The 72,089-nt window shown below is 45.2% G+C and overlaps 1 protein-coding gene across 1 annotated transcript; it reads left to right on the forward strand.

Moving 5' to 3' along the window:
* The first annotated feature begins 33,137 nt into the window (after positions 1-33,137).
* Positions 33,138-41,937, forward strand: KLF6 (Kruppel like factor 6). Its single transcript, XM_043883545.1, has 4 exons — positions 33,138-33,508; positions 36,324-36,900; positions 38,305-38,428; positions 38,897-41,937. Exons 1-4 carry the CDS (start codon positions 33,305-33,307, stop codon positions 38,946-38,948), a joined length of 957 nt encoding a protein of 318 aa, XP_043739480.1. The 5' UTR covers positions 33,138-33,304; the 3' UTR covers positions 38,949-41,937.
* Positions 41,938-72,089: the final 30,152 nt, after the last annotated feature.

Below are 72,089 nucleotides of genomic sequence, written 5' to 3' on the forward strand. Positions count from 1 at the left end.
TGTAAGTCTGGATTATATACACGTTTTAATTAAAGGAAACTGGCTTAGAGAAGTTATGTGTCACACAAGATCTACTCCTTTAAAAACCTATATAAATTTATCCTTGGACTTTATATAGAAACTAAAGAAATCAAAACAGCCTTTGATGCTAGGTTGTGCAAACAGAAACTCTTGTCTTGTTTCTTGATAACAATGCTCAGAGTTGGATGGTGTCTCTGAAGGGCTTACAGGGCTAATGCCGAAGTCCTGTTTTTCCTCATTTCAGTTTCCATTCTGATTGCGATTTAAAAGGAACTGAACACTAGTTCAGAAAAAAGTATATGTCATTAAATACAAGTCCAAAAGCCTCAGCAGTAATAAAAGAAATGGACGCGGGTGTGGGGAGAGTTCTGACATCGTAGCGCTGAGAGCAGTGTCTGCCTTGAGGCACTTTGTTGTGGCATAAAGTGCATCCTTTCCAGCTGTGCCTGTTAACTGTTTTCGAAGTCATTTCAGAACAGGTTTTGCGAATGTTCACAAACTCATTCTTTAGTCAAAGTGGTGGATCTTTATGCCATGGGAAGATCTGTGCCCATGGGCCCTGAGTGGGCCCAGCTTTCACATATTTGTGCTGAAACACAGGGTGGGGCAGATACCCTGGAGTGTCAGAGAGCTTTGTGGCCAGTGTGCGGAGTGTGTGTGTGTGTGTGTGTGTGTATTGTGTGTGTGTGTGTGTGTGTTTGCTGGGAACATACCAGTACTCAGGCAGCAAACCGCATAACCTCATTCCAGCCTGTACCTCCTCCCTGTGTGCTTACACACACACACACACATGCACACACAGACACAGATACATATACATATGGGCACACATAGACACACACACACAGACAAATGCATATGTGTAGACATGTACACAGAGACATATACACACAAATGCACACATAGATACATATATGCTCCTACACAGACACACACACACATGGATATATGCACATGCAGTCACATACACATGCATGTACACACAGAGATACACATACCTATGGACAGACACACGTATATACACATATACACACGCACACAAAGACACGCAGATTGCTTTCTGGGTCTAGGTGGGGGCAGAGGAAGTAGCCTCTCCTTCTTCCATCTCCCCTCGCCACACTCTAGCCAAGGCTCACCCAGGCCCCACCCCAGGCGAGAGGACCACTGGCCAGGGTCTGGACGGGGCCCTGGTCTGGTGTGTTGGACCAGCAGTGAGGCAACCCTGGGCAGGCATGAGAAGCCGGGCTTGGGCATCAGATAAAGATACTTGTGAGCCCGGCCCTCAGGTCTCCTCTGGCCCAGACTCCTGGAAACCTGCCCGGATTCCACAGGAATCCATCTGGAGCCACAGAGCCAAGGCTGGTCAGTTAGGAGGCTGGGACCTGACACAGAGCGGGCTGGCGCTCTCCTCCCACGGGAGAGGCCACATCCCCGAGGCCACCTCCCCCAGGGACACGTGGAGCCCCTCCTTTGTAAGAGGGAGGACTGTAACTTCTGCCCACACCGCTTCCTGGGGCGGCCCCCTGCACCCCCTGCAAAATGTCCAGTGAACCCAGCTTCTCCAGCTCAGCCACCGGCCGGCCTCTCCTGTGACACAGTCCCATCCACCAGGGCGGATAGAGAGATGGAGTCTGTGTGTGTGTGTGTGTGTGTGTGTGTGTCTGTGTGTGTGTGCATGCGTGCACATGCACTGGGGCAGCGAAGGGTGGAATGAGAAGCTGTGGCCAACTCAAGAGAACTTTCTGGAAATGCCCCTTTGTCCTCTTCCTCATTATTGTCCTCAAAATTGCAGCCAGTTCCAAGCATTCTTTCCCTTATTTTTCAGGATCCTGTTGGGGCAGGACCTGTCCTCGGGGGCCTGTGGGGTTTTCCTGATTTTCCATAAGATCTGTGATACCAGGGGCTCCTGAGCAGGCTGACCCTTGCTGATGGTTTGGGACCTCAGCACCCTATGAAAACCTATTGACAAGACCATTTACATAAATCTATGTACTTCAGATGTCACCGACTCAGTGTAACTTTCCTATCATTAAATTATTCTGTTCTCAGCTTTTAAGTGTTTTAGGTGCCCCCCACCCCCATCAAGTGTGCTCTTCTCTTTTTAAGACCAAGGAGTTGGGACAGTTTCTTCAGCTCCTTCTGGAAGGCTGTTTCAATTTGCAGGTTTTCTCCAATATCCACTCGGTTTTATCCACTTTCTTTAAGGTAAACTGAGCTGTCCTGATGTAGCCTGAAGTTAGAAATCTGTTGATATTCCAGTGCTCAGGCTAAATTCCAAGCTTTCTCATCATCTCATACCACACAATCTGTGACCTTATCTCTCCTCCAAGTAACCAGTTTCTTATTTTCAGAGCAGAGGCTTCCCCATTACCTCTGCTGGTGCATTCTGCCCCTGGGGCTCTGGACACACCATTCAAGCCTCTGCTGACCCTTAACTGTTGACACTAAATACAGGTGTACTCACAGTCAGACTTCCCTCTCCAGTTATTTTTTTAAATGCTTTTTAGCTTTTGCATAGTAAAGGAAACCGTAAAACAAGACAAAAAGTCAACCTTTGGAATGGGAAAAAAATATTTGCAAATGAAGCAGCTGACAAGTGATTAATCTCCAAAATATTCAAACAGCTTATGCAGCTCAATATCAAAAAAAAATTTAAAAATGACACAAATAACCCAATCAAAACCTGGCCGGAAACCTCAATATGCTTTTCATACAGATGGCCAATAGGCACACAGAAAGATGCTCAGTATCACTAATTATTAGAGAAATGCAAATCAAAACTACAGTGAGATAACACCTCACACCAGTCAGAATGGCCATAATTTAAAAATCTGCAAACAATAAACATTGGAGAGGGCTTGGAGAAAAGGGGACCCTCCTCCCTGGTAGCTCAGACAGTAAAGTGTCTGCCTACAATGCGGGAGACCTGGGTTCGATCCCTGGGTTGGGAAGATCCCCTGGAGAAGGAAATGGCAACCTACTCCAGTATTCATGCCTGGAAAATCCCATGGACCAAGGAGCCTGGTGGGCTACAGCCCATGGGGTCACAAAGAGCCGGACATAACTGAGCAACCTCACTTCACTTCATTTCACTTCCTACACTGTTGGTGGAAACGCAAACTGATATAGCCACTATGGAGAATAATATGGAGTTTCCTTAAAAAAATACAGGTTGTTTTTTTTTTTTATTGCTTGGGGTTCCATTACCAATATGGCAATATTTCCAGCCCGGAAACAACACAGGAAAATGCATTGTGTCTATATGACTTATAGCAAACCCATATATCTATGTTGCTGGTATATGTCTTTCACTTGGTATATTTTTTGAACTAAAACTTTTTTCCTTAAAGAAAACTCAGCCTTCACATCTACCAGACAATTGTTATCCAAAGAAAGGCTCAACTTGGACCTAAACAACAAAAAGTCAAACAAAAATGATCATATTTTTAGCCAAAATCTCTTCTGAGAGATTGAGCTACCAAGTGAAAATAGACTTGTGGGGAGGTCATGAGAACCACAGAAAGATATTTCACTCATTCTGGAGACTTCTTCACCTTAGCTGAACAGTAAAGTTGTTTTGGTAATGTTGTTAAGAGTTGTCATAAAATTGATTGCAAAAAACCTAAACATACTAGATGACTGCTCTGGATATTGTTCTTATATAGAATATCTAAGCATCTAAAATCGTGACTTGGATCTGAGGAATACTACAGATTCATAGTCATTGAGATCCACCATGTGAGATAATCATACTAAGTATATATTTCATTTTTTAAGCATGCTTTTCAAATGTTTCATTCTTAATATACCAAAGTGAATAGGAAATTGCCTTTTCTTCTGATACAGCATAGAAACAAGTAGAATATACACTTTAAAAGTATTTGTTCCCTATGCCACTCAGAAAAGAGAGAATTAGCATACTGACCAGGTCTAACCCTCAATTCTGCACTTCACTAGCCAAGTGGCTCCCCAAGGAAGTTACTACATTTCATCAAGTTCTGAGTCTTCTGCTTCATAGAGACACTGATATCTCTACAAAGTCCACACTAGGTTTGGGAATGTCAGTGAGATAAAGTGTTTGAAAGCAACCTGATCATTGTATTCTAACGTTTCACTTTCATTCCCACAAACCTTAATGCCATACCTAGAACAAGGGAATCTATATGGACAAGAACTACAGGCTTTTCCTTTCCTTTCTTAATAAAAGCTAGTATTAGTGGAAATCAGATGGGTTACAGACAAAAGGTAGTTCTCAGCATCTGTTAAGACTCTCCATTGTCACCTACTTTCTCCTTCAGTTCTATGGCAGCATCTTATCCCCAGTCTACGTTGTTTTTCATCCAGGTTTTATTTCTCTTTGAAGATCATGGAGCATAGCTGGGGCTGATCTTAGGCACATTTGCCAAGTATCTAATCAGTGTGGCTGATAGCACTTACTCATCTTGTTGATAAACAGGAGGGAAGAATAGCCGAATTTCCCAGAAACCAAAATGAAAGTGCTCCGCTTTCTTCCTCTTTAAACAAAAGAGCTAGCCAAAGAAACAGTGTCCTTAGGAAGAGAAGTCACATCATGTCTCATGTGCTCCCTACAACACAACGTTACTCTTTTTTTTAATTTTTACAATATTATATTGGTTTCTGCCATACAACAATGCAAATCAGTTATTTGTCATTGTTGTTCAATCTCTCAGTCGTGTCTGAATCTTTGCGCCCCCATGCACTGTAGCATGCCAGGCTTCCCTGTCCTTCACTATCTCCCAGAGCTTGCTCAAACTCATGTCCATTGAGTTGGTGATGCCATGACCATCTCGTCCTTTTTGTCCCCTTCTCCTCTTGCCTCCAATCTTCCCCAGTACCAGGGTCTTTATCAGCCATAAATGATATATGTATGAAAGTGAAAGTGTTAGTCACTCAGTCCTGTCCGACTCTTTGCGACCCATGGACTGTAGCCCATCAGGCTCCTCTGTCCATGGGATTCTCCAGACAAGAACACTGGAGAGGGCAGCCATTTCCTTCTCCAGGGGATCTTCCCGACCCAGGGATTAAACCCAAGTCTCTGGCATTGCAGGTAGATTCTTTACTACCTGAACCACCAGGGACACCCGATATATATATATATATATATATATATGTGTGTGTGTGTGTGTGTGTGTGTGTAATCAGCAATAATTGTACTTATAAACCCCCCCTCTTGAGCCCCACTCCCTTCTCCAATCTCACCCCTCTGGGTCATCATAGAGCGCCAGACTAGACTTCGTGTGTTACACAGCCACTTCTTAGCAGGCATCCACTTCACACATGATTTATACAGAATGAAGTAAGTAAGAAAGAGAAGAACAAATATCGTATATTAACGCATATAAATAGAATCTAAAAGGTTGTATTGATGAATCTGTGTGCAGGGAAGGAATGGAGACCCGGATGTAGAGAATGGACTTGTGGACACAATGGGGGAGGAACAGAGTGCGACAAATGGAGAAAGTAGTAGCAGTAATGTCATTCCTGACTGAAATGTTATTCTTTTCCATGTTTCAGTTTTAATGATGCCACGATTAAGGGCCTTGTAGATTTCAATTCACACTAAATACTGTGTTTAACTCACCAAATGTAGGTCAGGGAACAGAGTTGCTATTTGAGAGAGAAAATGAAATGAACAAGGAATTCAGTTAACTTCACATGTTTTCCAAAAACCTCTGATGATTTCAGAAAAAAAAGAGTGTCTTTTTTTGTTGGGGATAGAAAAGACTCGTGTATTTTCGTTTAATTTAAACAGATGACATCTCTACCACCTCTGACTGCACCATCATAGAAAACAGAGAGGTCACCCTCCTAATCTGACATCTGGATGACATACAAGGATTCTTTGGAAAAGGTGCCATCCTTAGGTACTTTTAGAAGAATTCTTGAAATAAATGCATTTTTTTGTAAAGTGCAATAGATGCTGAAGACACCACAAAATTGCAGAATTGCCATCTTTCTAAATAGTCTAAGGTGGTATCCTGCTTTAGAATAATAAGTGCTGCAGCAAATTATCTGCATGTGAGCATGAAATCATTGGTCCTATGACTACAGCTCATCTGTGTGGGTACATCTTGATTCTGTGTCTTCCTTCCAAAAGGAAGTTGATTTACAAAAACATCATGTCAGCATCCACATGTTACACTATCTGAACATGTTCTTGGAGAATGCCCAAAGATTAGTCATGAGAAAAACATCTTATTTATTGAAAGCTTATTGTAAAATTTTTGTTTACCAAAGTCCCCATTGTGACATTTATATATATATGTATATATATAATAACATATATGAGGGCTTCCCTGGTGGTTCAGCTGGTAAAGAATCCGCCGGCAATAAGGGAGACCTGGGTTTGATCCCTGGGTCAGGAAGATCCCCTGGAGAAGGGAATGGCAACCCACTCCAGTATTCTTGTCTGGAGAATTCCATGGACAAGAGGAGTTTAGCAGGCTATAGTCCATGGGGTCGCAAAGAGTTGGACATGACTGAGCAAATTTCACTTTCACTTACATAATAACATATGTATTATTTACACATAACATATATAATACACACAACTAGATCACGATGCTGTACACTGAAACATGGTAAATCAACTATACTACAACTTTAAAATAGAAGTATTAGTAATGACCCCCACAGCCTTCCTGATCAACCTTAGGGCAGTGGGTTGACAAGCAGAACATGAACTGAACCTGTGGTGTCTCCCTTCTATTGCACAGCTTTCTCTCACCTTGTATCACACCTTCACACAATGAACCTTCTCAAGACAACCAACCCTGCACAGTCTCTGCTACTTTCTACAAATTGAGTTGTGGGACTGGAAGTAAATATTTTTAAGCCCTCCTAATGAACTGTAGCGTATATTTCCCCTAAGGACACGAAACCTTGAAGAGGGACGTTGGCCCTAGTTAATAAGCAATTGCAGAAGACAAGGATGAGGACAGACTTCAGCCACACTCCTACGTAGGAGTACAAGCGATGTGGTCACGAGTGTAACTTCCACGAGAAGGGTGGCTATTTCCCTAGCCAACGGAAGTGTCCCTTGAGCCTTGTTCTTTTACTGAGCAGTGGAATCTGTTACCTTGCTGTGTGTTTGCAGATAGGTCCACCAATTTCCATGGGGAGAAGTCACTCTTTATGTCCTGAACCTTTGAGGTCACAGACAAATGGGGACAGTAAACGGTGAAGTCCCCTGTGTGCAGGTCCAGGTTTCTGTTGGGTTCATTTGGACTCATTCCTGTACTGAGATAGGGAGGAGTCTCCAGGATGAAAAATAATGTCACATGGCCTCAGTCTGCTTGTCTACCTTCCGCTTAGGAAGCTTGGCTTGGGGGTGGGGCTGCACTTAATACAAACACAGATGAACCCTTTTCCTGGGTCAGAAGCCTGCCCCAAATGCATTTTCCCCTGGGCTTACTTTAGCTCTGTTGTTTTTCTCACGAGCTTTCTGGAAAACAAGATTCTCCAGATGCAGTCATAAGCATGCGCTTCTTAGCAAGAAGCATCGAATGAAGCGCTCTGGGCTGGTGGAGTGCAGACACCCAGCTCCTTCCTTCCTTGGCACTGGAGAAAGACAGAGAGCAGGCGACGAACTGCCTCCTTCCTCAAAACTCAAGTCTAGAACTGGATAAATAAGTGAGCCTCAGGGCCAGAACAGTCTTGGATGGATGTATCAGGAGACATGTAGGGCTGGCAGGTCCCACTTCCAAGGTTATATCCCCACAGAAAACCAGGCTAGAGCACCATTAGAACCTTCTCCATGGCCAGTCTATTTATATGCGCAGTCAGAAATATGCTACACAAAATTTAATTGTGATCAGCAAATATTGACCCCCAGTCGGACTTGCTTGTCACATCAAGATACCGTTGTGTTTCTCTTCTTTGAACAAAATGCCTCCATGTTGCACTGTCATGTCTAAGCAGGCCGATGAGAGCACAAAGGACCCAATGTCAACTTGCTCCCAATAACGCATGATTGAATTAGGGACGAGCCTAACATAGATGACAAATGGTGCCTCATGTTTTGGATTTTCTCCCTTCACGGGGTGGGGCCTATGTCCTTCCCCGTTGACTCCGGTTGGAGGTGACTCCGGTTGGAGGTGCGGCAGCTTCAACCACAGCTTATGGTGAATGCTCCTGAAGTGTGGTCAGGGAAGGCTGTGCACCCCAATGTGGTTCTCTCAGGATTCTTGCACATCCAGCTCCGCAGAGTCTGGAGTCGTGGGGGTCACCTGCTGGCGCTCCAGGCAGTACCTCGGCCAAACTCATAGCCAACAGCACTTAGCCACCCCAATCTCCAGCCCAGGCAGCCTTCGGGGGACAGCAGCTCTGGACAAGGTCCAGCTGCAATGTCATGAGGGGCCCTATGTGAGAACTGCATGCTTGAGCCCGTCCCAAGCCCTGGCCCGCAAGATTGCCAGGAAAAGTAGCTAAAGGTGGGAGTAACCTGCATACAGCAGCAGTGATGCACGATGTACCATCAAATGGATGCGCAACCAGGAGCACAGGAAGGGCGCTCCTTGACCTGAGGTGAGTCCAGAGCCCTTGGGAGGGTGCTGGAGCATCCAACTCCCAGATGTCTTTTAAAGGATCCTAGGAATAGGGGGTGGGGGGATAAAAGTAAAGGCAGTGGATGAGGTGCTGTTACCAGGAAGTGTCAGCCTGACCTGGGTTTAATTCCACAGGCACACGTCAGGGTCAGAGCAATCTGTCATATGGGGGGTGGGGAGCTCTCCTCTCCATCCCAAGGGTGACAGTTGGGTCAGCCCACTTCTGAAGGTGTAATAGTAAACTCAGTCACCTCAGCCTTCTGAGCTGGCTTGCCTGCAGAGGTTCACGACATTCATACAGATGTGCCTGTTTCACCATGTGACCCACACTGCACCCAAGTGAGGAAGCACAGATTAAAAACCAAATTCATCAGTACTGTAAAATAGTTGCCTTTTCCCCCTCTTTATCTTTGCAGAGCCAGAAGGGGAAACAAAGGGAAGTCTTCTGTTCACTTGTTATACACGAGAAGACTCTCAGGCAGCAGAAGATAAGACGTCACTGTGAAGAAGGTATCAGAGGATCCCTGGGAATGCCTGAAATGTGGACCTAAAGTCATATTCAGAAAGACAGGTGGATTTCACTTCCTCTAGAGTACTGGAGAACGTTCGTGTTCAGAAGGCTGTGATGCTCCTCACGTAGAAAGTGAATATCATGATAGAGTTTTAAGTGCTCCGTGAGTCTAGTTAATGGAACCAAATCAAGAGAGTCGAGTCTGCACAACCATGAAGGGCAGATGGCCCCTGTCTCCATGCGGGAGCAGCAGGCAGTTCCTGATGTGTCCTGGGGGCAGGAAAACGTCAGGGACAAGACACGACATTAGCCTCCCAGACTGGGGAGTCAACTCAACTTAGACCTGAATTCTGGCTTTGAAAGTTACCAGCTATGTGATTTGGAGACTGACCAAATTTCGTTAGTTAAGCCCTTGGTTTCCCTCACATACAAAGGAACCACACCAGACAAGGTGAGAATGTAATTTTATGCCAACAGAGGATGTCTCTACCCAACCCCAGGGAAGCTGTGACTTGATGAACACTGTGGTGTGCACCTTCCAATTGCTTAAAACCTGGAGTGGAGACGTAATGGTCAGACAGAGATAGACCTGCAGCACAGGGGATGGGTGTGTGAAGATGGACAGGGTGACCGGCTATGGAAGGAGAAGTCAAGGCCACAAACCAAAAAGGAAACACCTGCCCCATGCAGGACATGTGGACACAGCCATTCTCTTTAGCCGCCTGCACAGTATTTTCTGGTGGTTCCATGTGAATTATGAGAGGTAGCGGCAAAGGTAGATATCTTTGGGGGAGTTATTTTGATACATGCTCTAATCCAAGAAGGATGATGAATGGTCACTGAAAGGGAAACCAGCATGGCAGATTATGAGTGTTTATAGAATCAATGCCATCTACAAGGAACACGCCGACTGCCCGGAAGCAGTCGGTGTAAGCTGGGGGAGGAGAGAGCTTAGTCATGGGTCCAAACCACAGGTAAGCACATCAAAGCCATAGAACAGGTGTCCTGGAGAGTCCATCTTCGGGTTTTGTATCAACCTTATGCCCATTCTGGAAATGAAGAGCTCAGAAACATTTAAGGCTTAACTAAAAATGGAAAGAAATGCTAGCTCTTATACCTGTAAGTTTTAGATTTAGGGGAAAGTTTTTTTTTAATTAATGTCTAAAATATATTTATCATAAAGCACAGCAATATATGTGAGGAATATGAAGTACTATAGCCTATGGAGTAGAGTCTCAGCCATGACAGAATTTGGGGGAGGGGTGCTTTCTCACGTCCCAGCCTGAGTCCCTATGGATTCTGTTCAGCCCTCCTAAAGTGCCCTACTATCTTGGAGGGGAATTATGGCAGGAATGAGCAGTGTTACTATGGTGATATGGGACGTGCGTCAATAAAGCGAACACAAAGCACCGATGGAGAGGAAGATGGTATTTGGATCCCCTGATAGCCATCTGCACAATGGCGCAGTGACCAGCACCTGATGACTGCAGTGTTTACCAGCACAACCTCCACGGCCTCGCAGGTACTCAGGGGCCCTTTTGGATCTGCAATTTTCACTCATTCAGAAATGCCCAGATCGTGTCTGCTGATGGGTCAGTGTGATTGATTTTTGTCTTTCCTCTCCAGGAGGGAGAATTGATGAGGTTATACTGTACTCTGTTAATTCTCACAAGCATTGTTAATAAGTGAGCACTGCTTTTGAAAGTGTATAATACATACCTACTAAGAAGGTCCAAACTGATCACCTTGTGAATCAAATTTCAAAACTGCTTATTTCTACATTAAGGAGTGAAACTCCTTACTGTATTACACACGTAATATGCAGCATGGTGACTATGGTTAACAATACTGCAGTGCGTATTTGACAGTTGCTTAGAGAGTAGAGTTTAAGAGCTCTCATCACACGAAAAAAAAAATTGTAGCTATGGATGGTGACAGATGTTAACTAGACTTAATTGCAGCCATCATTTCACAATATATACATGTATTGAATTGTAATGTTATACACATGTAACTAATATATAATAGAGTATATATGCTCATTATATCTCAATTTTAAAAAAATTTTAAGCAGAAATAAAAGGAGAAAAACTCCAATTCTCAGAAAAATGTTTAAAACCCCTGCCTCTTGTAGAATCAAAGAATACGAGGGAAATTTCTCTTTTGCTAACAAGGAGGTTTTCTGTTCTGTAAGTTGTACGTTTTACCCAAGACAGACCTCACCAGCCACTTGACCTGCCACCATCTTGGATGCTCCAAGCCGGAGATGTGGTTTAAGTAGAAGGTGTATAGGGGACCTGGGGGAGCATGGTCTTTGGAAGTAGACTGTCCTGGCAGCCAGTCAACACAACTGGGGAAAGTGTCAGCAGAGAGGGGACTAGTGGAGGACTCTCCAGAGAGAAGAGGTTGGGGAGCCAGGCGGCTTCAGACTAGCCTAGCCTAAGGCCCTTCTCCTGACTCCAGGTAAAGACAGCAGGTGTGGGCAGAGGACACAGCTTGGAGATTAAAGTCCTCAAAACATCCTCAGGCCTCCAGATGTTATCAGAACTGTAGCCCTGGAGGCATTTTTCCAGGGGGGCAGGGAGTTGGTCTTCTAAGGGAAAGGTTGTTGAGTGAGTTGGGGAAACAGTCCTAACTGTCTAAAGTCCACCCCTCTCTCTTCCATCTGGGGTGCCTCCAAACAGATGACCCTGCAATATTTTAACTAAACTGATGGCATAGACAACAGTTGGGTGCTGAATGGCATAGCCCTAGGCACACCTGGACTGTGAAACCCAGCTCTCCCTGAAATGCAACTTCTCAACTCATAGCCACCTCCTCACCTTCCCACCTCCCACTCCAGCCCCTGCAGGTCCACTGCTGTCTGGAGGCTGAGCCTGAACACACAAGCCCTGTAGAAAGATTATTATTTTTTAACAGTGAGAATAACAGCAACTCTCTTGCGGAGCCATTCTTCACCCACTTTAGCATTCTGAGGTTACTCAGATTGGACTGTTCTTTGATGGCTATCTGACGTTAGGATTTTCTTACAAAGAGTTTCCGATAAAGAGAGCACCTGCTTGAGGGGCTTCCCTTGACTGCTCTTCCACAGTGGAAATCGATGAGCCCTTCAGGGTGACCATTAAACAGCAGGGACCTCTCCTTCAGAACACCAAGTTTGGAACCACTTCTGGAGTCTAACCAGCTCCAGGCCTGATGGTCAAGGATGTCAGCGGATGAGAGTTTAGATGATTGAATCAATTGACCGCATGCCAGGAAATGCCATATTTTATTTATTTTTATTATTAATAATTTCTGTTATTGGAGTATGGTTGCTTTACAATGTGGTGTTAATTTCTGCTGTATAGCAAACTGAGTCAGCTACACACATACATACACCCCTCTTTGTCACCACAGAGCATTGGCCAGAGTTCTCTGTGCTATACAGGAAGTTCTCATTAGTTATGCCATATTCTAGAACTTAATCTCAAGGCCACTCCTAGACCTGTGAGGACAGCAGCATGTGGTCCAACAGAAATGCCATGGACAGACACTTAGTGACGAGCACTGATGCACCCCTATTGAAATGAGATCATTTCTGTGCATTCCTTGACATATTTGTATTTACACTGAAGCATCAAAAACACATTATATTCGTAGGAATTTAATTTTACTCTTTGAGCAAAGTAAGTTATGTAACTAGCTTAAAGGAATGCAAAAGCAATTTGCAAACATGAAATTGCTTTAAGGAATAAATGTACGATGATGCTATTAAGATTATCATCAAAATTCAATTAAATGTTCACTAGGTTTTACTTATGAGAAGGAGCACATATACAGAAGAGAAATGCTAGCCAACTGTTAAATAATAATTAGTGGAATCAACATTTCTTTATTCCACCCTGAAAGTTAGTGAAGCATTTTAAAAAGTTTTATAAAAGCGAGTTTAAAACCTACCTGGAGTCTCATTCAGCATGCCTTGGGAATTTGAACTCCTTTTCACAGATGAAAGTGTAAGCATTTTTCTGTTGTGTGCAAAAAGTTTTCCTTATTTTTTTTTTTACTTCCTGTTGAAATGGCTACTTTCACCCATATATGGCTTCAAACACACAAACCATTTCAGAGCGCCTGTCGAAATTATTCACTCTTGTCCTAGAGCTAATTTTGGACCTTCAGTCCTAACGATCTCTTCTGGGAACTTCGTCAGTGAAAACAGCATAGTAAGGCACATGTAAATACCATGTTGCATTCTTGAACACAAACCAACGTGTTTTTGTATTTGGTTTATTTGTTTCTGGAACATCTGTTTATACGAAGTTGCCCATGACAATTGGGAAACACATTTTCAGCCGTGTGTACAGGAGGACTTTGAAAGCACTTGCAGATTTCAAAGCAAGGCAATATCTTTTCGGTGACGTCAACTTCCACTCCCTTGTACCGGGAACTCACCGTCCTCGGAACTGAAAGTTAGGAGTGGATGCCAAAGGTCTTTCACCTGTGAGTGTTTTTCCTGTAAGCGCAGTTAACCAGGCATGCAGAGCTGCCAGATCTGGGAGTGAGACAAGACTCTTCGGTTTGTACAAGCCTCAGCGTCAAGGCTAATTCCTCAGTTGCCCCCAGAGCATGGCCAGTTCCACGTAGAGTCCCCACACCTCCTGGCTGGCCCCTGTCCTCCTCAACTGCCTGGGTCCGGCACTCAGAATTAAGCTGAAGATCAACACAAAATACTGTGACCCTCGTGAGCACAGCACATGTTGTTAAGTGTGTGTTACATACCCGCAGCCGGAGCTCATTGTGCCAGCCCCTCCACAACTATACAGTCGCACGCTGAAGTTCTCAGGGACACCTGTATCTACAGGCTGTTTCAGTGAGCCTAGAGAGCCTTGGTCCTGGGGGCCCAAGAAGCATGTCATTCAGAAAACAGAAGAGTAGATGAGGGATTTCATGCACACACACAGAACACACACACTCACGTGCACATGCATGCACACACTGTAGACTGGTCCTCACAGCCTGTCCGTCCCCCCCTAATTCACATCACTGGGTAAATCTGACTTCCTCAACTTCACATATGAAAATGAAAACATTCTAAGATGTCTCTTTTGCTTTAAAGTGTTTAAAAACAATTCTGCATGGAAGATCGTGTTCTCATACTCTCATACTTCTTTTTTTCCTTCTGGAGGTGACATGTCACCAAGTAAACTTGGACAAAGATGTGGACGAGCCCTGGGCCACGACAGAGCCTGCCCTTTGGGAACAAGGCCGTGCCAAAATAGACGGCAAAGGAAAACGAAACCCTGAGTGAACAATACAGGCCCCAAAATAGCAGCAGGGTTGACAACCACAGCAGCAGGAACGGCTGCTCATCGCCTGCCAACAGCTCTGACCCCGGCCTCTCGCCCTGGGTTGGGGGGGGTGCACAGGGGACGTGGGGCCCACCAGCAAGCCAGCTGACAGCACTCTGCTCTGAACCTCAAATCTGAAACACTGTTAACAGACCTGGGGCGAAACCATCCTTCCGAGGAGCTTTCTAAGGAGAACGAATAAGCCAACTTCCCCAGGGCCACTGAGAGCTAGGAGACAGCCTGTGTCCACAGGACCAGGAGATGCCCTGAGACAGGTCAGAGCATCCCCAGGCCGTAAGTGAGGGAACTGAGACCAAGGCAAGACTGGCACGCAGTCCCACAGCTGAAAGCTCTGTCTAGAAACCATGCATCTATGGTGGGCTGGGAGCCAGGGAAAAAGACATCCCTGACCCGCATCCTTAACTGAAGATGCTGTGCAAATGAAACCATAGTTGTCAAAGAAACACTCCAACATCTCATGGGGACACAGGGTGCAGCAAATGCACAGAAGAAGAGCCGTTGTACCAGGGATGGGGGCTGATGTGGTCAGGAGGAGGCAGGATGCCTCCAGGAGGGAAGAGAAGCCTGAGCAAAGCCAGGGCCTTAGAGGAGATGGTTCATGGTGGAAATAAGCCAAGGGAAGGGAAGCGGGCTTGCAGCTCTTTACCATGTCCTGGGCTGGGAAGTAGAGTGGTGAGAAGCTGCTAAGGAAACCCACAGGGCCTGGCCACTGGGAAGCTTGCAGCTAGATCCCCAGGTGAGGGAAAGCCTGGAGGAATAATTCTGAGACCTTCAAATGGGGAGTAAGAGACCAGGTGGATTCTGTCCCTCCCAGGTAGGAAGATCCACATCCCCGTGACACTGCCCGCAGAGGACAGGCCGGAGACCTTCGATGACCCAACAGTTGCTTTAACATGAGCGGAAGCAGGAAATTACAGCCCCAGTTCCTGCACAGCCCACAAGCTCTTGATAAGCAGAAGAAACTGAGGAGTGGACTTTGTATTTCCTAGGTTCTGCCCAGGACCCAGAGATCCAAATTACTTTTAAACTCAAGGGGTGGACCACATCACTCCTGAATGGATGGAAACCCTGAATGGGTCCACTTGAGGCTCTCCACACAGTGTCTGATCAGAACCAGAACCAGGACCCATGGCCCATAAACACTCCGTGGGCCCAACGCCTGAGGATGACACACTTTCCCATAGTTCACCCCCTCCCCAGGAATACCAGGCTCCCAAGGAAAACGTATTAAGACATTTTCAGCAGCATCTTTAACAGTGCATGTAGCCAAGTCCCACATGGAGCACAGAGGGAATAAGGAGTGTGCACAGAGCAGAGATAAGTGGGGTCCATGCAGGAGGCACCAGGCTGGCAGTTACAGCTGAGTCCGACCCAGCTGTGTGCAAGCATTGCTCACACATACACCACCCTGGGTTATCAGTGACAGGAAAGCAGGGTCTTGCCCATTTTACTCATTTTTTACAACCAAGAACAAATATTGACTTAGCACTTATAGAATACCTCCCACCAGATTAGAGGTCAGTGTAGAATTCTAGTGAATGAAAATAAGTTGTTAATTATTACAGCTTCATGGTGCCTTTAGAAGGAAACTTGGGATGCATTTTTAGCCTACATTCGAGAGAGCCATGTGGTCAGGGACAAATCCTCTTGGAGGGGTTTGAAAGAGAAATGGTGAGTCCAGGTGTTCCCTCACAGGCAACGGGATTCTTAACTGGGGCACAGCCACGACTGGGTGTTGGTCTGAGGCTCGCTCCGATAAGATGCTGGGTCACCCTCACTTGAGGGGGCGGACACCCATTGCTCAGCCAGGTGGTTTCCTGCAGATAAACCTGGCAGGTTCTTGAAGTGGGTCTCCGAGTTAAGAATCTGAGCCAAATCACATTAGCGTCCAAGACAGCCCAGGGCAGGATTTCAGAAGCATGGGGACTAGAGGCCTCTGTTCCCCTCCCAAACTCACCTTTGCCCTCAGAGCTCCAGATGATGTCGTCTACCTAATCTGACTCATGGCCAGGTCTGGACTCCTCCAGCTGCTGAGTTACAGCAATTTTCACAAGTGGTAGCACCAAGGCAGGAGCCATCCTGCCCTGGAGGTAGTGTGGTGATGATGAGTCACAGACAAATCACCTTAATGAGCCCCTGGGGTGGGGGTGGGGAATTTCGGGGGGGGGGGGCAGGTTCTAAACTCAGCAAGCATCAGACACCCATATGTGAAGAATGCCAGCTCAATTTCCTGGTTCCAGGACAAGAGCCATTTTTTGCTGGAAGGAGGCTCTGAGACTGTACAATTCAACACTGCTGTTTTATAGAAGTGGAAATGCAAATCCAAGCTCAAATGGTCACTTGGTAGCCAAGCCAGGCAAAAGTTCGGTTCCCTGATGTCCAGTCCCTCTGCCACTCGGCTGGAGCACACCTCTCAGTCTTCGGAAGCCAATGTGCATTTGTGTTAGGGCTTTGGTGACAGGAGTGAACTATGACTTCCCTGGGCAAAACTGCAGCTCCACTTAGGCTGCTGGGCAAATAGTGTCCCTTCCGTTAGGGAAGCTTCAGTTATAAATAAATAATGAACAAGGCAACAGCTGCTGCCAAAACCACTCGCTGAAACTTTCTTTCTTGGTAATAGAGCAATGAGTGTGTTTTCCCTAAGAACTTGTTTCTGGCAACGTGTACAAACAAAGCCACACACACGGTGACAAACTGTGCTGCTTACAGTTTTGCTAATGACACTCTTGTTATTGAAACAGGAAGTGACTCAGCCACAACCAATCATATATTTTATTCCGTTGTGTTGGCTCACTTGAAAAAAAAAGAAAAAAAATAACCTATCGCAAGGCAACAGCGTTTGTTTTCCAAATAATACACTTTCTTTGAGAAAAAAATATATCAGAGACCACTTTGAGATTTTAATGAATGTTTTCTAGGAAATTAGGGTAGAGTTCCTCAATTGATACATCATCATCAAATTATTGCAAAATAAGCTTCACAAGGATCATACAGAATCAAATAAGTATTTTTTAATGAAAGGAAATGTATGCTTAATATTTTTAAGGATATGGAATCTGGTATTTGCCATTCAGTTGTAAAACCTTTTACACCTCTGAATAGTATATGACTGCTACTAACTGCAAACTTAAAAGTGGTTAGGGACACCCTTGCAGACATTGGAAGGTACTGCATTTTCAGCTTTTACTAACTTCACTATGACCTGAACTGAAGAGTTGAACTGAAGTTTGCCTTTGTCCAATACAGCTTTGCATCTACACATTGCAAATGAATAATATAAAAAAATGTGTTTCAAAGCATAAGATGTTTAAACAAATTGCCACATAAATGACTGAATCTGATTGCCTGTTAAATACAGAGTGTGTGTATGATAGTTCATGGGGGTGTTCAAGAACTGTGCCTTTTCTGCTGAAATGTGCTTCAAATGAGGAATGAAGGATTTTAAAAATTTTGATCTTTAGTTGTTCACGAAGTCCCCCACCTAGCCCTTAAGTGATTCAAATATAAAAGCTTCACTGACAATGGAGTTAGATGCCTGACATTTCTTGTCAATCACTGAATTTTCTAGTAAGCCAAACTTCCACCTGTGCATTATGTATTTTCTATAAACTCCTCCCACTCCTGGTGGCTCAGACAGGAGAGTATCTGCTGCAGTGCAGGAGACCCACTTTCCATCCCTGGGTCCGGAAGATCCTCTGGAGAAGGGAATGACAACCCACTCCAGGATTCTTGCCTGGAGAATCTCATGGACAGAGGAGCCTGGCTGGTTACAGTCAATGGGGTCACAAAGAGTCGGACTCACACTTTCACTTTCTCCCACCTTGGGATGGTGTGGGGAGATTGGACGGCTCTGCAGGGGACCTTCAGTCCCACTGTGGGCCTCCTACTGCTCAGGAGACAGAGGGTTGGCTGGAGGCCTGGCCTGGGTCACAAGCAGACCCAGAACCAGGGCTCACGGGCCCTGCTTATCCATTCTCTCAAAGCCTTGCTGTCTCCCCTCGTGGGAGAATCAGGACTGCCCTGGTTCAATTCTCCATAGCATGCTCAAGTGTTCAAAAGACATAGGCCCTCTCTCTGTCTCTTTATTTTTTCTTCTTTTCCCTCCTTAAATCTCAGAATGAATAGTTTTCATCTGTAATTGTTGGTTTTATATTTTTAAATAGTGAACCAAGAAACTTAATGTCTCATCATCTCTGAAATGATTTGTGCATTCGCTACACACAACTCTACTGATAACGACCCAAGACTGTCACTTCGTCTGCTCAAAGAAAGTTCCTTTTTTTATTTTTCTTGACTGGTCTGTGGATTGCCAGATATCTGCTATTTCCACTCTCTGCATAGATCTAATTTAAGTAGTATTTAAGAAAAAAAAAAAAGATACCCCAGACATTATCCTGGATTGGCAGTTTCAGAAACATGTGCGGTTTCAAGCCGTCATTGCAGATCTGAAGCAAATTATTTCTGTAAATGTGTGAAAAATTGACTTTTCTCAAGAATGGCTCATGAAGTACACAAGCTGAGACCTATTCAGGAAAACCACAGCTCCTGACATTCCCTCTCCATGATGTTCCTAGAGACGAGGAGTCCTGAATAAATTCAGTTTTTCTAAAATGACAGATTTTGTCAATTTGCTTTTTAGAGTCCTGTGTTTTCTTGGGTTCTGTAATGTAATATTTTACTTTAAAGCATTAAGAAAACATCTCTCTGCTCTGACATGTATAAGGGCTCCTGGGCTCAGGAGAGCAACATGATTTCTCACCCCAGAAGTTCAAGGCTTTGAGGTCGTATGCTCACTGCACAAAGAAACAGTCACACCGTAAGGTTTTCTCGCTTCCATGACAACATGTGATTTCCAAGTACCAATTTTTCTGCCAGGCAGCTCCAGGATTTAACTCCCAAAGAGATGTTGCCTTTCAACAAGGTAAACTTTTAAAATAGTGCTATAAATAACTCATCACCCAGAGGGTTTTCTTTCCAGAGTGAGGTGTCTAAGGATAGGTAATTCTAGACAAATATTTGCAACCGACTCAGACCCTAAAATTAATTATTGAAACACTCTGAAACTTGGCATGTTTTTATGAATTGGTTTATCACAACAATACTATATTTTGAAAGTAGTCTAAAGATACTCAGGTTGTAATTTGCCTTAAGCCAACTGGAACAAGAACATCCCAAGAGAGAACTCTCCTCAATACAGCCAGGTGACCATCATGTGTGTATGTCTGTGTAAGCATGCCTGTGAATACACATGCCTGTAAATGTCTGTGTTTTTGTGGGTGTGAATATGTGTTTCTGAGTGTGTCTGCAAATGTGAGCATCTCTGAATATCCCAGTGTCCGGGTTTCCCAGACACTAGTGTCCCAGCCAAGAATTTTGGACAGAAATAAAAGCTAAGCAAACAAAGAAATTAAGGAAGACTGATTGTGCTGGGACCAGAGTCACAGAGCAGGCTGCACGGAGGTGCCCCTAGCTCTGCCCACTGCACGTTGGACACCAAGGACCAAGAAAACATCCCAACTTAGGGCCACTCTGGAACAGGCCCATGGTATGAGGCCGGGAGGAGGGCGGGGAAGGAGAGCGGAGTGTGGCCTGATGCCTCTGTCACCAAGCAGAGGGGAGACGGTGACCCTCCAGCATCTTGCCCTTCTCCCCATGCCCACCACTGTGCTCCCTGGGAGGAAGGGCCTCTGTGGTCACTGGTTGACATGACCCCCGTCTTCTCTCTGAAGAATCCTCCCAGGAGTCAGGCTGAATTTGTCACTGGGCCCTAGACAAAATCCTACTTATAATTAGCAGACCACCTACTAGGAGCTAAGCATACATGAGCTCATTTCATTGCCAACCAGTCCTGCAAAGGAAGTGTGTTTTTAACTGAAGCATGTTGTTAACAGCCTTTGTTGTCAGAATTCCAGTTGGGCCCTGACACCTACATCTCTCATCTCAGACACCCCTTCCCAGAGCCCTTCGCACATGACCAGGACCCCTGGGCAATGCCTCCCAACTGGTGAAGCCTCGGTGTGCAAGGCGGCCACTAGGCTGGGGAGGCCACAAGGCCCCCCACACTGCCCAGAGCTCCTGTGGGATCCTGGAGTCAGAGAGAAGGAGAGGACCCCTTACTAAAACAGAAAAGAAACTCCTCCAGAAAACCAATCATGCAAATGATGCACTCACACAAACGGCTCAATTACACAAGGGACCCAAACAAAGATTTTTTCCTGGAAGTGAAGCCTGCATTTACTCCACTCTCAGCAGCTTTGGCATCACAGGAATTAAATCTTGAAGAATGTCTGCCATGGGGTGTTCCACGTTCTTAATCAGATCAGCAAATGGAGATGTTCTAATGGGAGGAGAAGTGTTAAGCAAAATCATTAGTCAATTGAATTAAAAAGCCAATTTTATGTTTGTTTCCTAAAATTAGAATATACTACAGCATTAACCTGTAGATAAATCCCTTGTGCATACATAGGTCACTCAGGTTATCAGCCTTCAAAAAGTATTTATTGAGCAGCTCCTAGATTCTAGGCTTTGTGCTAAACACTACAGACAAAGACACCAACCAATATGTAAAGCCCTGAGACAGACTGAAACCACAGTCACAGAAAACTAACCAATCTAATGACATGGACAACAGCCTTATCTAACTCAACGAAATTAAGCCATGCCATGTAGGGCCACCCAAGATGGATGGGTCATGGTGGAGAGTTCTGACGAAATATGGTCCACTGGAGAAGGGAATGGCAAAACACTTCAGTATTCTTGCCTTGAGAACCCCATGAATAGTATGAAAAGGCAAAAAGATAGGACACTGAGAGATGAACTCCCCAGGTTGGTAGGTGCCCAATATGCTACTGGAGATCAATGGAGAAATAACTCCAGAAAGAATGAAGAGATGGAGCCAAAGCAAAAACAACCCAGTTGTGGATGTGACTGGTGATAGAAGCAAGGTCCAATGCTGTAAAGAGCAATATTGCCTAGGAACCTGGAATGTTAGGTCCATGAATCAAGGCATATTGGAAGTGGTCAAAAAGGAGATGTCAAGAGTGAACATCAACATTTTAGGAATCAGTGAACTAAAATGGATTGGAATGGGTAAATTTAACTCAGTTGACCATTATATATACTACTATGGGAAAGAATCCCTTAAAAGAAATGGAGGAGCCATCATAGTCAACAAAAGAGTCAGAAATGCACTACTTGGATGCAGTCTCAAAAATGACAGAATGATCTCTGTTCGTTTCCAAGGCAAACTATTCAATATCACGGTAATCCAAGTCTATGCCCCAACCAGTAATGGTGAAGAAGCTGAAGTTGAACAGTTATATGAAGACCTACAAGACCTTCTAGAACTAACACCTAAAAAATATGTCCTTTTCATTATAGGGGACTGGAATGCAAAAGTAGGAAGTCAAGAAACACCTGGAGTAACAGGCAAATTTGGCCTTGGAGTACAGAATGAAGCAGGGCAAAGGCAAATAGAGTTCTGCCAAGAGAATGAACTGGTCATAGCAAACACGCTCTTCCAACAACACAAGAGAAGACTCTTCACATGGACATTACCAGATGGCCAATACTGAAATCAGATTGATCATATTCTTTGCAGCCAAAGATGGAGAAGCTCTATACAGTCAGCAAAAACAAGACCAGGAGCTGACTGTGGCTTAGATCATGAGCTCCTTATTGCCAAATTCAGACTTAAATTGAAGAAAGTAGGGGAAACCACTAGACCATTCAAGTATGACCTAAATCAAATCCCTTATAATTATACAGTGGAAGTGAGAAATAGATTTAAGGGACTAGATCTGGTAGACAGAGTGCCTGATGAATTATTGATGGAGGTTCGTGATATTGTACAGGAGACAGGGCTCAAGACCATCCCCATGGAAAAGAAATGCAAAAAAGCAAAATGGCTGTCTGAGGAGACCTTAAATACTTGAGAAAAGAAAAGAAGCTAAAGGCAAAGGAGAAAAGGAAAGATATACCCATCTGAATGCAGAGTTCCAAAGAATAGCAAGGAGAGGATAAGAAAGCCTTCCTCAGTGATCAATGCAAAGAAATAGAGGAAAACAACAGAATGGGAAAGTCTAGAGGTCTCTTCAAGAAAATTAGAGATAGCAAGGGAACATTTCATGCAAAGATGGGCACAATAAAGGACAGAAATGGTATGGACCTAACAGAAGCAGAAGATATTAAGAAGAGGTGGCAAGAATACACAGAAGAACTATACCAAAAAGATCTTCATGACCCAGATAATTACAATAGTGTGATCACTCACCTAGAGCCACACATCCTGGACTGTGAAGTCAAGGAGGCCTTAGGAAGCATCACTACGAACAAAGCTAGTGGAGGTGATGGAATTCCAGTTGAGCTATTTCAAATCCTAAAAGATGATGCAGTGAAAGTGCTGCACTCAATATGCCAGCAAATTTGGAATACTCAGTAGTGGCCACAGGACTGGAAAAGATGTTTTCATCCCAATCTCAAAGAAAGGCAATGCCAAAGAGTGCTCAAACTATGATACAATTGCCCTCATCTCACATGCTAGTAAAGTGATGCTCAAAATTCTCTAAGCCAGGCTTCAGCAATACGTGAACCGTGAACTTCCAGATGTTCAAGCTGGTTTTAGAAAAGGCAGAGGAACCAGAGATCAAATTGCCAACATCCGATGGATCATCGAAAAAGCAAGAGAGTTCCAGAAAAACATCTACTTCTGCTTTATTGACTATGCCAAAGCTCTGGACTGTGTGGATCACAACAAACTATGGAAAATTCTTCAAGAGATGGGAATACCAGACCACCTGACCTGCCTCTTGAGAAATCTGTATGCGGGTCAAGAAACAACAGTTAGAACTGGACATGGAACAATGAACTGATTCCAAATAGGAAAAAGAGTACGTCAGGGCTGTATATCGTCACCCTGCTTATTTAACTTACGTGCAGTGTACATGTAATTACGTGTACGTGCAGTGTACACGTAATTATGAGAAACGCTGGGCTGGAGGAAGCACAAGCTGATATCAAGATTGCCAGGAGAAATATCAATACCCTCAGATATGCAGATGACACTACCCTTATGGCAGAAAGTGAAGAAGGGCTAAAGAATATCTTGATGAAAGTGAAAGAGGAGAGTGAAAAAGTTGGCTTAAAACTCAGCATTCAGAAAACTAAGATCATAGCATCCGGTCCCATCACTTCATGGCAAATAGATGGGGAGACAGTGGAAACAGTGGCTGACTTTATTTTGGGGGTCTCCAAAATTACTGCAGGTGGTGACTGCAACCATGAAATTAAAGGATGCTTGCTCCTTGGAAGAAAAGCTATGACCAACCTAGACAGCATATTGAAAAGAAGAGACATTGCTTTGCCAACAAAGGTCTGTCTAGTCAAGGCCATGGTTTTTCCAGTAGTCATGTATGGATGTGAGAGTTGGACTATAAAGTAAGCTGAGCACCGAAGAATTGATGCTTTTGAACTGTGGTGTTGGAGAAGACTCTTGAGAGTCCCTTCAGCATCAAAGAGATCCAACCAGTCCATCCTAAAGGAGATCAGTCCTGCATGTTCATTGGAAGGATTGATGTCGAAGCGGAAACTCCAATACTTTGGCCAGCTGATGAAAAGAGCTGACTCATTTGAAAAGACCCTGATGCTGGAAAGGCTTGAAGGCAGAAGGAGAAGGGCATGACAGAGGATGGGATGGCTGGATGGCATCACTGACTCAATGGACATGAGTTTGGATAGACTCCGGGAGTTGGTGACGGACAGGGAGGCCTGGCATCCTGCGGTCCATGGGGTCGCAAAGAGTTGGACACGACTGAGTGACTGAACTGAACTGAACTGAATATTCTACTGCTCAAGGTTGGTACAGACATCCTGGAAGGATGAATTGGTGTCGTGTGTACAAAGCAGTGCAGATGCTCAAAACCTGATCATCACCACTATTTTCCTCCTTTGAAATTTAATTTCCTTGGGGAATTTCTACTGATTGCTAAATATTAAGATGGCATTATTGGTGGTTCATTTTTTTACAGGAAATAGTTGATCAAAATAACACAAAAGGTCTTCACCAGCAAAAATAAACACAACGTATTTAATTTGCAAGCACAGGTGTTAGTCTTACTTACTTTTGCAGATCTTCAGTTGTTTTACTCAATCGTAATTTTTTCATGTTCTTCTTAACAATTTAGTGCCCGATGACAGGCTTTGGATTCATACCAAGTGTGTCAATCATTAATCTTTGGCAAACTTCCCTTTTCTTTTTGCCTTCTTGTAAACTCTAGCTCTGAATCTTAATTATTAGATGTTGCCTTACATGCTAGTCAGCAACATTACCTCCTTTAGAAAGTTCTCCTTCCGAGGAAGGAAGGGTGGCTGAAGACTCAGATACGAGTTCTTCGAAGTGGACAGTCTGATAAGGAAGACTGGGATTCACAAGTTACACAAGACAGCAGCAACCTCCAAACAGGGGAACATGTGGGAAGTTGGCCTCCCAGGCAGCATTTTGCAGGAAGTTAATTTAGTTGATGAAGCATCTGACTGGAACCATAAACCCTATCCCTCTTTGAAGGCTGTGTTGTGGTGATGAGATGTGAGGATGGGAGTCGGGGTCTCTTTTTAGGGAGCTCACAGGTCTCGGGGAGGGAACGAGCACAACATAGAGGTGACAGGGGGCATGGCTAGGGGCCTGGCACAGAGATGGATTGACAGGGAAGTCTTCCAGGGGTGCACTGGGGCTGAGTCCCAAAGGACAGGCACACTGGGCTCTCAATATTCAAAGATTGGACACACACCTGGCTGACCAAATCTGGGAGGGCTGGAGGAAGCAGGGGCAGCGATGTGACAGCCGCAGTTTCAGCAGCCAGGACCCGGGCGAGATAACGTGATCAAGGTTGGTCTACAGGCCCCCAGCTCATTGCTCCAGACCTGAGATGGATTAGAAGTTGCTTTATTGCCCTGGTACAAAATCCTGTTATCCTCAGAGTGAAACCTACCTTCTTTTCTCTCATCCCCATCACTAGCACCATACAGCTCTGTGGTCCTGCCTGGCACTCACACTGCCCTGGTCCAGTTCCCGGCCCCATCACCCAGCTCTCCCCACCTTTCACCATGGGCCACAATACACAGCCAAGCAACCCCGAGGAAGGGAGCACTTCACCTCTGCTCACTTCAGTTTCCAGGTCTATAAAATGGGATAATGATAGCCAAGCTTGGCCTGCTAAACATTTCACTGAGTGAAAGACGCTCAGTTGTGTCTGATTCTTTGCAACCCCGTGAACTTAATCCATCGAATTCTCCAGGCCAGAATACTGGAGTGGGTAGCCTTTCCCTTCTCCAGGGTATCTTCCTGACCCAGGGGTCAAACCCAGGTCTCCCGTATTGCAAGCAGATTCTTTACCAGCTGAGCCACCAGGGAAGCCCAAGAATACTGGAGTGGGTAGCCTATCCCTTCTCCGGGGGATCTTCCCGACCCAGGAATCGAACCAGGGTCTCCTGCCTCACAGGCAGATTCTTTACCAACTGAGCTATGAGGGAAGCCCATACAAAATGTCATGTCTCCTTATTACTCCTGGATAATCTTGAGCATGTTATATAAACTCTTGTGCCTTGATTTCTTCTTCACTTAACTCCTCAGCAGTGGCGTGATGGTAAAGATTCACGTGGATAATCCACAGAAGGCCCCAAGCATAGTCATTGGTAAAGGATGCGGCGTCCAGCTCTGTTTCTGTTCGGCCCACCTCACGAGAGCCACTTCCTGGTTATCATCACTGCCCAGCTCCTTCTTCACTCTTGCCTGCCTGTTGTGCCATCTTCCATCTGCTGGCCCACACTCCTGCTGGAACTGCTTTCCAAGAAAAATTCCCCTCGTGTCCTCCAGTGTCACCCTCCCAGTGCTCACCTCCTCATAACACTGGGCAGCAGGCCAGCATCACTTCTAGTCCTTCAATCTGCTTGTCACCACTGTCAAGACCACCATCATGACGCTCCCCATTCCTAAGTGAAATCGACACCTCCCTCCCACATTCCCACTGCACCACCCACCTCTACGAAAGGTCTCCTCTGCCTTCTCCAGGATGATGACTTGATTCTGAAATGCTGGAAGGAAGGGGGCCTTATTCCAAATCCCTCATCCACTGGCCAGAAGTTCTGTTTTCCTCCGCTTTCAGTATAGACCAGCTCTGCATGCTGGATACACCACCCTCAACATGGGTGGCCCCCATGTCTATCAAGTTTTTATGGGAACACTGAGACTTGTGCCCAAAAGGACTGATGGGTACTAGCTTTTATTTTTTAGAACAAAAGGATTAAGCTCTGTGTGTGTGTGTGTGTGTGTGTGTGTGTGTGTAGTCACTCAGTCATGTCCGACTCTTTGTGAACCCATGGACTGCAGCCTGCCAGGCTCCTCTGTCCATGGGATTCTCCATGCAAGAATACTGGAGTGGGTTGCCATGCCCTTCTCCAGGGGATCTTCCTGACCCAGGGATTAAACCCAGGTCTTTTGCATTGTAGGCAGAGTCCTTCCTGTCTTATCAGGGACCCAGATTAAGCTCTAAAAGTGACCATATTATCTTTTTAAAAATTCTAAAAATTTAAGTAACATATTCTTTACTATCCAAAAATGTTTAGTGTTGACAATCTAGGAAACTAGGTGGAATCCATCATATTCCATTATTCTACTACTAAATACTATTTAATACAAGTTAATTTATATTGTTGTATGGACTGCACACACACAAAAAGACCTCCCAGAAGATAATCACATTAAGACCCTGGAACCTATTAGCATGATCTTATTTGGAAAATGGGGCTTTGCAGATGTAGTTAAATTACTTTTCCTGAGATGAGATCATCCCGGATTATGCAGGTGGGCCCTAAATCCAATGACATGTGTTTTTGGAAGAGACGGGAGAGGGATATCTGAGGCAGAAGGAAGAGGCCATGTACCAGGGAGGTGAGATGAGAGGGATGTGGCCACAAACCAAGGAAGCTGGGAGCCACCAGCAGCTGGAAGAGCAGGAGGACCCTCTGTCAGAGCACCCAGAGGGATCGGGCCCTGCCAGCGCCTTCTTTAAACTGGTGCCAAACCAACCACCAGTTTAGACTCGTGGCTCCAGACCAGGAAAGAATAAATTTCAGTTGTTTCAAGGCACCATGTTTGCACTTACTAAACTAAGTATAAACATCCATACTACATCTATACTAAACTAATACATGATAGACAAATATGAATTTTATATTCTGACTCACTAGATGCTTTAAATCAACATCCTTTCTGTCTCTTTGTCTTTCTCTGTTCCAAGAAGACTGCATACCTTAGCACACTTCCCCTCTGCAGCTTCCCCATCATTAACTAGTTCAAATTTGTTTATGGTTCTTTGTGTGCATGTGTGTGTATATGTTCATGTGAAATTTACAGAAAGTTAAATATGGATCAGTAGCGACAAGTGCAATCACCTGCATAACCCGCACCTCCATCCAAACATAGAACAAACCCATCACCCATGACCATGACCCATGACCCATCACTCATCACCAAGAGAGTTTCCTCAGGCCCCTTCCCAGTCAAACTCCAGTCCTGGCCAGAAGCAAGCAAACATCAATTTTACCTGTTCTAGAACTTCATGTAACCTGAATCTTGTAATAGGTATTCATCTGTATAAGGCTTCTTTCACTCATTCTAACATTCCTGAGATGTGTTGGCATTGGCACACGTGCAGCAGTTTGCTCTGTTTGCTGACAAGCAGTACCACACTGGACAAGAGTTCCACATCTCCTGTGATGGACACCCGGGCAGCATCCAGCATTTGACTATTAAGGATAAACTGCTATGAATGATCTTGTACAAATCTCTTTGCGAACACATTCTTTCAGAGCTTCTGCTTAAATGCATGGAAGACGGAAGAGCTGAGTCACAGAATACGTGTATGTTGAACTTTAAAAAACAGCCAGACCATTTACACAAGTGGTTGTAGCATTTTACATCCTCACCAAATTGTAGCAAAGTTCTGGTTGCTTGTCATACCTTCCCACCAACTCTCCAAGTCTCAGGGCTTCTTAACTGTAGTTATTTCAGTGGGCTGTATTTCACATTTTCCCAATGATGAACAATGTCAAACACATTCTCACGTATTTACTAACCATTTATATATATTTCTTGTTAAGTGTCTGTTCAAATATTCTGCCTATTTTTTTATATTCTTTAAAAAAAATGTTGTACATCTATGTTTTCCACGTTGCTTCTTTCCCTCAATAACAATAAAAAGCCAGACCATCTATAAAATCCTCATTTTCTTTGGCCTCTTAAAGAACAGAGGCAGCAGCCACCACGTGTACGGAATCTCAGAGTCTCAGCACTCAGTGAAGAACAGCCGCGCACAGCAGACGTGAAGATGGACAAGTGCTGAATTCACAAATGGATGAATGTCTGAATGCTGACTGCCTTCAGCTTACTGAATGACCACTCTCTGCCACGAACCAAGGACTGTGATGCATAATCTTCAATTCTACCAAACTAATTTTTATCTCCATTTAAAGGACACGATCAAGGTTGCACACCTAGCATAACTAGAGTCTACAGTCCATCTTTCATACGGTGCCATGCTTCCACCCTCTGAATGACTTTTGCCTTCTATGATTCTTCCTTGTTTATTTTTAAAAATCAGCTGTAGTATTGCTTAGATCCCATGAATACCTTTTTTCATGTAGGAAGCTGACATTATTTCCCACCAAGAAGTCATGTGCACCAGGAGTGGTAACACCATTGCTTCAAGATAACGACCTCCCTATGCATCTCCTGCCTCGTCCTGTCTCAGGGAGTCTTGCCTGCTCTGTGAACGGTATGAATCCCAAATACCTAGCCAGTCCATAGGACGTGAGTAGCATGTGCTAAAGGGCTAATGGATACAGAGGGAAGTCATGATGGTTATTCTCTTTGAAATTCAACCTATGTATTCTGTTTCTACACCTTTTCTTCCCCCGTGAAAATTACCATTTTGAGTGTATCTGTATTGTGTCCAGTTTGGCTGACTTTAAAAATAAACTATATAATCTAGGCACTGAGAAGTGCACATATAAGACAATGACAGACTTACATTCTACAGGAAAGTAGAGAGAGAAATGCATTAAAAACAATAAATAATTACCAAGAAGAGATGCTCAACATCACTAATCGCCAGGGAAATACAAATCAAAACCTCAATAAGAGATCACCTCACCCTGGTTAGGGGGGCTTCCCTGGTGGCTCAGATGGTCAAGAATCTGCCTGCAATGTGGGAGACCTGGGTTCCATCCCTGGGTTGGGAAGATCCCTTGGAGGAGGACATGGCAACCCACTCCAGTATTCTTACCTGGAGAATCCCACGGACAGAGGAGCCTGGCAGGTTGCAGTCCATGGGGTCTCAAAGAGTCAGACACAACTGAGAGACTAAGCACACCCTGGTTAGAATGGCTATCATTACAAAGTCCACAAGCACTACTGTATATAAAACAGGTAACTAGTAAGGACTTAGTACAGAGCACAGGGAAATATACTCAGTATTTTGTAATAACCTATAAGGAAACAGAATCTAAAAAGGAATATATATATATACACACACACACACATACATATATATATAATTATATCCCTGTGCTGTACACCTAAAACACAAGGCTGTAAATCAACTATACTTCAATCTAAAAAAATTCACAAACAATAAATGTTGGTCAGGGTGTAGACAAAAGGGAACCCTCTGACATGGTCAGTGGGACTGTAACTTGATGCAGCCACTATGGAAAACAAAATGGAAGTTGCTCAAGAAACAAAACATAGGACTATCATATGATCCAGCAACTCTACTTCTGGGCATATATACGAAAAAAAATGAAAACACTAATTTGAAAAGATTTATGCACCCCAACATTTATAGCAGCATTATTTACAATAGCCAAGGTAGGAAAACACACACACACACACACACACACACACACACACACACACTGGAATACTACTCAGCCATAAAAAGGAATGAAAATTTGCCAACAACATTGATGGACCTGGAGTATATTATGCCCAGTGAAGTAAGTCAGATGAGAAAAATAAATAAGTATATTATGACTTATATATGGAATCTCAAAACAGTAAAACAAACAAATGAATATAACAGAAACTGACTCACAGATGATGAGAACAAACTCATCAGTTACCAGTGGGGAGAGGGATGGAGGGAGGGGTAAGATAGGGGTAGGAGATTAAGAAGTACCAACTATTATGTATAAAAAATAAGCTACAAGGATATAGTGTACAACATAGGAAATATAGTCAATACATCATAATGACTATAAATGGAGGATAATCTTGAAAAATTGTGAATCACTATGTAGTACACCTGAAATTTGTTTTAAATCAGCTATACTTCAATAAAATATAAAATATTACAGGAAAGCAAAAGAAAAATTGTCCAAAAGGTGAATAAGAATATTGTAATCATGACACCCACATGCACTGCACAGAGAGTTATCATGGCACCTTACATTAGACAGTGTCTCTCTCCCTTCACCTCACTCTCCTCCTTACAGTTCAGGATGCTGTTTCCCTTACATATTTACTGGATTCTTGCTTCCCTGGACCATTGCCACCAATTACTGAGAAAACCTACTCCCTGATATAAGCTCACTCTCAGACCCACGTCCCAAATACAACCAGCTGCTGGGCAACAATGGGTGGGCACAACCTGAAGCTGGTTCAAGGCAAGCCAGTCCCAATCCATGTCTCCTCTATGGAGGGCCAGTCATGACACTGTTTCCAGGATAAAATAACACTGAACACAAGCCAGTGATCATTGTAATCAGCTCACCATGAATCACCTTTACAGACTTTTTAATACAATAGACACAATAAGATAATATCCTTCCCTAACTTTTGATTGACAAAGGTCCCTGTCTAGAATCTCACAGGGTCATAGGCAAACTCAAGTCTGCTAAAATCTAACATACAAAATCCTCTCAAAAGTCTTTTACATATTTCATTAAAAAAAAAGAACTTTATTTAAAAGATGTCTCATTAAATTCTATTTTGAAATAAAAATGGAGGTAGTAGCTATAATACAGTTTTCCATTTTGAATTTTAAAAGGCATATTCTTCCTGGTCTTAGCATTTTGCTAGACAATGAACATTATGGTATATTTCAGGAGATAATTTATATAGCAAACACACATACACACACATTAAATGTCAGCTTCAACATAACTTGAATTGTTTTCACATTCACTAGGGACAAGTCTAGTTGTTAATCTTCGTGAGGGTCTCCAAATGGGTCTTGGAATGAGGACTGCTCTGTGGTAGGTGACAATGACAACGTCTATATGGTAGGCAACAAGTATAAGGACAATGTCTAGAACCCTCATTTCCCAGACTTCAGTGGCAACAGATTCACCTGGAGAGCTTAGTTAAAACACAATGGCTGGGACTCTGTAGATTTGGGATCAGACCCTGGGTTTATAAAATATACACAGCTGGTGTGGATGGGGGACCCTACTGAGATTGGTTATAGGCTCCCTCTATTTATAACCCCACCCCACCCCCGCCCCAACAAGATGCCCTCTTTTTTAAAATAAAAATGTGTTCCGGTAGAATCAAGAGTATACATAACCCCCTCAAGAGCCAGGAGATCCAACTTGGGTCTTACAAGCCACTCTGCTCCTGCAGGTTAGGCATGCAGAGGGGTGACGATGTGGCACAGCCGTGGTCTCCCAGGTAAGTGCCCTGTCCTTGTGAGGGAGGCTGAAGGGGGAAACTCAAGATTCATATACAACACAGGCCAGCGACTAGGGCCCTCCTTGTCACTCAGCACACCTGTGGGGGCTGGTCAGTTTCCCACCCCGGGGTCACAGGTGCCACCTGGGGACAGAGGGGGATAGAACACGGAGGGAGGGGGACACAACGAGGTGGGGGTGCAGATGGAAACGGGGCAGGTACAGAGGGATAACGGAGCGGAAAGGAGGGGGGAAAGAGGGGGACAGACGGGGATGGAGATGGGAATCCACAGCTGGGGCAAGAGGGGGCACCGAGAGGGTGGAAGGACGGAGGGGGCCAGAGAACGGCCGGCCAGCCTGAGGTCGGAGGGAGGGACAGAGGGGACCCAGCCGCGCCCCCCTCAGCTCGGCGGAGGGTCAGGAGACCAGGGCCCGGGCGACCGACCCGACGGACGTGGACCAGGGCTGAGGGGACAAGGACTGGGACGGGACGACGGGGATACCGGGGCCGGGGCCGGGGCCGGGCCCGGACGATCGGCCCGACGGACGTGGACCAGGGCTGCGGGGACGAGGACGGGAAGACAGGGGCCGGGACCGGGACGGGAAGGGCAGGGACACCGGGTCCCCTCGGCCCGGCCGGCCGCGGCTCACGCAGCCTCTCGGCCGCGCACCTCCCAGCTCCGACTCCTCCGGCGCGAGGCGGCCCGCGCCTTATATACCCTGCTAAAAATAGCCTGCGAAACCGCCTCCCAATCAGAACCGGCCGAAGTTCGAATTCCGCCAATGGCGAGGGCGGTGATGGAGAGGCTCGGTCACGCCAGGCGGGGCCGCGGTGAGTCGCCGCCTGCGATTGGCCGGAGCTGACATCATCGGCGCGCAGTCCCCGGGCCGGGAGCGGCGTGATTGGGCGGTGCGCGGGGCGGGCGCGGGCGAGTCACGTGGGGAGGCGGCGGTGGGGGGAGCTGGGCGGGGAGGAGGGGAGGCTGGCAGCGGAGCTTTGAATAGGGAAGTTTTGCAGGGGTTACGTTTGCAGTCAGTCCGGTGTTTGCAAATATTGTGCGGGCTCGCGAGCGCGTCTCCGGGCTCCGGCCAGGACCCGAACCCGCGGCGCCTAATCGCTGCGCACTTGAGTTTGCATGAACTTCCCCGGCCCTGCAGGCACGGCCGCCGCGCTCCCGACTGCAGACCGCACGCCTCCCTGTTTTTACAGCAGCGGGGACGGTCTCTTCCAACCCGACATGGATGTGCTCCCAATGTGCAGCATCTTCCAGGAACTCCAGATTGTGCACGAGACTGGTTACTTCTCGGCGCTGCCCTCCCTGGAGGAATATTGGCAACAGGTAAATAGGGATTTTCGTGGGCCAGGTGCCCCGGTGCGCCGAGCAGGGAGTGCGTGCATGCACCCGCAAGACGGTGTGTGCTTGGAGGTGCAGTTCTTTTTCATTTTCTTCTTCTTTTTCTTTTTTTTTTTTATGATTTCGGTAAAATTTTTTTAAAAAATTAAAATAATTACTGTTAAAACGTACTTGTGTCTCCGGCGCGGAAGGCACTTTAAAGGGGCCTTTCGGAGCGTGGAGCGGAGTTGTCATCTGAGTGGGGCGCAGCGGCGTCGGGCGCTCCCCGTGTTCTTGCCGTTTTCTGGGGCTGCTGAACCGTCCTCCCGAGCATAGACCGAGTTCCGCGGCCTGATCTCGGCCCCAGCCCTTGGCAGAAGTTTGGTTCTTGTACCAGCTCCAGGCTCTCCACAGCTGGACCTGGTCATATGAACCTGCATGGACTGCCAAGGCTATTTTTTCTTTCTTTTTTTTTTAAGGGATTTTGTTTTCGTTTTGCTTTTTTGGTGTTTGTACATAAAGGTTTTTCTTTCTTTCTTTTTTGCTTAAGAATTTCACCAGTGAAACACCCACAAGCTCCTTTTCTCTACCAGGCCATTTTCAGTTTCTTTACCTTTGGAATCCTTAATTAAGATTTGCCTCCATCTGCCTTGTTTTTCTTACCTGCTTCTTTTGTTGACCAGGAAAAAAAAAGGAAAAAAAAAAACCCAATGTTTGCACAACCAGTGACTTATCAGTCATATGACAATGAGCCTGTCCGAATTGCTTCTAGTCTCAGTTTGGGAAGAGGAGTCTGTTTCCGGCTTTTTTTTAGTGGAATTGGAATTTGGGGCATTGGACATTTAAAAAACTTAATTTTTCCCTCTTCTCCTGCGTTAGGATTGCCTGAAGGGAGAGAGATTGTGACACTTGTCCCATTGTCTTTAAAAGATAGAAGGAGGGTTTGGGGTTGTCTCTTCCCTACTAGGCTGTTTGCTTTTTGTCACAAAGTGAATTAGCAGATCGCATATATTCTGCGGGTTTCAAAGCTTAGAAGGCTTTTAAGGGGGATGAAATGCAAAGTGGAACAACCTTCACATGCCTGCCTCATTGTTCACAGCCCTCCCTTCCCTCTCCCCTCCCAGCTTTTGCTCCTAAAGAAGCTTCCTAGGATGTGATTGAAATCGATCTAAGTAGTTTCCTTGGACATTTGGGATTTGGGCCACAAGCCAGGCTGAGCTCTGGGTTGCCTTCAGAGGCTTTTAAACTCTCCCTGAGAGCTTCGTTCTGGTCCCCAGTGCTTCTTGGCATAATGGGGATTTTAAATTAGCCAGATTATTAAAGTTTAACAAGGTCTCAGTAAACATGCTTTCCTTTTTCTTTGGAACATCCATAAAATATCTTGCCAGTCTCTCCTCAGAACGCTGGAGGGTGCTTTGTAACCTAGACGTCTAATTTTAGGGGTAACAAGAAAACAGTGATTGTTTTTTCCCCCTCTGCTTGCTCCTGCTTGCGATGTGAAGAGTCTGGGGGGCGGGGGAGGGGGGAAGGATATATTCTGATAGCAAGCACCTTGCTAAATAAGCAAGCCTGAGCCCTTTGGGTGGGCTTGGCTAGCCCTGAAAATGATTTGCTTAAAAAAGAGAGCGGCGTTTGCTGTAGCAATGTAAATCTGTAGACTTGCAGTTGTATAGACAACCTTATATGGACATGTAGGCAGTTGATCCTAGTGAAGATAAGGCAGACATAATATAATCCTAAAATGTTTCCTACCGTTTTTCTTTTCCAGTGGCTAGAAAGTTTGAGATGGTGGGGAGAGGGGATGCTGGTGTCTCGGCAGTTGTAGCTTCTGGAAAGGTTGGTTGTGGGGCTGGGGGTGGGCACTCTGTCCATGACACACTGCATGTATATTTGAACCGGGTCCTTTTTTTGGCCGCTGGTCAGAATTTCAAAAGGAAGTCTCCTTTGGCATTGCGTGAAAGAAATAGAGTGATGACTCATACAGTTGTACTCTTGGCCAGCAGATAAAGTTCTCGTCCATTGTGGGACTCCCAGCAGGGCCGGGAAAGGAATTTCCCCTCCCGCATCCTTTACAAAAGCAGATGGCCATTCTGGAACCATTTCTCCACTCCTGTTGTTGTTTTCCTCTGACCACTGTGGAAGTCATTTAAGTTGTGTGCGCACATGGCCCTGCACTTGGGAATGGCATTCTTTGAAAGCCTACTAAGGTCTGGGCTCCTCCACAGGAAACGGGTAGCTTATGGGCAGCTCGGTTGATGTTCCTGACCCTAGACGTCCCCCTGGCTGCGTCCGCCTCCACTGGGCGCGGCCTGTGCTGTCAGCGGTTCTCCAGAGTGGACACATGGCCATGTCAGAGCTCACCGTGCTGCGTGCAACAGGCCCGCAGAAGCAGGCTGCCTGGGTGTCCTTCATGCACAGGGTTCTGGAGGCTGTCAGATAATCTGGTTAAACCTGTCGGGTGGGGGTGGGGGTGTCGGAGGCTGGTGTCCTTTGTGTGGCTAACAGAAACTCATTAGAAACGTCAACACTGTAACTCTTAACAGAAACTAGCTCCTCCGTGGCCATCAGCCATTTGTGGCCATTGTGGTCCACCTCAGGGAAGCGGGGAGAGGCTTCGCCCTGGTTTTCCTTCTGAACGTGTCCCGTTCTTAGAGATAGCTCTCCTTTGGCTCTGCTACAGACACGGAGTCCTATAGTGGCAAGACCACAGTTGATCTGCCCTTGGCTCCTGCATGTTTTTTTTTTTCTTTTGGAATTGTGCTTTCGGTTCCATTTTCGGTGTGGTCACAATCACGTGCCTCCCTGTGATTCTTTCGCACAGACCTGCCTGGAGTTGGAACGTTACCTGCAGAGCGAACCCTGCTACGTGTCAGCCTCCGAAATCAAATTCGACAGCCAGGAAGATCTGTGGACCAAAATCATCCTGGCTCGGGAGAAAAAGGAGGATGCGGACCTGAAGGTGTCCTCCTCTGGCCCACCCGAGGACGTGCTCCACAGCCCCGGCTTCAGCTACAACCTGGAGACCAACAGCCTGAATTCGGATGTGAGCAGCGAGTCCTCCGACAGCTCCGAGGAGCTCTCGCCCACCACCAAGTTTACCTCCGACCCCATCAACGAAGTCTTGGTCAATTCGGGGAATCTGAGCTCCTCGGTCACCTCCACGCCTCCGTCCTCCCCAGAACTGAGCAGGGAGCCCTCGCACCTGTGGGGCTGCGTGCCTGGCGAGCTGCACCCCCCCGGGAAAGCGCGGGGCGGGACCTCAGGGAAGCCGGGCGACAAGGGCAGCGGGGACGCCTCCCCCGACGGCCGCAGGCGGGTGCATCGCTGCCACTTTAATGGCTGCAGGAAAGTTTACACCAAAAGCTCCCACTTGAAAGCACACCAGCGCACCCACACAGGTCAGTCCCTCCTGCGACCTGGGCGGTGGGGCGCTGCTGAATTTCACCCGCCCTGGGAGGGGGCTGGGCAGGAGGCTGTCGGAGCAGACACATCCTCACCTCCTTTCTTCCCCCCTGGAAAGAGTTGGGTCTCTGGGGAGGACAGAGTAGGCGCTGAAAGACTGGACTTGTGTGCCCGATGAATGGTTTATCGCTTTCTGATTAAACACACAAGAGGTAAATCACATTCTTTGTCTACAACCAGTCCCCTGCCCTCTCCCAACCACCTGGGTTACAGAGGCCCCACTGTGCCCAGTCAACAGTGTCCATGCATCATGTTACGTGGAGTTGCCTCTGACTTGTGGACATGAAGTTCGAGGGTTGGGAGGGGGTGGCCTGGCCACTGTGGGGGGTCGTCTTAGCTGGCCCTATCGACTGCGAAGTGGTATGGTCGGCGGGTACCTAGTAAAGATTTCTCTGCATGTCATGCTGCCTTTGCTTTCCGATGCCAGTTTTTAAAACGAAGATAACTTCCTAGTGAAATATCACAGTCTGGAGAATAGTTCCGCTTCAAGTTAGTATGACAGCCTAGGATAACTGCTGGAACGTCACAGACATCTTAGAACTGGGAGGGGTCTTGAGGGTCACGTCACACAGAATCTCATGCTGCCAGTAATGAGAGGAGACAGGGATCCCCAAAGCAGCTCAAGGCAGAGCTGGAATCAGGACCTGGGTGCCCTGGACTGGCTCCTAATGGTACCTGCAGCCTGCTCAGGACTAGCTGTGGGAACTTTTTGTTGTTTTTTTTTTTTTAATTTCTCAGGTAGCACCTTTAGTGAAATCCTATTTGTAAAATGGCCAAGGGATGAAGTCAACTGGGTGTCTTGCTGGTCCTTTAGAAAGTGCTTTGAAGGCTTTGGAATGGGGCTTCCCAGAAACTCATGACCTCGGTTTTGGAGAAATGTAGTTTCCCGGAGGAAACTACAGAGCCTCATTCCACGGGGAAGTGAGTAAGGAACAAAATAAGTGCTTGAGAGAAACCGTTTCCATGGAGAAAGCAGTAAAAACCCGGCCCTGGCCAAGGCTGTGGGTCCAGTGGCCTGACACATCACCTCGGAAGTATTTCTCTGGTCTGAGTAATTGTCATTCTTCCATGTTGACTCTGGTCACGGTCATGTGGCCCTGCCAAGCCTGGGTCCGTCCCCCAGCAGTGGGAGTCCCCAGGCTAGGTTAGAAAAGAGCCCCTGCCTGGTACCTCGGGAGGGCCGGCACCTAGCCCTAACAGGTGTGTGTTCTGAGTTCCTGAGGGCAGTGACCCCCTAGCCTGCTCCTGAGGGGACTCTCCGGCCGTGTGTTGGGGTCTCGGGGCCCCTCCCTCACTGCTCAGTGAAGTCATGGCGTGCCTGTCCTGTGCTTTCTTCCCAGGAGAAAAGCCTTACAGATGCTCATGGGAAGGGTGTGAGTGGCGTTTTGCAAGAAGCGATGAGTTAACCAGACACTTCAGAAAGCACACTGGTGCCAAGCCTTTTAAATGTTCTCACTGTGACAGGTACGTGCATGAACCACAGGGGCGGGGGTGCCAACCCCGGGAGCAGGCATGCCGTCACCCCGCAGCAGGCAGCCATCCTCTGGGCCTGCAGTGGCATTTCTCTTTTCAGTCCAGGACTTTTTTAAAAAGGCTCTTGTTTGCCAGCTGTCCAGGTTAGGAAGCCCCAGGTACTTGAGTGCCTGAGAATAGAGTGATTTCATTCATACTACAGAGGAGTGACCCTTGATCAGTTTTCAGATTTGAAGGCTGGGTAGTGAAGTCCAGTGACATTCCCAGGAACTTACTGGTGGCCTGTTTGATGTAGATACTTCTGTCGGTTGGAATTTCTTGCCCCAGATGAGGATAGGGTGACTCAGCGGGGGGTAGTGCGCCCTCCTGGGGAGAGGCTGAGGTTGGGGAGCTCGGGGCAGAGGTCTGTGATGGGCAGGGCAGGAGAACTGATGTCTGGGACCCCGATTCTCTCCACAGGTGTTTCTCCAGGTCCGACCACCTGGCCCTGCACATGAAGAGACACCTCTGAGGGGGCAGAGCGGCAACTCCTGCGGGCTAAAAAGGCTTCCAGGCTGAGACGGCCGCGGAAGGAGGGTGCGTGTTCCAGCCAAAGCCATTTTGCACCCTGCCTGGTCGCCTCCAGGACCTACTGGGAAGGTCTTTCGAGGGCGAGAACAGTCACGTCCGAAGCGGCAGGGCACCCGGGGTGTGTGGTGTCTGGGTGGCCCCGGCTCGCCACTGGTTACCTGTCCTCTGAGTGGTCCCTAAGCCTTTGCCGTGAGCATGTGCACTGAGAATGTTAGTGGTGGGTGGGCTGTATGTGGAGGGTCTCCTACGGACTGGGTGACAAGGCACGTCCTTTCCCTGGCGAGACTGCAAGAGACAGAAAAAAAAAAACAAAAAACAGAGTTTGAATGTTCTGTGTGTGAGGCGTGTTCCGTGAGACGAGATGACCATCCGTCATTTCCTGAGGGGGTGTCTGCGCCTTAGAGGAGAGAAAAAAAAAAGGCAAGAAGAAGGGAAGATGCAGAGGGCAGGCGTGGGCAGTCAGGACCCCAAGTGACGAGTGGATGTTGGTGGGGAGAGCCCTTTCTTCCCCCGGTGTGTGACGGGAGCGTTCGATGTTCGGTTCAGCTGTGTGAAGTGAGTAGCTGGCGCTGCTTGCTGCGACAGAGTTCATTTGTTACCTGTTGTATACGCTGTGTACCTACAAACATAACACGTGGATAACTTTTCCTTCTAAGACAAAAGTAATGCATGGTCTGGGGAATTATCTGCTTTTCCATTTTTAAATCAGGACTACCGTTTTGGTTCCAAGTTCACTGAGCAGCTAAGATAATGATTGGTCGAATCAGGTGACCCCCTAGCCATCTGGGCCTGGCAATACGTGATGCTTCCCCCCTCCCCGACTCCCGCCCCTTGGATTTATTCGTAACACTCCCCTTCTAGAGAGGCGTTGTGCAGTGTAGGACTATTTTGTCAGTGGTTCCGAATTTGTATTACCTTTTTGGAGAATTTCAAGATGCCCTTGGGAGACAATGGGCACGAGTTGGGTGTCTGGGACACCAAGGCTGGGAATCGCTGGTCTAACGTCCCACTAGACTCAGAACCTAAAATTTTTCTCAGTTGGGTGGATAAAACCACTAAAGCTTAGAAACTGTTTTCTCATGCAGCTAAGTTTCTCTTATTTATGCCTTGAGGACTCATTTCTGGTTTTCTAGCTGTTAATGCACTGTAGATCTTAATAATGGTGCCTTACGCAAGTGGCCCCTCCTGTGGGGGTCTCATACAGGGGAATGGGTGATGCATGCTTTATTAAGGCTCTTTTTTCACCTGGCTTTGTACTGTATCAATATTTAATACAGAAAAAAAAATCTCTTTAAGGTCCTACTTCACAAAGTCAAATAGATGAAAACCCCCCAAACAAGTCAGTATTTACTCAATAGCTTAGACAACTTGACTGTCAGTGTTCAAGTGGGAAACACATGATAATTGGAAAATCAGACCATTTCTGCCACCGTGAGGGTGAGACTTCAGTATAGACTTTGCACAACACTTGTACAGATCATACACCGGCTGTGTTTAATATGTAACATTTTCACACGTATTAAAGATACAGAAGTATTAAAAAACAATGTATTTGCTTAAAAGGCACAAGTTTCTCGCATATCTATCTAGCTATCTGTTGGTAACACAGAAGGTATATTACTTTTTTAAAAAGTGGGCGAAATTCTTGTGTATGTACATTTGTGTGTATAGTATGTGTATGTGTGTGTGTATATATATATACATATATATGAATAATATATAAATATTTTTTTAAGGAGAAATTAGAATGTATAGCTAGAAAATTCCACAGCCTGTGAAGACCTATTTCAAAATGGCCATAAAGGAGGTAAAATGAAAACTATAACTTTTATAAAGGCTTTATCTTTCATTTAACAATTTGCCACAGGCCCTTGGCATCAGATCTCTTCCAGACTGCCAAGTCACTCATAGTAATTGGCGGGTCTGGGATAGGGTCCCTTGGCCATGCAGAACTGCCATGAACGGAATACTAGCCCGCTGGTTGTTTGGTCTCAGACACACTAAGGTTTTGATTTCGAATGTCAGCCTTATTGAAGATCTAACCTAAAAGTAAGCTAATCACAGAGATTCTTTTTGAGAGCATTTTTATGCAGATGAAGCTATTTTTTTTCCAGCACATAGATTGTTCCAGTTTTTCCAACAAGTAATTTCCCCGAATTGGCATACCGCAGCATGGACAGCTGATCCTCCATGCAGCTGCTGGTTGAGGGTGTGGATCTTCTCTTTATATATATTTATATATATATATATACATATATATACACATGAGTCTGGCTGGGCTGGTATTTTGTTTGATCTTCCTGAAAATGAGCAACAGTAAAAGCTCATATAACTGGGGTTTTTTTTTGTTGTTTTTTTTAAATCTGGGCTGATGGATATACTTACCTAAAGAAATCATTTTGCTGAGGGGGAAAATGCACTTTTTTCTTTTGGCAGTTCCAAATCCAGACACTTGATTTGCTGGATTTTGGAGGAAAAAAACTCCTTTTTTGGCCCTGCTGTGTGCTTAGCCATAACAGTTCCATTAAGCAAGAAGGTAAACAAAAGACAAAAAATAAAAAACTTGCACTGGCTTGTCTCACTTATGAAACACCGTGGAGTGGTTTGATTGGGTGGGGCTGGGTGCCATGTATGTCAATGCCTGTAATTTTCATAATAAGCAAGTATATAAAGAATTACAATTCAGTTCAGGTGATAACTGAGCCTCAATCAAGCAGAAACTTTTTGCTTGACATTAAAAAAAAAATTTCTATTAGTGAAATTTCTTTCTTTTTTTTTGAAGCACCCTGTTATCTAAAAAAAATCTTTGTAAGATTTTTGTAAAATTTTGTTTTACAAGATTTTATTTGAAATTGTTTTTTGCAAGATTGTTATATTTCTGTATGAATGTATTTTTTATTGGAATAACATAAAAAGAATTCTTATCAGCATCTTGAGTCTGGCTGTTTTTGTGTAGGGGGGAGGAGGGAGGGAGTGTTGAAACAAATTCCTGCCAGATTAATCACTGGGCTCCTCCTTGGGAAATCTTCCTTATGCAACCCCAGCAGCCACTTGCCTGTCTCCCTCCCACTCACCGTCCTGGCAGCAAAGGTGGAAATAGGAGCCTGGGGTTGGTCCCCTGATGCGCACTGGGTTCTCCTCCCGGGCCTGGCCAGCAGGCTTTGGGGCCCAGGAGGAAACTCTGGCTGTTCTTTCGCTGTCACTCCAGCCTGGGAATAAACTGCAGAGGCATCCGAGGAACGTGGAACAAGCACCTCCTATTCACTTCCGATGCTCCTGGGGACCTGTTCAAGGTCAGATGCTCCTGGGCAGCTGTTCCACCGAGGCCGTCAGAGCTGGGGGCCACCCCCAACCTGGCCCAAACACCTGGCTGGGATGTCACCCAAGAGGGTGGAAAGGACACAGTGGGGACAGCAAGCCCCAGAGCAATCCCTCTGGCCTTCAGGACACCCTCCCTTACCTCTCCTCCCCCACCACCACCTTCTCTGGTCAGACCAGCAAAATAGGGCAGGAGGTGAAAGATTATTTACCTGATCGCCAGATTATTATTTTTTTTCCTTCAGGCAGATGGAAGTCATTCAACGTAAAATTTTTTTTGAAAATAGGGTAGCTTTTGGTTTTCTAGAAACGTTTCCCAGCATGAGATCATAGTCCTGCTGTGTGATGAGTGGCAAACAAGTTTGTGTTAAGATCATACTAAGCTCCTTAGTGGGGACAGGGTAGAACTGGTGTGTGCCTTCTGGAGGGGGCAATGGGATGGTGGAAATTTCCGAGAGATTGAGCTTCTTAAGCTCATTCTTAGTTTAAGGAAGTTCTCTGGTTGTTGCTGGAAGGGCTCCCTGCGTCTGTAGCCGTTCTACATTTTGCCTTATGAGCAGGGTTTACACGAGCTGCCTTTTAATTTGATAATTGGGGAGGAGAAGCTGAAGTGCATCCCCAGATTAGGAATGTTAAGTAATTTTCTTTCTAGAACTGTGGTAAAAATACCAGCCATTCGAAAGGAGTGTGGTGTGGGAGGGTGAAGGAAGCAGATGCAGTTTTTGCCGGGATTCTTGGGTGTGTTGTGTTCGAAGCACATGTCAGGATGACTAATAGTTGGATTGCCCTGACTGTAGCGCTAAATAAAGGCTTGATAATGCATTCTCGGCTACTAGTGAGATTTGACCACTTTGTCATGCGAGGACTATGCCGAACAGCCCAGTTATGTTCAAATAAGGCTGCTAGGAGAACTGCCATGCAAGGAATCAGCTGTAAACCCAGGATATTTATAGAAGGACAAAAATTTTCACTCTGCTTAACAAAAGTGTTGAAACCTAGCTAAAAGAAAAGATCTGTTCTGTGTGCTTTTGGACAATTTGCTGAGCCACACTGGACCTCAGCTTTCTTATTGCTGAAGTATTTTGGGCTTGGTCACATGTATCTAGCGTTTTGTAGAGCACTGCAATTCTGTGGTTTGTGAGTATAGGGTGGACTTCAAATTACACGTCCACCCTCCTCGGAATGCTCTGCTCAGATCTAGAAAGTTCTCTCACGCCACAGTAGATGGTATTGTTGAGAAAATTGCTCTGACTTAGAATGGAGAGGGGGACGTTCTCAAATATCCCCTTGCCCCTTTAATTATAGTTAAGTTATTTAGACATTTGGTGCCATAATACATACCATTTTTTTAATTAAAAACAAAAACAAAGAACAACTCTTTGAAAACAGCCATTGTAGCCACGGCAGACCCAAAGCCTCTAAGTTCTCCCAGCTCACCAATCCCATCGCACAGGTTCCCAGCTGACCTGTGTGCCCAGAGGGTGGGGGAGGCGATGGAGTCAGGTTGTTTACTCTTATATTTTAATTGCTGTGGAGAAAGAACATAGCTTTCCTATGTAACTTCCTTCTTAGTTTTTAACCTTATGCCACCATGAGCTATTTTTTTTTCTTTTTCTCTTAAGTCTTTAAAAATTGCATTTATTTATTATTTTATTTTTTTATCTTTGGCTGTGCTGGGTCTTCATTGCTGCAAAGGCTTTTCTCTAGTTGTGGTGCCACAGTTCCTCACTGCCGTGGCTTCTCTTGTTACAGAGCATGGTCTCTCAGACACACAGGCTTCAGTAGTTGCGGCTTGTGGTAAGTTAGGCTTTTGTTTTTTTAACAACTTTCCTTCCCAACTTGAAATATTCCCCTCCTCAAACTGGGTGATGATGAAAGCGATAGTATCTACCATTTGTTGTGTCTTAACTATGAACCAGGGAGGGAATATGTTATATATGTGTGTCTGTGTGTGACTTTATATATATTTCCCAGTGTACTTCACATGGTAGACATTATCCCCACTTCACAGGTGAGGACTACTGAGGCACCACTAGACGAAGTTGCTTTTTCTAGGTGGCTCAGTAGGATGCATCAGGCCTGGCATCCAGGCCATGTCTCTCAAATGCCAAAGACCAAGGGTTTAATCAACATCTGGCACTAGTTTCTGTCTCACCAGAGCCTTCCACTCTGATGGATTTACCTTAAAATGAAGTTAGGTTTAAGAAAGGGAGACAGAACTTTCTTATAATTCAGAAGCACTGAAGCTATAAACTGTGCTGTAATCCTAAGCAAACAAAAGTAACCATTTTGAATTGCTTTCAAGAAATGAGACAGATGGCACATATTTATTTTTAATGTTTAAGAAGCTCGAGAAAGCAATCAGGGATGTGACATCCTGCATTAATTGGCAAGCATCACCTAATGTACATAGTTAAGACACAAAGAGAAGAAAATTAGGTCCATGCATCACATAAATGAGGCAATACAGCAAAGTGTATTTAACCAGATTTATTTTATAACATGGTCTCTCTGTTTCACTCTAAGTAATTTTAATGAGAATTCCCTAAACGCCTATGAATGGAAAGAGACAAAGACGAGATGGAGTCTGGGTACCACATGTCCTCATAGGAGTCGTGCTGGACTGAGCAGTAAGCACAGAATTTTCAATAAAAGTCAGATTTCACTAGAATGCCCTTTGTCACCATTAGTTCCTGCACACTTATGTTGCTAAACCTAGTGCTGACTTCCCTTTACATAATTGTACTAAAAGAAAAAGAAAAAAAGATGTCATATGATCTAGAACTCTTCCTTAAATTCGTAGCTCCCATCCAAAGCTGACGTGAACAAACAATTAGTAACTTTTTACAAGGCTTAGCTGCTGACAGTGGATCATGTTCACCATGATGCAGAAATCACATCTTGGAAGCTTTGTACTTGCCTGATTTCCAAGCACACATGCTGGTGACTTGCATGTATGGACTGAGCCTAGCTCTGTTCCCCTCGATTTCTTAAGCTTCACGTTACCACATTTCATTGTGGTTGTGCAAGACTTGCTTCCAGATGCTCAAGATAGGTGATGACAAGCATGGGCTTTATCAATTAACTCACCGTCAAAGCAGGTGGCCCTGCCTGGGTGTCGTTTGCTGATTGCATGGCCACGGAGATGGCAGAGTGGTGACCCGGTGGGGCAGGTGAAGTGGCAGTAAGTGAACTGTTCCCTGTCTTCCCTTTCAACAGGAATTTGACAAAATCTTCACCGACTGTCACCCCTATGTTCACTCAGTTTACCATCCTCCCCAAAATAGGTCATTTACTCAAAAGTTCAAAAGCTGTGCTGACTTCCCAAGAGACATATATGTATACATGTGTGAGTGTTTTAACTGTAAAAATTTAACTCTTTGTGGTAAACTTGCCTTTGGGCAACATTCAGATAGATAAAATATTTAGTTGAAGAAAATGGAAGAGAACCTCAATGTTTCCTACGGACTGAACCGTGACAATACGATTTGGACTGTCTGTCTGTCTGTCTCCAGCTACATCAGATGATGGAGAGGAGGTGACAGGAGCTGAGACCTCTGAGAATCCGGCGTGGGTGAGGCTGCCCCCTGCGACCTGGATGAGCTCCAGTAAAGCCGGGATGGGAACCTCTGCTGGGTGAAGAGTAGCCCATGAGGACAGCCCAGGGGATCACCACCCACCTCCTGGGTTTCTCCAGCCCCTGATGCAGGGCGCACTTGGAGCGAGTCAGGAGGAGGGGACCAAGGGAGCAGGTTCAGTCCCATTTTGGCCAGAAATGTTTACGGCGTTTGAGAGGAAGGCTTACCGGCAGCTTCTGGTTCATCATTAATCAGTCATGACCCACCCACTGGGCTTCCCGTAGGTAACAAGGAACTTGCCTTCAAGCAACCAGTCTAAACGGCACCTGGAAATGAAGAGACAGGACGAGGATGGGAAAAGTCATTCAGGGAACGTCGTTCACCTTTCTTTATGGTGACTTTCCTTGGAAATCCTTAACAGTAGCCCATGCTAAGAATTGTGTGTGTGTGTTTTAAGGGAATTCTATGAATTGTATTTTGCAAAGACTGGGCAGGTATTACCCTATTGTGTTCCTGGGAGGCAGCGATGACCATTTTCACCTGTAGCTCAGGAGATGAATCGCTAATCCCTGGCTTGGAGATGGTTACTGGAAACTCTTTCAGCTTTGTTTTTTCCCCATCTCTGAAATGAGAATAGTGAGACCCTTTTCAGATAGTTGAAAGATTAGAGACAAGGGATATAGGGATCATATCCCACGGTAGATATTTATCTCTCAGTTAGGAAAATAATTTTTGTCTTCCTGTCGAATTTGTCTAGCAGTGGAATTTAACACACAGCATTAGGAAAAAGTCAGCCACATTTAATTTCCACAACATAATTTTGCAATGAATTCAGTGAAGGACAAGCCCATGTTTACGTTGCATTTTATGATCAATAAAGCAGTTTCTTTCTGAAATGCTTGCTGCGCTGCAATCTTACAGGAAGGAAGTTCTGCAAGTCTTCGAGAGAGATGTGCTTTCCTGCTGAAAGCTGTGAACACTCTGACCAGTGGCAGAACTGAACTGACCAACACGCTCAGTGAGCTGAACTTACAATGCTTTTGACAAATGACACAGAACCCAGAGGTCTTGGTTGACGCCATTTTCAGAAGCAGCTCTAAATCCTGAAAGTGTATGAGTCGCTCAGCCGTGTCCGACTCTTTGTGACCCCATGGACTGTAGCCTACCAGGCTACTTTGTCCATGGGGTTCTCCAGGCAAGAATACTGAAGTGGGTAGCGAGTGCCTTCTCTAGGGAATCTTCCCGACCCAGGGATTGAACTTGGGTCTTTTGAATTGCAGGTAGATTCTTTACCTTCTGAACCACCAGGAAAGCCCTGAGACAGGTCTAATTCTTCTGAGTCAGGTGGGCTCTGCCTGGCTGGCCACTGAACCACAGTCTCCTCACGATTCTCTGGAGTTAGTGCATTATTTGACTTGTTACTTTCTTCCCGATTAAATGGATTCTGTGTCTGGACTATCTCATCCATGAGCAGGCAGCAGCCTAGATGCTAGAAGCACTTGAATTTGGCATATATTCTCTCCAATTAAAATTCCTGCGCTTACCTTCAGATACACTTGTTGGTTATTTTCTTTATTTTGTCTTGTTTTGAGTTAACCGGTGTTTATTTGCTTTTTTTTAAATTTTCACCACCCATTTTCTTACGTGCTAACTCCCATTGTCATGCATTCAATGTCTCCTTAATGTAAATAAAATGCCGTATAATCTGCAGAGGTTTTGTTTGTTTTGGTGTCACTGTTGTCTGTGTGTAAAATCATCTCATGGCCATTACCTCGAGAAGCAAGCACTGGGATGACGGGATGCACGCTGCCCCTCTGGATGACAAAGTCGACAGCCAGCATGTGAGTCAACCTTCATTTGCTCCGCAGGCTTCCAGTGGACAGCAGGGCAGCCACCCACATTCTCCTCTTGCAGGGAATGAACCCAAGGCCCAGTCAACCAAGCCATATGGTCAGTGGGAGGCAACCCCAGAGATAAGCCAGCCCATCTCTCTCCACTGTCATAATAGGTTTTGCTTTGCTACCTGTTGATGTCTCCAATTTTTAGATGCTATAGACATCACAGGCGCCCACCTCTGCTTAAAGTGTGGGGGCAGAACCACGCCTGCCTCCTCCATAGTCCTCAGGAGTCAGTGATGGAGCATCGGGGACAAAGCCCATTCATTCATTCATTCACTCATTCACTCACTGGGGAGTGTTGATGAGCTGTTGAGCACCCTTCAACGAGCCCCTCTGGCTGCCAGAGCAGAAGACTGAGTCCCAAGCCTTCTCTTCAAACTGTAGCTTATACACCAACCTGGCCCCCAGCCTCCCAGGCCACACCAGTGATGGAGGGTCCCCTTCCCGGAGCTCCTGTCCCTTGCCTCCTGCTTGCCTCCTCTGATACCAGTGGGAGATGCCTGGTTTCTCATTCGTGATGCTCGGCTAGAGCTGAGCCTTTGAGAGCAAAGCTGGCTGTGTGTGTACCAAGCCGTGCCGATGACAGTGCACTCTCTACACCCATGGTCCTTCGCCATCAGCTCACAGCCCTCAACTTGGGATCCATTAGACCTGCTAAGCAGTCCCTGGGGGCCCCCATCTGACCACACAGCCCAGCCGCGCGATTGGGAGTCACGCCTGATGCCCCCTTGACTTCTGCAATAGTGCTGGAGCCTCTACACCTGACAGCCTGGGAGCTCCCAGTCAGGACACAGATGTATTTGTTTCCGTCTGTGCTGCAGAGCGTGAGTACCTGGTGCTTCCTCCCCAAGGGGTAATCGGCAGAAATGGAGGAAAGTGTCCCCACCCCCCAGGCCTTGTCTACTCTCCAGAATCTGGATCCATCACCTGCCTCTGCTCTGGCTTCCTTAGTCTTCCTCTCCTCTGGGCTTCCTTAGTCTCCCTTTCCTCTCTTTCTCTCTCTCTGTCCCCCTCCCTCTCTCCCTTCCTCCCCCTGAGTAGGAGTCCCTTTGGGCCAAACTGTGTACCCACAGTTTTACATGTCTGAGAGCCCAGCCCCTGGTGAGGGTACTCTAGTAATGCCTCTTCAACGAATGAATGAAAGGATGACCCTACCACAACTTCCTCCTGTGTCCAAAGCACAGAGACCTTAATTCCGAGGATAAGCACTAAATAAAATCCAGCCGCCCAACTTATCCACTATATGAGACCTCTATGGTACATCTATCCCTGGATATCCCTAGATAGATGTCTATCCCTCCGTGTCCAGAAAGGCTGAACATGCCTCATGTTCAGCCCATTCTTCTCCCCTGTCACCTTAGATGGAAAAGTTATTGAAGAAGAGGAAGTAGCTGAAGATTAGAGGAAAAGGATTGGGGAAATCCACGCACCTGTGGGCATGGCTTTGTGTAAATGGCACCAGCAGGATCTGTGGCCAGCAGGCATCACCTAGCAAGTGCCCCTGCCTTCAGCTCATGTGAATTGAATAGAGGAGCATTGAATGCTCCAGAAGGAGCCTCATGCCTCTGAGTGGAGCTGCTCTGGGAAATGAAAGCAAAGCTGTAGGAAAATCAGCTTTCTGTACTTGTCAGTACAATTTAAATATTCAAGTGTTTTGATGTATTACTTCCACTCTGAATACAATGCATTTTTAATTCTGGGTGTGAGTCTTTGGCACAGGAGGAGTAAATGGGTGGGCTTCTGGGATGGCTCAGCCGTAAAGAATCCTCTTGCCAACATAGGAGACGTGGGTTCAATCCCTGGGTCGGGAAGATCCCCCAGAGAAGGAAATGGCAACCCAATCCAGTATTCTTGCCTGGAGGATCCTATGGACAGAGGAGTCTGGCAGGCTACTGTCCATGGGGTTGCAAAGAGCTGGACACACTGAACAATAGGCATGGCGTCCTTGATGACCAGTTAAAACGTCTGCAAGTTCCTCTCTCGCAGCCTGCTCCTACATCCTGCCGTGGGACATTGGTTTTGCTGCTTGCAGGCCATGGAGGTCGTCTTTCCTTCAAGGTCAAGTAGGTGACTGAGCTGTCATCATCATGTGACTCATCATGTGTTGGATGTGATCGTGCACTACAAGGGCTTGCAGTCTTTTCCCTGTTGAAAGGAACATGATCCGGTGAGCGTTTGAGGTGAAAAAACTGACTTTGAATGGCTCCCAAGTGCATCTGTGTAACCAAAACAAGTTCCAGAAGCTCTGAGCCTGCTCTCGCCTGAGGAATGGACCCTGCTACAGGGGCTATGGGTATTGATTAGTCACCTGAGCAAGGGGCCCTTTCTACGTGGGTTGCAGGTATTGACTAGAAGACCCACACCAACATTCCTGATTCTGTCCCTGGTCCCAGGAGACCTAGAGGAAATGAGGTCTTGTCCACTTTTCTCTTAGATAAAAGGCTGTTTTTGTCTCACATCCCTTGGGTAGAAACTTTTCTCACATGCCATCATTTTTTTAGCAACTTTCCCAGTCAATTGATTTTTATGAGCCACCCCAGGGAAGCATCCTTTCAGGACATCTCAGCAACAAATAAAATGCTCCAGCGCCTGAAGGCTGGTCCCTGGCCAGGGTCCACCCCAGCTCTGTCACTTCAGTCAAGATATTCCATGCAGGCAGAGATGCTGGTCTCCCTGGATCGCTGAGGCTGGTGCCACAGCCATCAGGAGCAAACACACAAAAAAGACACCCTAAATGGAGTTGCTGCTGTTCAGTCACTCAGTTGTGTCTAACTCTTTGAGACCCAATGGACTGCAGCATGCCAGGCTCCCCTGTCCTTCAATATCTCCCAGAATTTGCTCAAACTCAAGTCCATTGAGTTGGTGATGCCATCCAACCATCTCATCCTCTGCCACCCCCTTTCTCCTCCTGCCCTCAATCTTTCCCAGCATCAGGGTCTTTTCTAATGAGTTGGCGCCTCTCATCAGGTGACCAAAGTATTGGAGCTTCAGCATCCCTGGAAGACTGGGCTCAAACACTAGGATGCTGCAGCCCACCCACCTCCCTTCTTTTTACCTCCTTCTGCTTTGATTCTCTCACCTGTAACACTGGGGATGACAATAAATAGCCAAGGCGCTGACTGTCATTAGAACTAGAAATGATCCACGGAATGAGCTCAGCTTGGGACCTGGCGCCAAGGTGGGTGATTCCCATCAGAGTTCGCTCAATTCAGATTCAGCTGATTGCTGTGCTTTCTTTTTTGTCATCTGGGAAAAATAATTTTAAAATAGTCTCCTGAAATTAATAGAAATAGAAAAATGTCAGTCCAAAATAGCACATACAGATACAGCTACTATTCTTGGTATGACTTGAGCAGTTAAGGCTGTTTGTTGAATATGCCTACACTTTTGCCAGCTCTGCTCCAGCAAGTTACTCTAAAAAATGAAAGACAGAAATCAGGACTGCAGCCGCCTGCTTCCTGCCTTACAAGGAGACGCTGCTGTAGTTTCCTGTCCTGGATACACATGTCACATAGATAATATTCATCTTTCCCTAATGATCAGTCAGTTTCTACTACGGGCCCACTACTGAGAGTTCTCTTCGTATAAAGAGGACATGCGTTGCTGGTAGAGAGAAGGTTTTCTGAGATGGTGGTGTTGCTAAGCACTGGTTGAACAGACTGGCAGCCGCCTGCTTATGAAATGGTCAGATCACCCTCATTTGCATAACTCAGATAGAGCATGCTTTGTCTACACTTGACGTTGTCCTCCTGAAGGCTCGAGTTTGCTGTGCTTCAAGGTTAGAGAAAACTTTGGGAGCAAGATGAGCTCAGGACTGGAGGAAAACAGAACAGTGACCAGACTCCTTCACTCCCCCACTCCCAGCAAATAACAGCAGTGACAGCCACAAACAGTATCAGCTCCGTGGGTACAGACCACACTCGAGGCTTGCCACCTACAGAATGAACAGGCTGGTCACTACCTTGGTGAAATTTCCGCTTCAATTCCTCGACATCCTTTCTGAGGCCCCTCCCAATGCAGTGGTCACTGGTCAAACCCATCCATCCATCCCCTTTCTACAACTGTGATGAAGTGAGTGAGGGGCCATTGGGGACAAGTCTCTGCACAGGCCTTAGACCAGATGGTGAAAGTGCTTTAGGATCCAGCAGACCTGAGCCAAAGGGCAGCTTTGGAAGTTTCTAACCATTAGATGAGATCTCCTGGAGTCCCTTGAACTCTGGAGTGTCCTCTTCTGAAATGGGGGACATCTACCTCTCAGGTCCCCCCATCCCAGGAAGCAGAGCCCAGATGGGAGGAATTTACCTGCTGGCAAAGGCTCAACAAACCTATGAAAGCTATGACAAACCTAGGCAGCATATTAAAAAGGAAAGACATCACTTTGCTGACAGAGGTCTGTATAGTCAAAGCTATGGTTTTTCCGGTAGTCATGGGTGGAAGTGAGACTTGGACCATAAGGACGGCTGAGTGCTGAAGAACTTATGCTTTTGAACTGTGGTGTTGGAGAAGACTGTTAAGAGTCCCTTGGACAGCAAGGTGATCAAACCAATCAATCCTGAAGGAAGTCAACCCTGAATATTCATTGGAAGGATTGAGGCTGAAACTGAAGCTCCAATACTTTGGCCACCCGATGTGAAGAGCTGACTCATTGGAAAAGACTCTGATGCTGGGAAAGATTGAGGGCAGGAGGAGAAGGGGATAACAGAGGATGAGATGGTTGGATGGCATCACTGACTCGATGGACATGAGTTTGAGCAAACTCCGGGAGATAGTAAAGGACAGGGAAGCCTGGCGTGCTGCAGACCATGGGCTCACAAAGAGTTGGATATGTCTTAGCAACTGAATGACAAAGGGCTAAACATGTGACAAACAGTATAATCTGCTTCAGCTTTGAGCTCAATCCTATAACGTCTTCTAGATACGGAGCCCAGGCTCCTCAAATGTCACACGTCTAAGTCCCACAGAATGTAGCTTCAACAGGGACCAATTTCAGAGCTGCAGCTTTCTGGTCTCTGCCTGTTATTCCCCATGTGTTGCTCCCTGAGTCTGAAATACAAATGCCATGAACTCTCATGTAGCAAGACCTTAATGTTAGACCTGTTAGAACTCAGGCCTTCTGGCTCCCCACTCTGTCTGCTTCCTACTGAGTCACAGTCATGGCAGCTTCCTTGACCTTGGAGGTCGTGGGCTGGCCACAATTGGGGGATGGAGAATGGGTTGCAACAGCACGCATTGCAGCCTGGGCTTTTGGACTCCACTGCTGCACTTCAGATGGCATGTCTATCATGGGGCTGAGAGAGTGTGCCCACGAATCCATGGTGAATACTGTCTCACTTCACTCTCCCCCAAACTTGTGAGAGCAGGCGCCCCCATCCCTGTCTAAGAAAGGGGCCCCTAAGGCTGCAGCAGCCAGTGTCCCTGAGCCCCAAGCATCATACAGACCTTTATTCAACTAAACTGCTGGTGACCCCTCAGCACTGCAGGGTAACTGGGGCATTATTCAGGCTCATGGGGTGCGGCCCTCTGGGAGCTGCAGTGACTCAGGTCTCCTCAACTCGCCCCCAGATGGCCTGTGAGTCAGGAGGGGGCCCTGGGGGTGGGGCTGTCGAGCAAGATTCTGCACTTCCCTCACCCATCCGTACCTGTTCTGGGAAAATCGGTCAGGCTTAGGAAAGTTGCCTGACGCATCTCACCAGGACTTAGTCTTCTGGGCCTGAGTCCAAGAGGCGCCGCGCCCTCAGCCTCAGACCAGAAGGAAGGACCTGGGTGAGATGCCTGAAGAGATTCGAGGCGTGTCCTCACAAAACTGGATAGTGGGGTTGTGACTTGTGCCCTGGGAGGAGGCCTGGGACCATAGAATGCAGGGGGATTTAGAACCAAGTTCGAGTTCTGCCATGCCTGAGCTGTGTGACTGTGTGTGAGTCACTCAACCTCTCTGAGCCTTCAGCGTGACATCTGTGAAAAAGGGACAATATCTTCCTTGCAAAACTCTCTGGGAATCCTATGAAACAGGCATTTGCAAATATTAATTCCCTTTCTTCTCAAATGAAGGGAACTTACCTTTTCTAGAGGCCAAGAAAGGAATGGTCCAGGAGGCTGGAGAGTAGACGGTGAAGCAGAGCCCAGCTTAGCTCACGGCCTCACGGTTGTGGGTTCATTTCAACCTGTAGAGTCAGGTGGGGCAGCACATTGTAGACTCAGAGATGGGGGGATGTACTAACCTTACAGACGACTATTGCTTAGAAAAATTTATTTCCAGGATAATTACTTTTGGGGGTAATTTTGTGTTAGTTGATATAGATGGTTACTTTATCCCTATAGTTAATCCAATGAAGAAACTGTTTTTATCCTTATTTGCTAAGCAGCTTGTGTCATGCCCAAGAATTCTCAGGCTTCCATCCTTCTGTCCACCACATGCTCCTGCTTCAGCAAGAATGACACTTAGGACAAGCTTGGAGGAATCCACTTGCCCTTAGGTACCTCCCATTAAAACAATAAAATCTACAGACTGAAAAAATAAACTCTAAGGTGTTGCCTAAAGGCTCTCAGGTCCAATAAGTAATACATGCTTACTAAAATATATTGACGTGGTGTATTCACAACAGAAGAGCTTGGGTTTGCAAGTCGCTTCCCATATGAAATCTATTTGCTGTGTTCTTATAGAGAGAAAAATTTTAATTCAACTGTCGCTTCCAATGAGCAGATGGGTAGGAGGGGGTCCTCATGAGCTGCAGGTCTCTGAAGGTTTCCTGAGAACAAATGCTGGAGGACAGTGTCACTCGTCAGCAATCTGAGCTTCATTATTTGCCCACGAGAGATTTCTGAAGGCTGCTCACGATCAGTTCCCTTTTCCCCCCAAATGCAGAAAACCATACACGTTTGTTCTTTTAACTCTTTGCAGAATGGGTCTGGATCAAAGGTAGATGCTCAAAGAATTGCAAAATTGTTTGCATACGAGTCCCATTTTCTAACTGAGGATTCAGTAAGTCAAAAGCAAGAACCCCAAGGATGAAAGGCTTACACAGTTGGGGCTGGGGTCTCAAAAAGATTACCTTGGCTTATAATTACAGCTCATTTAGTCTTCAGTTTTTAATAGATGTGTCCAACTTATTTTTTTGGCTAACACGCCTTTCCACAGTCAGTGATGGCTTTATCTCCATACTCTTTTTTTTTTTTTTAAATCCCAAATATTTGGCTTAGAAATGAAACAAAGAGTCAGGGTTTGAGGTGCTTCTCCGCTGTCTCAAGGATGCCCAGAGAGTAGATCTAGCTGAGCACGGTGAGGCTGTGATGGAAGGACGGTCCTCTGAGCAGAACCCTGGGTGGAGAACATGCCCGAGTGCAGAACGTGCAGAGCAAGGAAATGAGGTGTTTTACTATTGCTTTGCTTTCAGAGTCAAACCTAAATCAAGAGACAGAAGTCAAAATGACTCAAGAGGTTTTGGACAAAAAATAAAAGACAAGTCTCCTATAGAATTGCGTGTTTTTATACAGTCTGAGCAGAGAGAAAGTTGTGATTAAGGATCTGCAATTTTTATTTGCAGACTTTCAGTTCTGCTGTCACTTGGTCGAAACCATTGGTTCCGTCTTTCATTTCCTGTATCAGGCCTATCACTAAGAACAGCTTCTCTTCAACCCTACATCGTCCAGATGGGCATTTGGACAAGCCAGGACTCACTGGTGTCTGCTGCCTGGATGGGTTGGAGGTCCCTGGCTCACTCTGAGCTGTTCTTCCCACCATAGAGAAGTGCCCTGATGCTGGGACTCCTGGAAAGAAAACATGGCCTCATTCTCGAAGCCAGGCACGTAACCAAAGACTTGATACCAAATGCAGAAGTCACAAGTGGGAGAAAATGCCCTCTCAACTGCACGTGGAGCTATGGTTTTTGAACCAGAGTGAAAATCAGAAGATTCAGAGGAACTTGAAAGTTACCCGAGGCCTTTTGCTCAGAGATTAAAAGCTCAGCTTCTCTTCATCCTAAATATTATGCAGATTCTCACTTCTAAACATGTACCAAAAAAAAAAAAAGAAAGAAAGAGGAGAGAAGTGTGCATATTTTGGGGCCACTTTGTAAAAGAAGGGACCGGTCATTACCAGTGTTCAGTGTTCTCCTTGGTTCTGAAATTTAAGCTCAAATTTCTCTAAAGATAAGGCATAAGGATCCTTCCTAAGCATAAAACTATTTTAAAAGAAAAGTACTGTGAGCTCAGAGGTGGAGAGATGGGGACCTGAGAGGTGTCCCCTGACCATGCTGGTCAGCCTTACGGTTCTTGTCATGATCACCCTGTATCCTGGCCTTCAACACAGGCCAAATTTTAAGAACACTTGCAACTCTACATCATTCTGAAAATAACATGGAACATATTTGAAGAAGAAAACAAAAAGCCCCTTTGATTGTTTTAGGAGCTCAATGTCTCAGTGACCTCACCTTGGAGGGGGTAGGGGGAAGTCCACCACGTGTTCGCTGGGCCCTTTTGGCTTGAGGTTTGTAGCTTGAATCCATCTCGAGGCCACACGGTGCGTCATGGGTCTGATCCTGGGAAAGGAAAGGGGGGGTTCGTGGTGCCCCAGCACCCAGAGGACCCCAGAGCAAACCAACTCTTTCTAGGATGGGTGGGAGGGCAACACACAGAGTCCTACTGCCCTGGTGGAGTTGGGACACGGGGGTGGTGCAGAGGCTCCCAAGTCACAACTGTCCCCAAGTCGGCGGTCAGGACAGAGGCCAGCCTCACAAGACACCTGTCTCAGGTGACGTAGCATCGTGGACCCACCAGGCACCTCCACAGCACAAGCCAGTGTGGCCAAGGATAGAGCAGTCCCGCTGACATCTCTGCTGTCGTTCTTATGCCTGAAAAATTTGCTGTCCTCTGCTCTCCATCCCCTTCCACCCACTTGTTAGATATTCCACGTGATTCCATTTGTTCAAATAATAATTGGAATAAGGAAAACAGATACGTTCAGTGAAGCCAGAGATGAGCATCCCTGAAGCCGCTCTTTTACCGTCCTTGTGTTCCTGGGTTTAAAAAGCCAGCTCAACGCCATGTTCCTGAATGTGCTGAGCTGTGGGAGCAGCTCTGCTGTGATGGATAAAGTGGGGGAAGGAGGAGGGTGTGGGGAAGGGAGGAGAAGAGGGGGTGTGGGGGGGAGATGGGGACACGCCCAGCTCATCACACCCACCAGGCTGAGCCAGGCACCATCGCACGTACGCACCACAGACACCTTCTCCCACCTCTGGGACTCTGCCCCAAGAACTTAATTACCTACTTTAAGGTGTGTGTGGCCCCTGCAGGGTATGTCTCTTAGTTAAATGGGTGTTATGTTCATGCAAGATGTTAGAGAATTCTTTGCTCCTTTTTAGCGGGTATTTCTCTCATGGGAAAAATTTTAAAAAACACTTGTTATTTCAATCTGGAACTTCAATCTCATAATTTATATTAAGAAAAGAAGGATGCGTCCCCATTCTGTGTGGAAGGGACGGGACTTGCCCTCCCTCTTCTGGAGCATCCCCAGTGAGGGAGCTCTGTGGGACCCTGGGGAAAGTAAAGATCTCCAAGTACTTGGACACAGTGAATACAGAAAAGTAGCCCACAGCCCCTGCTCCATGCCAACCCCCTCCCGTGGGAAAATTCAGACGGGACAGCAGCCAGTGCACCGCTGAGTCACTCACGGGACGTTAGTCGGCGAGGTTCCTCAGGATCAGCTGTCCCAAGTTCCTCTCCAGATGGGCAGATGGTGTTGGGTGGGTATGCAGCTCCCATCACCTTCATTTCTGCGCCTCCTGGACTGGTTAGGTTCTTGGAACATTCTTGCATAAACCACAGCCCAGAAAGCTCCACAAGGCCATTTAAAAGTGTTACACTCCACTAGCAGTGGTGAGAAAGGACACTTCTGTGCAGGTGCGTTAACCTTTCTTTGGAAGCACTCGAGAAGCGACTGAACTAATGGTGAACCCTGGTTTCGTGGCTATCCCACTGGCTAGTCCTCAGACTTCCCTGGTGGCTCAGCTGGTAAAGAATTCACCTGCAATGTGGGAGACCTGGGTTCCATCCCTGGGTTGGAAAGATCCTCTGGAGAAGGGAAAGGCTACCCACTTCAGTATCCTGGCCTGGAGAATTCCATGGACTGTATAGTCCATGGGGTCACAAAGAGTCGGACACAACTGAGCAACTTTCACTTCACCACTGGCTCTCGGGCTTCCTTCCTGAAGGCCCCAGAGCCTGTTACATTGGACATGGGTCCTTCCACCAGTTGAAAGGCTAAGGTTCATGCCCTGTCCTGCTGCTCCAATCGGGATTCTCCCAACAGATACCACTTCACTCCCTTTACAGTCTGTGACAAGGACTAGAAAACAAGAGCTCTTATTGAGAATCGCATTTCATTTCTTTATTAATCAACACCAAAGACCCCATGTTAATACATGATTTTTCTGAGTCACCTCAAATTTAGGTTCATTTCCATTTAACAGCTCAGGTGCAATGCTAAAAACTGAAAAATTAGAGCAAATATCTATTCAGGGTTTATTATTCACAAAACACCAACGTAAGTGTTTTATATTATTTAATACTCTTGGAAACTCTGCAGTAGACATTTTTAAAAATTTTTTTAAACAGTTTTTAAAGGTTACTTCCCATTTACAGTTATTACAAAATATTGGTTATGTTCCCTGTGTTATACAGTTACATCCTTGAGCCCATTGGAGTAGACATTATTTTTATCACACTGTTACAGATGAGGAAACTGAGGCTTGTCGGGCTATGTGAGGTCATGGGGGGCCAGGCACATGGACCACACTGTTGTTATCGTTCTCTGTAAGGCAACAAGTTTAGCTTTCTAACCCAGCACTTTCTTTCTGTTTCATATGCCTATGCACATGTATATATGTATAAACTTATAAATACATGCACATATATCTATTAATATTTTTCATATACAACCAAATTATAAACAATCATAATTTATATAAAATTTATGATCATATAATGCTAATTAATAATATATAGCTATATAAATATATTTATAATACACTCATAATATATTTATATATTATAATGTGAAAGTGTTAGTCACTCAGTCCTGTCTGACTCTATGCTACCTCATGGACTGTAGTCCACCAGGGTCTTCTGTCCGTGGGATTCTCCAGGCAAGAATACTGGAGTGGTTGCCATTTCCTTCTCCAGGGGATCTTTCCAACCCAGGAATTGAACCCAGGTCTTCTGCACTGCAGGCAGATTCTTTACCATCTGGGCCACCAGGGAGGCCCATATATTATAATATGTGAAAATATGATATATAATACATTTAATATATTATTATAATAAAATATATAAATATGTGTTTATATTTTATTATATAAATCATATATACTATGTACTTATATACTATATAGATTATATATGATTTGCATTATATGAGAAACATGCTAATTGTGTATATACAAACATTTAAAATCTACTTCCTTCCAACTACTTTAGACTATGTCTCCACATCTCTACTGACATCTCAGCCCAGATATTCCCACGGGTGGGGCCACCATGAGCACTGGGGGAGGACCAGCCACACCTCTGGCCCCCATCCACTAGTAGCACCCACACCCCCAGTTATGACTCCCAAGATGTGTCCAGACACTGCCCAGTGGCCCCTGGCAAAGGCAGTGAGAGGAAGGGCCAGATCACCCCCAGCTGAGAACCATTGGCTTAGACACCTTAGGACAGTTTTATCCTTGAGAAGTTTTATCTACTTCTCAATCTGAAACATAGAGTGTGTTGTTGGCAAATACCCAGCAGTCGCTGGTTAGATGGGAGGAACTCAGCTTGCTCTCTCCTACCTTCACCCCATCACCCCAGGGCCTGAGGAACTTCCCAGGCTTTCGCCCCTCATCCCTGAGACCAGGCAGGAGCCTCTCCTATCAGCGGCCCAGCTCCTGCTCTGACCCTGCCCCATGTTCCTCAGGTCCCCACTCCTTGATGGTCATGTCTGACACAGCATCTGACAATATCGCATGACCTCGGTTCTAAGCCTTCAGATTTCTCTGATGAGATGTTTTTCTTCTCTTTGGAAAAACAACAACAGAGTATTATTATTGGTTTGCCAATCATTCCTGGGCCATACAAGCAGGCTTCTTCCTCCAGAATATCTAGAAAAATATCTCACAAGAAATCGACTTTGAAATAGGATGGTTTTCTTGAGTCCTCATGTGTTTTTTTTTTATCACACAGACCACCTATATAAATAGGTCATGAGACCTACTGAATAAATGATGGAAGTACAGTGTAACAGTACACAATAGCACTTTTAAAAACGATGCTTGGGAATTCCCTGGCGGTCCAACGGTTAGGACTCGGTGCTTTCTCTGAGGTTCCAGCTCTAATTCCAAGATCCTGCAAGTCCCGTGGTGTGGCCAAAGGAAAAGAAAAAAACCTTGTTTTTGTGTCCGGGGTAGATGGTCCTGTATCAGCTCTCTGGGCAGCAGGCATCCACCGAGAACCGGCGCTGACCTGAGAACCTCAGCCCAGCAGGGAGCAGAGTCCCCTGGGTCCTTCCCAAGGCCTGGAGGTTGAGCAGGAATTTCTCCAACACCTGTTCCCCTTTGGCTACAGTTTCTGCTTCACGCCTATCACTGTTTCCAAATAATGTAGAGTTACAGTACAGGAATTTCCCTCCTGGATCCCGCCTTAATATATAACTTTCTGAGCCGACTTCTGCCTCCTTCCAAATGAGTGTATTTCTGAGTCTACACTGATACATCCTTGAGAAAGTTGACTCAAATTTCTGAGACCTGAACTCAGCCTGAGTGCTTTCTTGTTCTTGTCTTTGGTTTGCTGAGAGGTCACTATTTAGGAGTCTAATCACATTAAAGTAAAAAGATGAGATCAAATTAAAGGGGATACAGGATGGATTTCTAAAAGATTTACACATTTCTAAGATTTCTAAACTCTTTTAGAGTGAGGACTAATCTGAAATAAGATATTCTTATTTTTAAGTGAGGTGAGGAAAAGTTTCTATCATCAACTACATATTTTCTTACAGAAGAACATATTTCTTCTTATGGAAAAGACTATGAGTAAATTTAATGGGAAAATATGTATTCTAAAATAACTCCTAATATTCTCTTAACATTCTGTACTGAATTTATTATTAATAAAAATCAAGGAATAATGCCACTGGAATACACTGCAATGGAAAAACTTGCACTTATGCAAGAGAATCAATACTATGTGGCATTTTCCCCTGCATCGATAATTGATTGCTGGAATATCTTTTCAAGCTCCACCACTTAAAACTCTTCTAAGTATTAAACAACTCACAGTGCATATTTTCCCTAGTCACCTACATGATGTTTACACAGTAAATCATGCCTTAGAACAGACCTCATAAAGCATTTGGTACCTTGCTTAAACATAAGACTCCTTCAGGATTTTCTTATAAAATGAGACAATATGGCGTCATATTTTTGCTCCCATACAATGGGACAATGCAAGTGTCACATGTTCCCTTAGTTTTTATCCATTTGAATGAAAAGAAACTGAAATGCTTGGAATCCATGAATTTCCCATCTGGAACGCTGCAGCGGGTCTATCATGACTGACCTCAGAGGGTAAAAGAAACCTAACTCCAGGAATTGAACCGAAGCAGCAAAACAAGCCACACTGGACTGTGTCCTTCACCCCGGACTAGGGGGCCTCCTGCAACACAGGACTCACAGATTATGTCTGAGTTGTGGGGAGGTCTGTGTATGTGTGTGTGTGTATTTCAGGGGGGAGGGGAGGCATGTTTTTCTTTATCAGAAACCATTTCCTGTATTCAAATGTGCTTTCTAAATTTATCTGCAGTCTCAACTACAGTATGAGGCAGGGAAATAATAGACACACGGAAATAAAGATTGAGTCCAGCTGGGTCAGTCAAGCACCCAAGTAAGGTCTCTGTCTCTCTCCCACCCCTACCTCCTCTCAATATCTTGCCCAAAGATTAAACAGTCATTATACAATATGTTAATAGGAATGCAAGTGAAACAGCCCCCCTGAAACTTGAAACTTCCCGGTTTAAACTTTCCATCCTGCGACAGATAGGTGGACAGCTGGACGGATAGAGAAGTATAGTAAAGTAAGTAGAAAATGGCCAGAGGGAAGCCAAACAATAGCCAAATAATAGAAAAAATTGGCCTGAATTTTCCTTTCCCAGTATTTAAGTTATCATAGGGAGGCCTCAGCATAGGTATATTAATCAAATATTCCTTAAGGACCCCCCACACACACACACACACAAAGCAGTGTCAGTTCCTTTACACAAATATGAGCTCCCAGAAATGCCCAGACAAAGTGTTGTTTTCAGTCCTTGGACAAGGGCCAAATAACCTATGGTCTACTTTGGGGAGAGAAAGGCTGGCCACTTTGTCTCAAGCGTTAAGTCCATCTTTTGGAATTGAGGAGCCCGAGGGCTGACCCCAGCTGGGCCAAGGGGCAATTGTCAGGCCATTCGCTCCAGTCATTTCTCTGATGTCACTAAGCTGCTGTTACAGAGGTGATGTAATACAATTTTCGACTTGGTCTTAAGCCCAAAGGATGTCCAATTGGCTCTCATTTTATCTCCATCCTCAAAACACCTTTACAAATGTAACTGATGGGAAATCAACTGTCATAGCCACCCTTTGACAATCAGATCTGGGGGCTGGATGTGACTTTGTTGTGTGTTTCCTGGTGGTTCAGGTTTTACTTCTCGCTGTTCTCAGCCATTCTCCCTCCCCAAGCAGGTGGGGACAACTATTTTTAGACTCAGGCGAGCCCCAGGGCGACAGACAGTAAATCTTTAGCTGTGACTTTAAAATAGTCCTGAGCCACTTTTGGGAAGGAGTATTTCTCCATGGCGTATGGACTTGGATCTACATCCCACCTATACAGTTCAATCCCCATAAACACAATGAAACCCACCTCCAAGGCTGCTCACAGCTGATGGTCTCTGGGTTGAGGTGAAGTTTCCAAACTGCCCCCGGGGTGGGGGGAGGGGGGGCTGCAGAGGGGAGGGTCCAGTGGTGCTCCGAAATGCTTGGAAAACACAATCCAAAAATAAATCCAAAAGAATAAGTCTCCCAGATCCCTTATTCAGCACCAAACTCACAACAGAGGGATGCTGTGTTGAACTGTACACTTCGTATTTTCTTCCATAAGGTCGAGGTCAGATGTGGACAGAACATAACCTCTTAGAACTGGCCTGAATGTTCTAAATCTGCAAAAGCAAGGCTTCTGTAAAATTTCTGCCACCAGTTGTTGCCTCTTACCATTCATAAAATTGCCAAATGCCAAAAATGTGTCTTTCTAGACTCTTCATTTTACTGAGAGGAAACTGAGGGTTAGAGAAAGGAAACGACTTTTAGGAAAATTGTGGTAAAATCATGACATTAGAGTCTGGACCCCTGAGTGAATGATGTCTTGGTAGTAAAACATTCTGCCTGACACAGATGGGGGCTTTTCTGTGTATTTCAGCGCAGTTGCAGGCGTATTCACCTATAAGCATCACTTCCCTAGATGTTTCAGGGAGAGGAAAGGAGATGAGATAGTGAGGAAACACTTAAAAATTCAAATTCCCTGTGATAATTCCACACATCATAATCTCATCTTTAATTAGGCAAGTGGGTGAGGAGTTATTGCAAATGGCATTCTGCTCATCAATGTTAACTATTTGGCTTTCCAAAATAGACTCTTCTTTTGCTGGTCTAAAGGACATTCTAAAACTGGAAAGGGTAAATCTATGGCTGATTCATATCAATGTATGACAAAACCCACTGAAATGTTGTGAAGTAATTAGCCTCCAACTAATAAAAAATTAAAAAAAAACAAAAAAAAACAAAAAAAAAACAAAACAAAAAAAAAATAAAACTGGAAAGGATGGAAGGACTTCGATGGCAGTCTAACTGTTAAGACTTCACCTTTCAATGCAGGGGGTGCAGGTTCCATCCTTGGTGAGGGAGCTAAGATTGCACATATCTCACAACCATAAAAACCAAAACATAAAACAGAAACAAGGTTGTAACAAATTCAGTAAAGACATAAAAATGGTCCACATTTAAAAAAATGGAAGGAGGGGAAGAAAAGGAAGAAAAAGAGAATAATAGGAGGCTTTTGTTTTGGTACTTTTTTTTTTTTTTTCCTTTTTACTAGAGGAAACTCTTTCATACCAGATTTAAAAAAGGAAGGCATTTTAGAAGCCACAGATGCAAATAGCCACCTCCACTGTTTGTTCAGCTTTGGCCAAGTTAGAGGTCAATTTCCAGTTGTTGACAGGGAAAGTCTAGTGAGCAAAATACCTTTATCGTTAAATATTATCTTGCAAAAATATTTACTAGGGTGTAAGTTAGAGCATTGTGCTAAGAATGGGACATACACATTTTGAAGCTGTGATCCAGTCCTGAGAAACAATACCCAGGAAAAGGCTGTGTTTTCATCTCTCCCAGCTGTGCACTCTGCTCACAGCTCTCTGCAGATGTGTTAGGAGCTCCTATTTTCACGATTTCCATGACTCTTGGTTGGGCTGGATACTTTTTATTACTTCCCCGGATTGAACGTAAAAGAGTTTTGAATTTATATAATTAAGTCAATGCCCTCCTGAAATCAAACTTCATTAAAATCATATTCCGATTTGCTGAACACGCTTACTTTCTTCCATTTTTGCTCAGTGCTATATTGCCTGGCAGACAGTGGTGCCTTCGGCTCTGCTGGGTGGTCAGTGTGTATTAGGTGGATAGATAGTTCAGTAGCTCAGTAGTATAGATAGTATATGGATAGTATAAATAGATAGTATAGTGAGATACAGAAGCTTAAAAAAAATCCATCAATCCAAATTTTATAGTTGTTATAGAATTTTTTTTTTGGCTGTGCTGGGTCTTCTTTCATAGGCTTCTCTCTAGCTCTTTGGCATGTGGGATCTTACTTCCTCTACTAGGGCTCAAACCTGAGACCCCTGCATTGCAAGGCAGGTTCTTAAACACTGGACCAACCAGGGAAGGCCCTGTTACTGAATTTTAAGACCTCTTCATTTTTGAGGTGAGGACACTTAGATTCAGGTGGTTCAATCTTGTTGTTCAATTGCTCAGTTGTGTCTGACTCTTTGCAACCCCATGGACTTTGACTAGGGTGGTTCAGTGGCCTTCCTAAATGTCTCGATAGAACAACTAGAAGAACCCCCTCATACTGTCCCCCCAGACCTCAATGCCTCTGCACTGCATTGCACAAATTATAAGTGTGTAACTGTTCAGTTCAGTTCAGTTGCTCAGTCGTGTCCAACTCTTTGCGACCCCATGAATCACAGCACGCCAGGCCTCCCTGTCCATCACCAACTCCTGGAGTTTACTCAAACACATGTCCATCGAGTCAGTGATGCCATCCAGCCGTCTCATCCTCTGTCGTCCCCTTCTCCTCCTGCCCTCAATCCCTCCCAGAATCAGGGTCTTTTCTAATGGGTCAACTCTTTGCATGAGGTGGCCAAAGTATTGGAGTTTCAGCTTCAGCCTCAGTCCTTCCAATGAACACCCAGGACTGATCTCCTTTAGGATGGACTGGTTGGATCTCCTTGCAGTCCAAGGGACTCTCAAGAGTCTTCTCCAACACCACAGTTCAAAAGCATCAATTTTTCGGCACTCAGCATTCTTCACAGTCCAACTTTCACATCCATACATGTTACTAGCTTCAGAATGCATATCTGCTCTAAGTATTAGCAGAAAAAGGGGACAAACAGAAAACAAGTCTCCATCCAGCATTAACTGTATTTATAGATCCTAGAGGAGTCCCGGTCACTCGTCTTTCTCTTTTTCTTCCTGGTTTTATGATAGAATCCTATTTTACTGTTTGAAGCCTGACTCTTTTTCATCAAATATTACAGATATCTTTTCACATTAATAGATAGGGCTCTAAATAGCTACTTTCAGGTTGACATGTTATGTTACAGAATGGATATTGTGAAATTGTGATCTATAATAAGAAATATTTATTTGGTTTTCTCTCCTGTTCTGGCACAGAGCTCTAAAACCTTTGGAATTTCCTAAGTGATAAGAGTGATAAAGATGTTGTTTGTTATGCTAATGAAGTGACTTTTGGAATGCACCTAAGTTACCACCTAAGGCTGGAGGGTGGTGGCCAGGAGAGCTGACCTTGATTAGAGGGTTAGAACTTTCAGGGAGGACCTTTCAGGAAGGGTCTTCCCTCCCCTAGACCTCCGGGGAAGGAGAAGGGCTGGTGGTTGAATCAATCACCAATGGCCAATGATTTAAAAAATCTTGCTTCTGTTATGACGCCTTCGTGTTAAGCGTTAAGCTGCTTCAGTCTTGTCTGACACTTTGCGATCCCATAGACTGTAGCCCACCAGGCTCCTCTGTTCATGGAATTCCCCAGGCAAGAATTCCATTTCTTCCTCCTAGTGATCTTCTGGACCCAGGGGTTGAAACTTAGTCTCTCACATCTCCTGCATTGGCAGGCAGATTCATTACCACTAGCACCACCCGGGAAGCCCTAATGAAGACTTCAAGAAACCCCAAAAGGAGGAGGTTTGGAGTGCTTCCAGGATGTTGAACACGGGGAGGTTTGGGGAGCTTGGCACCTGGAGATCATGGAAGCCCCCAGCCCTTCCCCAGAGCTTGCCCTCCACTTCTCTCCCCTTTGCCTGCTCCTGAGTGATATCCTTTTACAAGAAGCAAGCAAACCAGTTAAGTCAAGTGTTTCTCTGAGTTCTGTGAGCAATGCTAGCAAATTCATCAAACCCAAGGAGGGGATGGTGGAATCCAGTAATTTATAGCCAGTAGATCAGAAACACAGGAGATGACCTACACTTCTGATTGACAACTGAAGGGAGGCAGTCTCGTGGGACTGAGCCCTCAACCTGTGAAATCTCCAGGTAGACAGTGTCAGAATTGAGTTCAATTGTAGGACTTCTAGCTGATGACAGAGAATTGTTTATAAGTGGTGGTGATATTGGGGGGGGTGTGTGTGTGTGTATGTGGGGAAGGTGGAATCCCACCCAGCCCCAAACATACTTGTCTGAATTGTGACCAAATAGATATAATGCCATTTACTTTAACACCTTCATGTTGTTGGGCATTTAGACTGTTTCCAGTTGCTATCATCTTTTTAAGGTAAATATTTTCTGCATCAATTTTATATTGGTGTTTCTCTTACTGTGGATGATTTCCTGAGACTTTTTTTTTTTTTTTGTCGTGGATATCCTGCTGAGATTGGTAGTAACACTGTAATATTTCATGGTGCTCAGTCCCGACTCTTTGCAACCCCATGGACTGCAGTCTCTGCCAGGCTCCCCTGTCCTTTACTATCTCTCGGAGTTTGTTCAGACTCAGAGGCTAGTCTTTCAAGCTAATGACCACTTTTGGAAAGGGTGTGATACATTTTTGTGAGTTTGGAATTAAGGTCTTGCTGATATTCGTGACCTCTTCCATGTGAGCTGTACCTGCTTCATTGTCCAGTGTTCCTGTTCTTGTGACAACTGACAAAGGGAATGGTGCTTCTGAGAGACGGGAGAGGGGGTGCTCCCCTCACCCTCTCCCCATCACCTGCTCCAAAATGCAAGTAGAGTCAAAAATATATGTACAGTGACAAACGTGTCATGAGGAACAAAAGATTCTGGAACTAATTTAACTTTTCTCCAAGATTGAGAATTTGGCAGCTCATGGAGCCCTAATTAACAGAGAATATTGGTTCTGAGGAGTGAATGAGTGACAACAGAAGAAAGGGCTTTGATTTCAAGTGTGAGGAGAAAGCGATGAGGTGCAGCCAGCTCTCATCACAGGTAAATAATGAATGCAGGTATGTTTCTGCCCAGGATGGTAAAGGGAACCAGGAGGAAAGGAAAGAACACAAACCCTGATTGGCTGGTAATGTTCTGATGGGTTATAAAGATGGGTAGTGACTGCAAGATTTTTAGGAGTAAAACAATATTTTTTGCATCTTAATTCAATGAAGAGCTTTATTCCGACCCTGTGATTTTTTTCACAATGATAAAAGATGGAAGGATAACGAAACTGTCAAATGTTTGACCTTGGAGGTCAAGGACAAAGCCTTATTTATCACAAATCAACAACACCTAGAGCTAGCACAGAGCTGGTGAGCCCAATCAATGTCTCCTGATGTTTCTTGAATGTGAACCAACCAGCAATGAGTTCCATTGTCCGTCCTTGCTATTCAAGCAACAGCTTTATGGCTCTCCTTAGTTCACAGTTAATTCAATCAGCATTATCAATAAAGGTATTTTGTGAGGTACTGTCATTGTTTCAACCTTCTTTCTCCTCTTGCTATTGACAGTAGAATTTCAAAATGTCAATTAGCTATTTATATGTCTGGAATAATTTGAGAAAAATATAAAGATGAAGAAGATGATAGGAAGAAGTGAAATATATAGACAACCAATTCAGGAAATATTAAAAAAAAAAAAAAAGAGAGTAGGAATTTCAGCCAAAGAAAAATAAGAGAATAGAAAGAAATGATAAAAGAAAGCAAAAATGTTTCTCATACCTAAAGAACATGAGCCTTTAGATCAAAAGGACCCCCAAAGTACCAAACAACTCAAATAAAAAAGACCCACATCTAGATATGTGCTTCAGATTTTTACATAACCAAGATTAAAAGACGTTACTAAAAAGTTCAAGACTAAAGAAAATCACTGAAAAAAAAAGGGATTATATGAGCAGTACTGAATGAAAAGAACAGTAAAGCAAAGTTGTCAAATTACTGATCGAAAATTATTTTGAAATGCTGTTTGTTAGATTCAGCTACTGTCTTTTCTTATGTGCCTATATTAAGGAAGATATTTATGTGTTTGCTATTTATTCTTTTAAATTATTAACCAATACATTTAGATACGCTATTGCTAATCAGCCCATCTCAGCTATTTTGAGCCACCATAAGCAAACGATTATGTTAGTTTTTTCCTAAAATTTCACATCAACAGTAATTGACTTGTGTAAAGAGAACACACACCCTGGGATTTTTTTTCTTCTTTGCCAAATTTTCTTTTGTCTGTTGACGTATATAACCAATTATAGTTTTCTTTAAAGTTTAGCAGATTTTTGGTTTCTTTTCTGCAAGTTAAACTACTTTCACCCTTTCATTCATGTGTTTACTCCACAAACATTTACTGAGGATATACCTGGTGGGGATTCAACCCCTGGGTCGGGAAGATCTCCTGGAGAAGGAAATGGTAACCCACTCCAGTACTCTTGCCCGGAAAATCCCATGGACAGAGAAGCCTGGTAGGCTACAGTCCGTGGGGTCGCAAAAAGTCGGACACGACTGAGCAGCTTCATTTTCTTTCTTTTTTTCAGGTGGTAAAGAAACTGCCTGCAACGCAGGAGACCTGGGTTTGATTCCTGGTTTGGTAAGCTCCCCTGGAGTAGGGAATGGCTACCGTCTCCAGTATTCTTGCCTGGAGAATTCCATGGACAGAGGAGCCTGGTGGGCTACAATCCATGGGGTCCCAAAGAGTTGGACAAGACTGAGTGGTTAACATTTTCACTTTCACTATTGTAGATTACTCACTATGATAGGTAACTGTTGTATTGTTGTATAAAACAAATAAACTGCTTTTTTTTTTTTGTCTTCACAGAGCTTATAGTCTAGTGGGGGAGTGGATAGTTGGTGACAGACAACTAAGGAAATAGGTAATCAAAATCCAAGTTGAGAGGACTTCCCTGGAGGTCCAGTGGCTAAGACTCTGTGCTCCCAATGCAGAGGGCCCAGGTTTCACCCTTGGTCAGGGAATTAGATCCCACATGCCGCAGCTAAAGGTCCTGCATCCTGCAATGAAGATCCAGCACAGCCAAATAAAAATAAAATAAAAAAAAAAAATCCAAGTTGATAACTGCTACGATCTGGTCTGAAGAGTGGGCTAAAAGACTCATAGGTCGGCTATTTTGAACTGCACACACAGCAGAGAAAGCTTCCTGGGGGTGTGGACATTGTAGCAAAGTCTTGAATTTTTATAAAAAAAGATGTCTGGTTGAAAGGAGGCTAAGGAATTAAATTACTAAGGAATTTGGGCACAAAGGAAGAAGCATCCTATTCAAAGTGAGGAAGCAGGAGGAAGGGTTTATAGAGCATGAGGACCTGCAGACCAGGGGAAGGGGAGAGAGCTAGCAGGATCAGGTCACTAATACTTCGACTCTCATGCTCATTTGGGCCTTATCTTGAAGATGGTAGGGGCGTGTTCTAAAGTGGGGAGGGGAGTTGTAATACTGTGTGTGGTTTGTTAGGAAAATACTCCAGTGAGTATTTAACATGGGGGCAAAATCAAAGGCAAGAATGTCAGAAGGCTGCTTCTATGGCGGTCAGGAGAGACGGACGAAGGAACCAGGAAATCAGGAAAAAGGCATGAAAAGATGAAAGAGATACTACATGGGGATTTTGACAGGATTCCGTGCTCAGGTGGACATGGGGCTTCGGGATAGAAAGAGGCAAGAATAACTTAGTCCAGGTGGGGGATATTCAGATGAAAATGCACAGATGCCATTAGGTTAAATGCATGGAGACTCCTAGGAGAGACCTGGAGAGAGTCGGAGATGGAGCGCTATCTGCATACAGTTGGTGACAACACTGAAGTAAGGGCCAAGGTCATGGAGGAGAATGTGTGATTATCACCCAGGGAACTCTGAGCCCTCAGGGCTGGGCAAAGGAAAGGACTCCAAGAATGAATGAAAATGGAATACCAGACAGGGAGGCTAACAGTCATCTAATCTTGCAGAGGTAACAGAGTAAAAACAAGGACAGAATATTTTTTGCTGTATTTTGCAACAGAGAAATTACTGATGGTCTTAGCAAGGGTAAGACGCTGTAGCTATAAATAACCTCATGTTTGAAACAGGTTGTAAAATGTTTTAGGACAGAGGCTTCACTATCTTTTACTTTTGGAATGTGGGGATGGATTCTGACGTTGAAACCGTTTTGTCCAGACGAGTGAGAGACAAAGCTGTGGCGCGTTTCCAGATTCTGCCCCCCGTGGGAGGTGAGGGAGATGCCGTTCCAGGCTGTTATGTGGTCATTTGTCCTGGCCTCAAGCAAGCTTTCAGAACTCTCTTAAGAGAGGCTCAAGCGGAGGCTGTCACTATAATCGCCGGCCCCCATGTTTCCATATTCCAGAACATTGTAACGTCTGTACTTCATCTGATCCTTCTCTGGCCCATGTCCAGCATGCTGTCACTGGCTTTTACTCTTATATTGTGCTGAGTTATTTTTCCTCCCCTTTTCCAGTTCTCAGTGTTCTACTTACTATTCCCAGCCATTTACTGGAATAAAGACACAATCATTTTATTTGATTTTTTTTTCTCATCCCCTTTTTTCCATCTTCTTTCTTCCCTCTCTCCTTTTTTTCTTATCTTCATTTCCTTTTGACATCTCAGTCTTCACAATTCCATTGACTGAGTGAATTTTGAGATCCTAAGTTTATTCTCTATGTAATCTCCACATTTGTTCTGGCTTCAAAGTTTACATCTCCTCACTTGACTGGCTCCTAAACTCCTCAGTGAAAAAGCTCAAGACAGTGAGATGGAAGGAAGCTGTTCTCAGTGGGAGCAGGCCTCACCTTTGCAAAGGACTTGGTCCATCACCTACTAACTGTACTTTGACAGCCTCTGAAGAGGGGTGCTACTAAGAGATACTGTGAATATATCATTCAACTTAACAGAACAAACCATTCTACTGAAACCTGTGAGATAACAAACATAAGGCTTCCCAGGTGGCTCAGTGGTAAAGAATTCACCTTCCATTGCAGGAGCCTCAGGAGACACAGGTTCAATCCCTAGGTCGGAAAGATTCCCTGGAGGAAGAAATGGCAACCCGCTCCAGTATTCTTGCCTCGAGAAAACTCTGGCTTTCCTCCATTAGGAATGGGCTCTTGGTACAATGGAATAAATTATGCTATTAAGTATTAGATTATGTCAACATGTATTAAATTTGATTCCTTGTGGTGAGCTGGAAAATTCTTGGGCCGAGTCCAGAGTTCCCAATGCCTGAACTGCTTCTCTTATAGACTCAGTCATACTGGTTGGTTCCAAGAGTAGGACTAAGTCAGAACACACTCCCTAGAAACACATTCTTTTATTGCTGGCTCGTGTTCTGACCTCAATAATCTGCTGTGTCCTTTTGGAGGTCTGGATTTGATCTCATGTAAGATAAAAAGACTATTTGGGAGACAGCAGGCAGGCCTAAGCAAGTTCTTGTCAATGATGGCACTGACTTGGTTTTCTAAGGACAGGCGGTCTCTCCCAAGTGGGAGGCATTCACAGTCCATAAGATCATGTCAGCATC

Source organism: Cervus elaphus, chromosome 23 (assembly GCF_910594005.1).
Source record: "Cervus elaphus chromosome 23, mCerEla1.1, whole genome shotgun sequence".
In the NCBI taxonomy this organism is placed as follows: domain Eukaryota; kingdom Metazoa; phylum Chordata; class Mammalia; order Artiodactyla; family Cervidae; genus Cervus; species Cervus elaphus.

Excerpts from the sequence above, each read along its gene's own strand:
- KLF6 (XM_043883545.1), top strand. The coding sequence starts at position 33,305 with ATGAACTTCCCCGGCCCTGCAGGCACGGCCGCCGCGCTCCCGACTGCA. Across the intron at positions 33,509-36,323 it reads TGGAGGAATATTGGCAACAG|ACCTGCCTGGAGTTGGAACG; the intron begins GTAAATAGGGAT and ends TCTTTCGCACAG. Across the intron at positions 36,901-38,304 it reads ACACCAGCGCACCCACACAG|GAGAAAAGCCTTACAGATGC; the intron begins GTCAGTCCCTCC and ends CTTTCTTCCCAG.